Source organism: Bactrocera tryoni, chromosome 3 (assembly GCF_016617805.1).
Source record: "Bactrocera tryoni isolate S06 chromosome 3, CSIRO_BtryS06_freeze2, whole genome shotgun sequence".
In the NCBI taxonomy this organism is placed as follows: domain Eukaryota; kingdom Metazoa; phylum Arthropoda; class Insecta; order Diptera; family Tephritidae; genus Bactrocera; species Bactrocera tryoni.
Window position 1 is genome coordinate 43,018,945 of NC_052501.1, and position 72,089 is coordinate 43,091,033.

The 72,089-nt window shown below is 35.2% G+C and overlaps 4 protein-coding genes across 7 annotated transcripts; 2 read left to right on the forward strand and 2 right to left on the reverse strand.

Moving 5' to 3' along the window:
* Nucleotides 1-6,524: 6,524 nt before the first annotated feature.
* Nucleotides 6,525-8,109, reverse strand: LOC120771197 (cyclin-H). Its single transcript, XM_040099096.1, has 7 exons — nt 7,993-8,109; nt 7,723-7,919; nt 7,462-7,663; nt 7,296-7,400; nt 7,103-7,226; nt 6,925-7,036; nt 6,525-6,830 (listed from the first exon to the last, which is right to left on the reverse strand). The coding sequence occupies exons 1-7, from the start codon at nt 8,107-8,109 to the stop codon at nt 6,704-6,706; spliced, it is 984 nt and encodes a 327-aa protein (XP_039955030.1). The 3' UTR covers nt 6,525-6,703.
* An 803-nt stretch (nt 8,110-8,912) lies between these two features.
* Nucleotides 8,913-10,705, forward strand: LOC120771362 (fructose-bisphosphate aldolase-like). The gene is made up of 4 exons (XM_040099318.1): nt 8,913-9,599; nt 9,659-9,845; nt 10,250-10,449; nt 10,520-10,705. The coding sequence occupies exons 1-4, from the start codon at nt 8,991-8,993 to the stop codon at nt 10,613-10,615; spliced, it is 1,092 nt and encodes a 363-aa protein (XP_039955252.1). The 5' UTR covers nt 8,913-8,990; the 3' UTR covers nt 10,616-10,705.
* Nucleotides 10,706-19,183: 8,478 nt separating this feature from the next.
* LOC120772792 (wiskott-Aldrich syndrome protein homolog 1) lies at nt 19,184-25,643 on the reverse strand. The gene is made up of 4 exons (XM_040101575.1): nt 24,706-25,643; nt 20,746-21,237; nt 19,487-20,686; nt 19,184-19,416 (listed from the first exon to the last, which is right to left on the reverse strand). The coding sequence occupies exons 1-4, from the start codon at nt 24,934-24,936 to the stop codon at nt 19,246-19,248; spliced, it is 2,094 nt and encodes a 697-aa protein (XP_039957509.1). The 5' UTR covers nt 24,937-25,643; the 3' UTR covers nt 19,184-19,245.
* Nucleotides 25,644-26,723: 1,080 nt separating this feature from the next.
* Nucleotides 26,724-55,579, forward strand: LOC120772783. Of its 4 annotated transcripts, none has more exons than XM_040101562.1 (11): nt 26,724-27,048; nt 28,634-30,438; nt 44,560-44,695; nt 44,773-45,014; nt 45,203-45,357; nt 46,948-47,115; nt 47,205-47,443; nt 47,517-47,935; nt 48,105-48,205; nt 48,269-52,200; nt 52,537-54,170. In XM_040101562.1, the coding sequence occupies exons 2-11, from the start codon at nt 30,286-30,288 to the stop codon at nt 54,168-54,170; spliced, it is 7,179 nt and encodes a 2,392-aa protein (XP_039957496.1). In that variant the 5' UTR covers nt 26,724-27,048; nt 28,634-30,285. The 4 variants fall into 4 exon arrangements, with proteins under 4 accessions (XP_039957496.1, XP_039957497.1, XP_039957499.1 ...); XM_040101563.1 differs by lacking the exon at nt 26,724-27,048 and adding an exon at nt 27,056-27,188; XM_040101565.1 differs by lacking the exon at nt 26,724-27,048 and adding an exon at nt 27,281-27,304.
* Nucleotides 55,580-72,089: the final 16,510 nt, after the last annotated feature.

A 72,089-nucleotide genomic window follows, 5' to 3' on the forward strand; every position in this document is an offset into this window, starting at 1 on the left:
GACCATTTTTGAGACAATTATTCTGTAGTTTACTGTAACGTGTCTGCTACCAGGTGCAGTTAGTTGAGGTTATATAATACCTGAAATTGCGAGTGTGAAGCATCCAAGAAAATTTGTTGATAAGGACTGTCATTTAACACGCGCGTTAAGCTTTCAACCTTTTAACTTATATTTATATTTGATTAAAACCAGAACTGAAAAAACTGTTAGAAAATAACTACACCTTTCATATAAAATTATTACATTCTTTTTCTTCTTTATTGGCGTAGACACCGCTTACACGTTATAGCCGAGTTTACAACAGCGCGCCAGTTGTTCTTACTTTTCACTGTTTGGCGTCAATTAGAGATTCCAAGTGTAAACAGGTCCTTCTCCACCTGCTCTTACCAACGGAGTGGAGGTCATGTCGTCCGAATGGATGAAAACACTCCAGCTCTGAGAGTATTCGACGCAGTACCCGTCGGGGGAAGCAGAGCAATAGGAATTATTACATTCACACATTATTAATTTGGCAAGGGAATCTCAAAGAGCTGGTTAACTAAAGGCTTCTGCACACATTCTTGCTCTTATAAAAATTGATGACAATAAAGAATAAAGCACGCAACTGTTGTGTTTACGTCCACTCGGCTGGCTTGGTTTAGACAGTCTAGTATTATTATTGTTTTCCGTTGATTTACTAATCTGAGACATCAGAAAACTCAATAAGCTAGTGAATTCATCGTTTTATTATTTACAGACACTAACTGTAAATATTAATTAATCACATTATATTCACTGGCAGCAAATTTAAATTATTCTCCAAATTTCGCCTTCAAACAGTTCAACTTGTATTCCCAATCGCAATTTAACACAGGGTGTACAGCGTTATTAAAAAATAATTTATCGATAACAAAGTGAAAGAAATTATTTAATTTCCTCACTAAAAATGCCTGTTTTGCTTATTTGTTAATGAAATATTTTAATAAAAAATCTTAAAATAATGTTTATTGAAATTTAAATTTATTTTTTATATATTTATGTATACATCCACAAATTTTGTGTGTTCTTTCTATAGTACTCTCTAAATATTGTATATTATGTATTTTTTCCTCTACTTTAATTATTTTTTCTAACTAAAAATTTATGTTTTGCTCATTTATTAATGAAATATTTTAATTTGTTTACAATTATTTATTTTGACCTAATAATTATTTTAAATAAAATTCAAATTTATTTTTCATAGTATTCATGTACATATGTACATATATATTAGTTGCGCAAAATTTTTTCTCCCATACAAACATTTTGTGTTCTTTCCGCACTACACGCTAAATATTGTAAATTATATACTTTTGCCTCTAATTAATTTATTTTTATCGAAATGCACTGCTTCTAAGCAATGTTTGAGCACCTCACTGTTCGTAGAAAAGATCCTTATGGCAAAAACTCTATATTTAATACATATCCCGTTAATTCTGCCAAACTCGTTACTACACAAATTTAACAAAATACAAAAAGTTTAATTAATTGTAGCAGTTAATGAAAAATTTAGCATGAAATTAAATCGAATTTTCGCAAACTACTAATTACTAACTAATAAATGCCCGTTAAAAACTAATCCTCACAACTACTTTCGTAACCAGTCATAACATTACCAAAAAAATTCCTCTATCAATCAAAGCTCCTCTCAAGCGACACCCGAATACGCTAAACAAAAACAACATCCCCAAAACAAACTCTGACTCAGCCCGTACTTCATTGTAGTGACGTAGTCAACCGTTCATCCAACCCGTATCCAACCATCCGACGCTCCTGCTCTACGTGCTATGAAGAGTAAATTTTTACTATAGGCCTAGGAACACGCGTGCGCGCCTCGTTTTGCTATTTTTTTACAAAAATATAAAAATATAATATTAGTTGTACTAATTTGCTGCTTGAATTGCGTAGTACTTATGCAAAAGCTAGTAAGAAAAGTCGTTAAGAAACATATAACCAAAAAATTTAGATCGGAAAAAAGCTATCGGTGACAGCAAGCTTGTTGGCAAGTTGTTGTAATGGTAAACGTAATTGCGTAACTTATTTTATAAGTGATATGAACGAACCATAGATTCCTCACAATGCAAAAAGCACTGAATATTTGACTTCTAATTTTTTTCCAAAACAACAAAAAACACATTTCGATGTTGTTGTTAATGATCAACGATTTACATTACAAAAGCAAAAAAAATGATACAAAATATTAATATTGAATGTGAAATAAATACGAAATATTGGTTTAAAAAATTATTTCAAATTTATGTAATGCAAATGATGATGTTTTTTCGTTCATCAAAGATGTGAGAAGATGTGGTTTTGATTTCGAAACAAACACTTATTATTTTCTCAATACTTTATATGTTTAACTATTTATGTGTATTTGCGCTAATTTTTATACTTTTATAAATGTAACTCATAATTAACGCTTTTACTTTGTGGTCACTTGAGTTATACATTTCTTACTTTCAATTAACAACACGCTAATACAATAGCATTTACACTCATAATACATAATGTTGTTATTTATTGTGTGACACACATTTTAAAAATTCATTATTATAGACATATTTACATATATGTATGTAAGTATTATTTATTATTTGTTGCGTGTAATTCGGTTCAGTTATTGTCTAAAGTAGCGTGTGCGCCCGCCCTTAATGCTGGCCACACGTCATTCATACAACTGAACTTATGAAACACCCACTTACTCTCACACTCAAGCTCGCTCTCTTTTCTATCTTTTTAAGGTGTTTCCATTAACACTTTAAGTCATTTTAAATTTGCCGCACGCGCTCTGCTAAAGAAAAAACAAAAAACAAATATTTTCTGTTTCTTAAAAAAATTCTGCTCAATATTATTGAGCTTTTCCATACACCACGTGCAACACATACTTTCCTCATACATTTTAACAACTCGCTCTTTCACTCTATAACTCTCTATATATGTATATCTCTCTCTTTCTGTCTATCTAACTGTATAAGTAACTGTCTCGCTTTGTTTCTCTCACTCGTGCCACAATTTTAAACCAAACCATTTTATATTTCAAAATACATACTTTTTACAAATTTCATTCAAAATTCATCTAAAACAGCGAAAGAAGAACGAAAAATATTTTTTTTCTTAATTACTTTGAATTGGTTAATTTGTTTACAATAATTAAAAATATAATATAATAAACAATCAGTCAATGAAAAATTCAAATGAAAGTGACAAAAATGTGTTGGAAGCGTTTCTTCTCTCCCTTGCCTCTCCGCGAACAAACGTCGCTAGCAAGCGAGAGAAAAAATACTTTCGTGCACATTTTTCAATTCAAGCGTAACGAAAAAATAAAAATTGAAAAATTTTGCAATTTGCGCTTTGAGAGAGAAACAAGCAATAAATATTTCAATAAAGTCAACACAAAACGAAAAACTAAAGAAAAGATCACTGAAAGCGAAGAAAAAGAAGAAAAGTGCTTTTTCACATACGATGCCAATGGTCTGACTTAAATTTTTTCATCATGTACCACCATCGCAACCATGTGCAAACCAACCAACCAACAACAGCGTATATGTATGTACATATATACTTTTAACTACTACTACTATATGCTACATAATATACAATAAATATATAAAAATATACGCTTATAAGAAGCAAACTTAACTTAGCTACGAATGCCACGACAAAACAGCTGCAAAACAAAGCTAAAGAAATCTTTAAAAATGCGCTTCAAAGCAGAAATACTTTAACTTGCTGCTTAGCCGTTGAAAGCTTCGACGCTAAACTTTTAAGCTCACACACACACAAGAAGACCAGATACACAAACACATATGCTAAATCACACACACTTACATATACCACATATACAGTCATATATGAATAACCACATTTGTACAAATCAACACATGCTTAAAATTAAGAATTCAAGTTTACTTTTATGAGCTTTCAACGTTAACCCAAAAAATCGCATTAACACCAGAACAACAGCCGAGTTGCCCCGCACGCCAGCGCAAAACACACACAACAACAGCAACAACAAGCAGCAGCTTTTAAGCCGACAGCGAAAAGCTCAGCAAATGAAAGCTCCACAGAATGAAGCTCTTACGACGTGAAATATATTTTAATAGAATTAAATTTAATTATGTTATTGTATTTAAAAAAGTGTTAAGACCAAAAAAAGTTTATGTTTTTTCAAAAGCTCCGCAAAGCTTTCGATACGTGAAACAGTTTTTTTAGAATTTAAGTTTAAATTGAATTATGTTGTTTTATTAAAAAAAATGTTAGAGCTTTAAAATATTTTATCTCTTTTTCCAAAATATAGCAAATGAAAGCTCTACAGAACAAAGCTTTCACGACGTGAAACAGATTTTAATAGAATTTAAATAGAATTATGTTGTATTTAAAATATGTTAAAACCTAAAATATTTTATGTTTTTTTCAAAAGCTCAGCAGAGCTTTTACGACTTGGAACGAATTTTAATAGCATTAAAACTTAGTTAGGAGTTTTTTAGAATTTAAATTTAAATTGAATTATGCTGTTGTAATCAAAAATGTTAAAGCTTTAGAATATTTTATTTGTTTTTTTTTTTAGATATATGTAGCTCCACAGAGCAAAGCTTTCATGACGTGAAAGAGATTAGAGAATTGATTTTAAATTGCGTTAAGTTATTATAATCAAATAAAATTTTAAAGCTTAACAATTTTTATAATTTTTCCTTTACTGGTTAAAAATAAAAATTCTATAAACAATTTTACATGTAATTCCAAAAAAAAAACTATTTTTATAATTATTTGTTTCAAGCGCTTAAATTTAAAAACGTTATAAATGCTCAATAAATAACACTGAGCTCTTCAATTTAATAAAATTTAACAAAAATTATTTAACTTTAGATTAAGAAATAAGCAATTGATTTAATGGTTGTTATTACTGTTATTATACATATATGTATACTTTTTTTGAAAATACAATCTGTAACAAAAGTTACTAAATTTCATAAAAAAGTTCCGTACCAAAATATTTATTTATTTAACGCGACCCATAAAGTATAAATATTAAAAATATAAAAAAATTGAAAACCAATCAATAATGCATTAATTTTAAATTATTAAGATAAATTATACAAAAAACACGATATGAAAGAATTAAATTTAAACATTCGAGCTATTTGAAATTTTGAAACGGAGCTTTCAAGCTTTCAAGCCTTCATTCTTTTTTCGAACTTACGAATTCATGAGACAAAGCTTTCGCTTTAATATTGATATTTCAAAGCTTTCTCAATAATTTTACTTATACAAACAGTTTCAACGGTACTTCCTTGCCTCTTTTTCAAACTTAAAAATTCGTAAGCCAAAGCTTTCACTTTAACTTTAATATTTAGAAGTTATCAAAACCACTTTACTTATGAGAAAAGCTTTCAAATCTTAGAAATATAAAAAAAATATATATTTTCAAAAACGTTATAACTTATAACTGCTATATTAAAAAATGCAGTTTATAGCACTAAAATATAAAAATAAAAATGCATATAACAACGTTCGAACTAAAAACTGTAACACCCGCTTTGTTCTAAAATTTCGAAGAAGTTTTCAATACAAAAATATACATATTTAGCAAACAAAATAATTCCACGCTTCTAATTATTGAAAACAATTATTTTTAATTCGGCACAAGAACAAAAATAACAACAGGCCTAAAAAATATTTTTTTCTTAAAAGCAAGTTTTGAAAATGGAAAAGTTGTTGTTGTTGTAAAATGCTGGAAATCTGTAAAGAAACTGCAATATCTTTAAGATTCCATTTAAAGTAGGCTATTTTGAGACTTCCAATATCAAAATCATTATATTTTTATCATCAGCGACATTAAACATAATTTTTGAAAACTTGTTATTAATAGTATAAATGAACACCACATTAAATATTAGACGAAAAAGTTTTAAACATTTGCAAGGCATTAGTAATAGCTTACAAAAATATAAATAAAAAAAATATTTGCATATTGAAACAGACAAATAAATTTTAAAATAAAAAAGGTTTAATAAACATAGAAATAAACGTACCATGAAAGTAATTACTAAGCCTTAACGCAAATAAAAAATCACAACAGTAAATTCCTCACATGCAAAAAATTTAGTAGCGTCAATATATCTAAAATATATACTTATGTGTAATTGAAAGCACTCTTAAGCAAAGTTAATGCCACATAAAACACAAAAAAAATAACGCATTAAACCTGCATTATAAGTGGAAGCAACAAATGTTGTTTTGAGACAAATAAAATTAGTCTCAGAAATATTGATTACACATGTATGTATCACATACACATATTGTTAATAATATTAACGGAAAAAATCACTTCTATAAATGTTTTGTGTCCAAAACAGACGACAGTGTAGTATCAGATGCAATAAAAATATTGTTAAAATAAGAAATTCATGTTTGTTCGTGTTTTGAGTATGGATTTCAATGAACATGTAAGAACATGTATGAAAGAACGTAAGTGTTAAACAAATAAATTTCAAAACGCACTATTCTCATTAAATGACTTTGATAAATTTACTTCTTTCTTCAATTTTACAGTTACAGTTACAGTCAGTAATGAACTATTTTTTTTTATTTTTTGTTGTCACTTTCGATTTAGTCTCTTTATTTTATCATTAACAATAACAGTACACCGCAAAAAACTAATAATAAAGCACTCAATTGTAAATCATACAGATTCTTGACTCATATTAAGCATAGACATGTCTGCACTAGAGTCTGCGACGTGATATGATGAATCTAAGGGGAGGTCCAAGTCATCGTCACAAAGCATTTTGCGCATGCGCTCTTTATAGCTGTAAAGTTTAAATATAAAAAAGGCATTTAGAAAAAAAAGATATTTAGAGATCAAAATAGCAAATATTCCTATTGTAAGTCGCATACACTCACATTTGACTGTCAGGATTATTTTCTTGATTGCGACACTTTTCCAGCTTCTTTTCAATCATTCTTACTTTTTCCTTCGATGGCAGCTCGTATGCCTTAACCATAAAGCGTATTTCTAAAGAGTTTTTATTAAATCAATAAAACATGGAATGAATAAAGAAAACAACAAAACGAAACTTACTGCGCACAGCCTCTATGAGCGCGGGCAATTTATCACGCGCCGCCACAAATAAATTTTCAGTGACATAGCTATCTAGATTTTCTTGTTCTTTACTAGCGGCATGCAGCACAGCTGCCAGTGCAATCTATATAAAAGCAAATGCAATTGTATATATGCACACAAAGCAATTTGTTTGCAAAACTGCAGATATTACCTGTGACGGCGCGTATAGCAGACAAGCGTCTGTGAAGAACGTCTTTTCAATAAACTCATCTATGTGTGGTCTCAAACGTTCGGGATTCGACATATTGCTGCGAGTCTATAAATTATATTTAAAACATTAACAAACCTAACAGCAACATAGTTGTTTATAGCACAACCTTAATATCGATGAGAAATCCCTCGACCGGCCTATAGGGATTATGCACAGTCAAATAATAATTGAGTTGTTGCATCATGAGCAACTCATTCGAGAGTATAATATCCATTGCCTTATTCCGGTCACCCTTTATATTACCCACAAACTGACCAATGGATACATTGAACTCCTCAACTTTGCAGGCTAAATAGACACACGTGGCTCTGAAATAAAACAATTACTTATGAATATGACGGCGGTTATCATTGCATGCCAAACTCACAATATCTCTTTAGGATGGTAATCCATTGGTGTGTTGTTCAGAAAAAAACGTTTGAAATAATGGAATGCAGTGCCGACAACACATTTTGGCATAGGCGGTTCGAAGCGGCGGCAGAAATCATTTAAATACAGTTCATATTGCTTAATTAGTACACGTTCTTCCACAGGCAGCAGGAAGAAAGCTTCACGTTGCTCCTGCTACAAGTGCGAAAAAATAAACGATATTCAATTAGTTACAAATCGTATTTGTTGGTGTTGTATATTCATTTACATTCATTTCAGCGCCATGAGTATTGATATAATTAACATTTTGTTGCAAACGTAATTCACTAAGTTGTTGTTCATTTGCAAAAGTCCAAAATTTTTTTTGCGAACTTAAAGGAAACATTTCTTCAACCGGCTACAATTTATTTACGCTGCTTCCTCTTCTTTTATTGGCGGTTACAATGACGTGCCTGAGTACAGAGTGATTTAAACGAAACAAAATTGATTTATCAAATATATTTGCAGCAGTCAGGTTCACAATGCAGAATACCTGAAAAATAACTTAGCAACTTAACGTAATTAAAATAATTAGTTGAAAAATTATCGGTATTCAATTTATATTAAGCGGGAAATTTATTATTTACCGATGAAACCTGCTACTTCATACAGTAATCGGGACAGTAAATCAGACGCCAAAATTAATTTATAATAAATTGAATATATTTTATAACTTGACCCGTTATAGAGATATTTTGTTCGTTGTACCACTTAACGTGATAGAATGGCAAAACTATTCTCATTGCACGCCTTCTTAAGCCCAACCATTTACGACCATCAATCTTTTTAATGACAACTCGGAGTTCCTCGCTTGTGGCTCTCTTTGGATAACATCGCTTATAGCACTTTTAAGGAAAACTTGCTAGAGAGTGCTCGGGCTCACTCTCGCTGATGTTGTTACAATTGTTGCGACACGAACAGAAAATCTCCCCATTTGGACAAAGCCGCCGAATTGACACTCCTTGACCGGATATAAATCAGGGTCAGTTCCGGTTACGAAGGCCGGACTGTCGTTGGAATGAAACCAGTCTACTCTTTTATACTATCAATTTTGATTTATTAAAAATATTAAATATTTTGAATTCGGCCACCTTCTGTTCGTTCAAATAATTAAAAAAAGAAATAATAGTTTTTTCGAAACATCAAATTTTAATGCAATAAACAATCACATTTTAATAAAATTCAAAATACTTTGGCAAATTTACAAAATTCTTAGTTATCTAACAAATGGGCACCAACTACCAATACATACCGTGCGCACTACAAGAAGAGCTCCGACGCATCGCCAATGCGATCGTGGCACCGGGCAAAGGTATATTGGCGGCCGACGAATCGCCCGGCTCCATGGAAAAGAGATTTTCACCATATAATTTACCAAACACCGAAGAAAATCGACGTCAATATCGTCAACTCATGTTTACGACCGAAAACCTACAGGACTACATATCGGGTGTTATATTGCATAACGAAACTCTCTACCAAAAAGCAGATAATGGCAAGACATTTGGGGATTTGCTGCGACATCGTGGCATAATTGTGGGTATAAAAGTGGATAAAGGCATTGTACCGTTGCCTGGTACCTTGGATGAGGGCACCACAGAGGGTCTTGATGATCTCTACTGCCGTTGTGGCAAATACAAAAGGGATGGTTGTGATTTTGCGAAATGGCGTTGTGTTTTGAAGATCGGCAAACATACACCCTCCTATCAGGCGATCATGGAGAATACGAATATTCTAGCGCGTTACGCCTCGATATGCCAGTCGCAGGGTATTGTACCGATCGTGGAACCAGAAGTGCTGGTCGATGGAGATCATGATATAATTAGAGCACAAAAGGTACGCGATATTTCTACACACATATATTTCCATATTTTAACCATTTTCATGGAAAAAAGGTGACGGAAACTGTTTTGGCTGCTCAATACAAGGCATTGAATGATCATCACGTGTTCTTGGAGGGCACCCTGCTGAAACCGAATATGATACTACCTGGTCAAAGCTCTTGTCGAAAGAATTCACCTGAGGAAGTAGCTTATGTAACTGTGCAAAGTTTTCTTAGAGCAGTACCAGCTGCCGTACCAGGTATGAACACAAGATTTATGGCGACTAAGTTCTTCCATATCTAGTAAATTTTGGATCTTAGATATTTTCCGAGCATACTGTGGTCAGAGCATTACCTTACTCATATTATTTGCGGAAAATATTTTATCTAGACACTTTTTATAAACAACTTACGGTCCGTGTACGAATTTCCACAAGATATTACCGTTAAATATTGTATTAGGATGCTTTTCTATCATTACTTTGACCGTCTATTTTCCCCCCTTATGATGCATGAAGCGATCTCTTCAGGGAACTAACTTTCCCTGACTTACTTATTCTTGCTTATTTTTCGATATTTCAAAGAGATATTTCCGGATATCAATAGTTTTTATATACATACGTGTCCTTAACTATTGATCGACTTTATCTCTATTTATTTTAAGGTATCGTTTTCCTTTCCGGCGGTCAATCAGAGGAAGAGGCTACAGTGCATTTAAATGCAATAAATACTATAAACTTGAAACGGCCTTGGGAACTTTCATTCTCTTACGGACGTGCCCTACAAGCATCGGCGATGGCAGCTTGGGCTGGCAAAAAAGAAAACATACCACTTGGTCAAGCCGAGCTTAAGAAGAGGGCTAAAGTAAAATAATGCTGAATTTAATGGTTCATAAAACATATTATTAATTCGAAATCTTTGATTACTCTTACAGGCGAGTTCACTGGCCAGAAGTGGTAAATATGTTGCGGGTTCCATACCACCCTTTAAAGCAGAACAAAGTTTATTTGTAGCCGATCACAAATACTAAGAAGCTGAGAATGACACATCACATATTAGCAGATATTTTGACGATACTTAAGCCTTAGCACTAAGAAACTGAAACAATAAAAATTGTATTACCTGAAACGAATATACAACAACGACTTTTTTAACCAAGTATTTATAAAGAATTAAATGATGAGTATCAGCGACGATCGTTTATTTCCGAGTGTTATTGACACCACGTTGTTAGCATAGACACACACCTTTACATACTTGTATTGCTTTATGCCGTAGGATCTTTTATCATGACTGATTTTGACTGTGCTTTGAATTGAATTGTATGTTTCTGGAAGTAAAAATTGGGATAAATCTCTACCTAGCCCTTAATTTTATAGCTTTCTTAAAATCGAGATCTGCAGACGCTTCTTAGCACCGTAAATATTAAACCACGTCAACGAAATTTATTACTCCTAAAAACTAAATAGCAGGATTTTCAATAGGAAAGCTGTAAAAGTAGACCAATAGGGACAGCAAACGACTCCATATTTTTACCTTCTTTTGACATTCCTGACAGTAAGGTTTCGCATTTCATCATGGAAACTAGTCGAAATTATTAAAATTTACTACCGAAATTCAGAATCAGTGGCCTCAACGTTAAGAGCGCTACAAAATGTTCCCGTGCCAGTGAGACAAAGAAGTGGCTGTAGTGTCAAGAATATTGCTACCGCTAGCGCACCAATTGAGGAAGACCCAAAGCAGTCTCTCACACGTCGTTCTCAATCGTTGGGCATCTCTGTGACGACGTTGTGGCGAATTTTGTAAAAGATCTTGGCCTACATCCTTATAAGATCAAATTGGTGCAAAACTGAATTCGTTCGACCACCAGAATGGTCGTATTTTCGTGAATCGGGATGAGCAACAACTTGAAAATGATCCGGATTTTCGACGAAAAATCATTTTCAGCGATGAGACTCCTTTCTGGCTGAATGGCTTCGTTAATAAGCAAAACCCGCACGTACTCCATAAGTCACCATATCATCTTGAAAAATTACGGTTTGGTGCGGTTTATGAGCCGGCGGCGTCATTGGGCCGTAGTTCTTCTATGATGATCAAGACCGGCACGTTACTGTGAATGGGAACCGCTACCGCTCAATGAAAACCGAATATATTAGGCTAATTGGATGATATGATCTTTCACAATATTTGGTTCCAACAGGACGGCGCCACAAGCTACACAGCGAATCTCACAATCGATTTATTGAAAACTAAGTTTGGCGTACGTGTTATCTCACAAAATGGTTCAGTCAATTGGCCGCTCAGTCGTGCGATTTGACGCCGTGAGACTATTTCCTGTGGGGCTACGTAAAGTCTATGGTCTATGCCAACAAGCGAGCGACGATTGATGAACTTCGTACGAATATCGAAAGTGAAATTGCAGCAGTATCGGCCGATTTATACTTGCAAACCGTCGAAAATTGGGTTCAGCGTCTGGACTTTTGCAGGCGTGCCCGTGGTAGCCATGCAAAAGAAATCGAGTTCCATACATAATGTCATAGAATGTACTTTCGGAATTATCTCATTATTTTTTGCGACAGTATTCCTTCATATAAGTGATGTTAATGATATTTACGTGTGAGTCTCAATACATTATACTACAAAAATGAATAGGTGTCTTCCACAAATAGTCTTCTAACGTCATTAACTGTTATTTGGGGTGAAACCGAACATTTTTTACTCTCGCAAAGATCAAAACCGAGAAAATACTTTCATATTCGGTATCTTATTAACTTCCTCTTTGAAGTTGGTCGCCTTGTCGTGGCGAAGGGGCTTAAGTAAGAGTAAAGCGTGCATCCCAAAGGAAACGCACTCTAATCTAACGAACTAAGAGGGACACCTCTTAATTCCCACAATAGTGATATGGATGAATAAACCCTAGGTTTTACGCCCATCTCCTATTGTAGAAGTATGAGGATACCCGCATCAACACCACCACCACCTTAAGCCAAGGTGTCGAGGTACCCGTGCCGAGAACTGAATGGTTATGCGGGGGGTAATAAATAACTAATCGCGAACAGTCCCCTCCGATGCCCGGGCGAGGTCGGAGGTATAAAAGCCTACCGGCATACCGGCTCTGCGGACGAGTGACCAACCCTTTCCGGCTTACTCGTGGGAACAAAAATGAACGTAAACAATAACTCAACAACGGCAACAACAACAACCAAATTGACGACAACAACGACGACTAAGGACATGAATTACAGGAATCCCATTACGGAATGCGAAGAGGACGAATTACTCCCCTCCAGCCAGAAGACGAGTAAGAGTACTGCCGGACATACCACCCAAAGTATGCCGGTAGATACAGCAGTGAAAACTGCAAATTTAAGGGAGGAAGTGCCACCTCCAAAGCTGCAGTGAGCACCAACCAAAGTGCACTGGCGACTAACGGAGAAAACAAAAAGAAGCGCAAGAAATCCCAGAATCAGCTGAGAAAAAACCGTTACCAGAGGGAAGTCTTCATACTAGGAAAGATAGCCAAAGACCAGGCAGCCGGTATCCCAGGTGATAAGGCAGAAACAAAGCGTCTCAAATCAACAGTAGAGGAATATGAAAGCTACCTGAAAAGGAAGCAATCAAAACCTCTAGAAGAGAGCAAACAAGAGAGCACTTCACAAAAAAGGAATCGCTCTATCACAGAAATACAAGAAACTCTGTCCAAAAAACCTAGGCGGGGTGAAGGTGAACACAGCAGCATAACAACGGCAAGGCATTTCTGCGATGTAGCCAGGGATAGCCTGCAAGTGGCCATCATAGATGGAAACTCCTCCTCCCCGAGCACTATACAGGAAAGATGAGTGGAGATCGACGTCAGATTGTCGAGTATGGTGCTAAGCTTTGTACTCGACAATCCTGCGGATCCTCACCCGGAGTTTGACTCCTCTGAGGCCCTCAGGGGCTACAGGGTCATCAAGTACGCGGACCAGGCCTCGCTAGATTTCCTGACGGGTAGTGCTGCCAAAATCAGCAATGCCTTTGAAGGCCTCCATTTCCGAAGCGACCTCGTACTCGCATTTGGCTACTCCCTCTAGAGGAGCCGGGCGAAAAACTCCTAAGGTGCATCAAGCTGCAAAACAAATCTATACCTGGTATAGATGAGTGGCAGCTGATCAAGGAGGAAAAACCAAATAAAGCAAGTAGACCAATACTCGTGGCCATTTGCGATGAGTCCATTGAGGCTCTCAAGAAGACTGACTACAAAATCAGCTTCGGAATTCGCAAGGCCAGACTTAAAATCTTCCAAGGCGACAAAGCGGTTGACGAAGACGACACGGAAGAGGTCGACGACGTCAGCCAGTTGCTAAGGAATTTGGGCATCGAAGAAACCCGAGATGCCCAACAACTTAAGATGCGTACAGATAAACCTGCAGCACTCGAAGAGTGCTACAGCAAATCTGACAACCCTCATGAACGAGGGTGGCATCGACATCAGCCTAATACAGGAGCCCTGGGTCAATGAAGACACCATTAAAGGGCTAAACAGCAGCAACTACAACCTTTTTTACACACGGAACAAAGGTAAACCCAGGGCATGCATTCTTATTAATGGAAGTATAATTGCATTTCTTTGTCCTAATTACAGCACAGCAGATATCACAGTGGTGAAGGTGGAACAGAAGGAAAAGCCCTTCTTCTTGGTCTCGGCCTACTTGGCCCATGACGAAGACATACCACCGGCCCCGCTCACCAGACTAGTAGAGGAAAACCCGAAGGAATTTGTCCTAATAGGATGTGATGCAAACGCAAGGCACACTGTATGGGGTAGCTCCAGTATAAACACCACAGGTGAGTCACTCTTGCAGTATATTCTGAATAGTAATCTCAGTATATGCAACAAGGGCGATAAGCCAACCTTTATTTTCCCAAGCTCTGATAGGTTTCCGGGGTGGGAGGAAGTACTGGACCTCACGCTATCAACAGACACAGACAGTCTCGTTGTGGATAACTGGATGGTATCCGATCAGCCTTCCATGTCGAATCACTCCTGGATACTCTTCAGCATCCGCGAGAAATACAGTGCTCCTCTCACATACCAGAACCCTAGAAGAACAGAGTGGGAAAAATTTAACAGTATAGCAACAAAATGCCTTGAAAAGGGAGGCAATAAGAGTAGATTCAGATGTAGAGAAGTTGGAAAAAATCTTAACCACAACTTTCAATAAATCCACTCCGCTAACAGTTCTTCCTTCCTTCCTTGGTGGAACAGTGAACTCAAGAATTTGAGAATACAACTAAGGAAAGCTTTCAATGAGAGTTTTAGAACCAAAATCTGGTAGCCATATAAAAATATTATGAAAAGATACAAAAAAGCAGTCAGGAAAGCTAAAAACGACTCATGGCGATCTTTCTGCACATCGATAGAAAGTTGCAGAGAAACCGCTAGGCTGAGCAAAATGCTATCCAAAGATCATTTTAATACTGCCTAAATTAGGGCGGAGGGAAGAGATTGGACTTCCTCGGCAAAAGAGTCTCTGGAGACGCAACGCACTTCCCCGGGAGTCAGCAAACACCTTCAACGAGGGTTCAACCAGAACCACCGTTAAACGCAGCTGATTATCGAAGCCAAATAGTAGACAAAAGCAAAATCAAATATGCCATAAATAGTTTTGTTTAAAGCGGCAGGTCCTGACGGGATTATGCCCATAATGCTGCAAAAACTGGTAGAACCAATGGTTCAAAGGCCTCCTTTATGCTGAAGGTACTAGAAAGGCTGATAGATTTACACGTAAGAACAATAATGGTGGAGAAGTTATCGAAGTCACATGCGTACATAAAGAGCCGATTAACCGAAACTGCCATTCACGAGGTGATAAGTGTAATTGAAAAATCACTACACCACAAACAATACACCATGGCTGCTTTTCTAGACATAGAGGGCGCCTTCAATAACATAGAAGTAAATGCTATAATTGGTCGTCATCAAAAGGGGGGTCTCTCATCCGATGCTGTGTTTTCTTTTTCATTGGGGGGAAAAAAAACCCTATTCAGGGGATGTTTCGCCTTCTCACATTAGCTCGCCTTCGAACGGATGTTCTTAGGCTACCCAGAGGATACTTGGCCAAAGACCGGAAGTAGTGATCTGCTTGAGCCTTGTGTAAAAGAATCGTTTCTGGCCACTCCCAAGTGAATGGCGATCAGAGAACTTTCCTCACTTGCGTGAACTTCTACACATGACTCTAAAGTAAAGTCCTCATGAAAGTAAAGTCCTTTTTCGACGAACAAAAGCTAAACTCTATAAGTCGCTCATAATTCCCGTCCTGCTATATGGTGCAGAGGCTTGGGCGATGACAGCAACCGATGAGTTGACGTTACGAGTTTTCGAGAGAAAAATTCTGCGAAAGATTTATGGTCCTTTGCGCATAAGCCACGGCGAATATCGCATTCGATGGAACGAGAAGCTGTACGAGATATACGACGACATTGACATAGTTCAGCGAATTAAAAGGCAGCGGCTACGCTGGCTAGGTCATGTTGTCCGGATGGATGAAAACACTCCAGCTCTGAAAGTATTCGACGCAATACAGAGGAAGAGGAAGACCTCCACTCCGTTGGAAGGACCAAATGGAGAAGGACCTGGCTTCGCTTGGAATATCCAACTGGCCCACGTAGCGAAAAGAAGAAACGACTGACGCGACTCGGCTATAATCGCGTAAGCGGTGTCTACGCCAATTAAGAAGAAGAAGAAATGCTATAATTAATTCTCTGGTACATGGTGGCATATATGACACTGTGTGCAGATGGATACTATTGATGCTTGAGAATAGGAAGATTATAGCTTCAAACGGCGCTGCAACACAAACAAGGTACATATGTGAGTAGGGGGACGTCTCAAGGAGGGGTCCTCTCTCCGCTTCTATGGGTTGTAGCGCTGAATGAAATACTGCTCCAACTAAACGGTGGAGGAGTGAAAGCAGTAGCGTGTGCAGACGATATAGTGTTGTTGGTATCAGGCATGTTTCCTTCAACAGTCAGCGAGATTATGGTAAGAGCACTTCGAAGTTTAAACCTATGGGCTAAGAACAATGGACTAGGAATTAACCCGAACAAAACAGAATTGATGCTATTCACAAGCAGAACTAAAATCCCGCAGTTTCAACTTTCGGTACTAAACGGTACAACACTCACTCTATCCCCCACAGCTAAATACTTGGGGGTGGAGATTGACACCAAGCTGTCCTGGAAAATAAATATAGAAAAAAGAATAAATAAAGCATACATGGTCTACTATACTTGTAAGAGAATCGTCAGCAAGAATTGGGGCCTCAAACCAAGTATAATCATGTGGATGTATACTAGGGTGTCCGTTTACCAAATTGATTATTTTTGACGAGACGCCCCCTAAACTTTTAGTTTTCCATCCAAAAAAAAATATCAGGCCATAAAAAGCCCTTAATTTTCATAATAAACCTTGCCCAAACACGATACATTTCCCATTGAAATTACATGGGATTTTACCACTTTTTACGAATATTTTGTTTTCTCTGGAGCTTTCTCGTTTGTAGGAATAAAAAAGTCACATTCTTATACAGAATCGAATGCTCTACAAAAAAAGTCTGAACAATTTTTCGATACCACAACAGGGCACTGGCCATTTGGGGAACATGCGTCCAAAATGGGTATGCCCTGCAACTACATCTGCCGAGGCTGCGGAGTAGCAGGGAACAAGGAAACAATTTTCCACTTTCTCTGCGAATGCCCAGCTCTAGCACAGATCCGACACAAAACACTTGGAATCCATCAAGCACCAAACCTTGAATGGATTTCCACTAAAAGCAGATCAGACATAAGTACTTGTAGTTTCATCGAAACCTCAAAATGGTTTGAGAAGGAAGGTGAAACGTAATAGCAGATACAGGAGGTTCTACGAATAGTGTATCAAAATGACACATCAAATGCTAATTGAGCCCGATAGATAACAGGGCTGCACTCCTACCTACCTAGCTATCTTATTAACGTATATTAACCATGGCTCTGAGGTCCTCATATTCTGCATCTGGTAATTATGACCTGATTTCGACTATTTTGGATGTGAGATCACATAGCTTAAATACACTTTGTTTGCAAAGTTGTACTTCGATAACGTGATTGGCTTTGGATTTATATAAACAAAAATTAAATGGAGTTAAATTAAACGTAAAACTTGTGGTATATGGAAAGTAGGCGTGGCTGTAGCACGTTTTTGTCCCTTTTCACAAGCTAATATGAGAGAGTCAAATTAATATCATGTAGAAAATATGACTCAAATCGGTTAAGTAGGTTCTTGGGTATAGGATTCCACACCTAGTGTCCAATTCTGACACCGGCTCCTTTGGAGAACTTCCCTACCATATTGGGTGTCAAATTTAACGTTTCTGACGCTTTTACTTATTGAGTTAACAAACTTTTAGTCATTTTCAACATAACTGTTATATGGGTACTGGGAATAGTTTTCACACTGCGTAAAGAAATGGCCAAAAGACTTCATTTCAGCACAATTGGTTGAAATACGTACAATGGTTTGAAATACGTACATATATGCTCATGAAACCTATTAGAAGGCGGGCCACGCCCACTATTTAACATCCTATCCATCACGGTCCGTTGTATCAAATAAAGCATTTGTATTTTTATTTTGGGCTTAGTTATAGCCTTCGCTCAACAGCACTTTGTGATCGTTGCAATGTCCCGATCCCGCCCATCTGCAATACCTTGCCCCTTTGGGTGTCAAGGAACACAATTTTTACTCAAGTTACGCTGACGGGCAGACAGAAAATCGCCCGCATTTCAACTCCTGGATTCCTCATCATTTATAGATGTATGTATACATAATAACGGGTAATTCTTTAGAGGTTGTTTTCAAGATAGACTTGGCGCATCTTTCGTCGAGATCTTAAATTGAAAGCGTACAAAATACAGCTTGGACAAGAAATGAAGCCGGCCAACATTGAAGCGATGACGCCTATTTATGGCTCAATGGGTATATAAACAAGCAAAGTTGTCGCATTTGGGATAAATAGCGACCTAAAAAGAGCAAGCTGCTGCCATTATATTCAGAAAAAACAACGGTTTGGTGTGGTTTGTGGACCTGTGGACTCATCGGTCCATATTTCTTCAAAATTTATACAGGTGAGAACGTAACCGTCCAAGGCAACCGTTATCGCGCCACGATAACCGACTATTGGATGCCTGAAATTGAAGCTCACGGTCTCGGCGATATTTGGTTTCAACAAGACGGCTCCACTTCCCTGACATCGCGTCAATCGATGGATTTATTGACAAAACACTTCGATGAGTAGATAATTTCACGTGTTGATCACCAATCCCGCTTCGATTCAGGCCTTGGAGCAAAAGTAGGGAACCACGGAGTTAAAAAAGTAGGGAACCACATACATATATTGATTAATTTTAATTCTGTAGGAACATATTGAGAGGGCATAAAAATAAAACAGTTGAATGCCTTAGTTTCCCAATGAACACATTTAGTAACTAGACTAGTACGTGTTCAACAAAGAAAGGTATTGCTGATACTCATCTTCATGATCACATTAAAACAAAGCTGTGAATTGGTTTCGTTTTTTGTCTGTATGAAAATCTCATATTTATATAAGTACATATGTATATACAATACAAATAATTTGCTTAAGCTTGGGATTCATCTGGATCTTCGCCGGCATATGGGTTGTGTGTCTTGTCCTTTACGCGACGCAGAGTTATACCCAGTTTAAGTTCGGAAAGGAAGTCGGTAGCTGGCGGCTTACGTTCGGCGCGTGGCTTCACACCGCTGATTGTGGCTGCTTTCTGATCAACTTTCTGTGGACAACACAAAAACAATAATAGAGTTAAGAAACAAAACATGTTCGTTTATAACGGTATGCCATACCTTTAATGCTACACCCTTCCGTATACTATCTAACAAAGCACCACGCGCATCACCGATATCATTATTTTTAGTTGCAGGCACCGTTGGTTGTCTGCTACCCTTCGCAGCAGAGTTTAGTGCAGGTGGTGGTGGTGGCATTGGTGCACCACCAGTAAGAGGTGGCGGCGGCGGTGGAATAGGTGCACCACCACTAAGAGGTGGCGGTGGCGGAGGGATAGGTGCACCACCACTAAGAGCTGGTGGTGGCGGAGGGATAGGTGCACCTCCAGTAGGAGGTAGTGATAGCGGTGGAATAGGCGTACTACCAATAGGAGGTGGTGGAGGTGGTATATGAACACTAGAAACTACATTTTGTTTAGCTGACGGCGGTGGTGGTTGAGGTTTAGGTGCTCCCACTTTAGAAGCTCGAGCAGCAAATGTTGGCTTCAGCGTAGGCTTTGGTGGTGTTGGTGGTCCAGTAAGCTGTTTTCTACCACCAACACTTGCATAACCTCCGAGGTCCGCGTTAATTTTCAGGTTATTTTGTTTATTTACTGGTTTTATGGAAGCATACAAATTGCTATCGCTAGGTGTAGGCGGCGTTTTAGAGCCGGCATTCGTTCTTCCGTATATTTGACTATCAGCAGTATCTTCTTCAGTTTCCCATTCGTCGAGGCTGTACAAACTTTGATTGGAATGGTAAATTACTGACAATTTTTTATTGTTTGCTTGGACAAGAGATGGAGGTGGTGGCTGTAGTGGTGCATCAGTGATTGTTGTCGGTTTTACAGATGGTGGTGGAGGAGGCGCTTGCCTCAAAGTCAGCCTAGGTTGCACAGAGGTTTGCCGCGCTGTTGCTTCCATTTCAGTCTTGTTGCTATAAATATCTTCGATGGAGGGAAAATCCCTGGGGTCGGCGAAACTCGCAGCTAATATGTTCAAACTTGAATGTGTATTTGTGGCTGTCTTTAACGACACATTTGAATTTGGAGGTGGTGGTGGTGGCGGTACCGCTGCTGGAGTTGGTTGTGGTTTGGTAACCTGTACAGTCGTTAAGACTGAGTTTGTTGGTTTTGGTGGCGGGGGCGCATGCATTGATTTTTTCGATCGTGAGAACCTCGGTGAGGTGATTAGACCATAATCACTGGCAGAAGATACAGTAGCGTACTTTATATCGGGTAGATGATGACTGGCTGTGCCATTAACATTACGCTTAGGTGGCTACAAGTACAAAAACTTATTTTCTATTAAGGAAGTTTCGACTGATATTAAAATCTCACCATCCAAGTAAACTTTGATTGCACGATATTTTTAATGATTTCCTGCTTGCGCATGCCTTTCAAGTCCTCATCCGTTATGCCGCGTTCCAGCATATATTTCCTCAATACATTATCATTCATGGTCATGGTAAGATCAAATGCATTGCGCGTCCGATCTCGTGTCATATCGCCAGCTATGTGTTGAAAGTTCATCGGGCCACTTATCTCGTATTTGGAACCCTTAATGCTGGTCACAAATGTTGAGGGCGAAGGCGGTGTAGGAGGTGTCGGCTCATATCGACGCGGTACAATGGGACTACTTTTTTCCAAACTTTTTAAGCTATTACTTGACGAAGATGCGCTCACAGTGGCGTATCCCAGTGTTGGCGGCGGAGTCGAGCTGTTGTTGCTTGTGGCGCTGACTTTGCGTAAAGGCGGTGGTGGTGGTGTACGACTACTAGTTGTTGCTGTTGATGATAAATTGTATGGCGATGGCGAAGTCATTGTGGAAGGCTGAAAAAAGTCGAGTCTGTAAAGTGTACTTTTTTAAACATGAAAATTCAAAGCTTTTCAAAAATGTAAAATACAGCTCAATATGAAAAAGGGACAGAGACTCCGACTTCAACGTCTCGATAACTTACGACCATGCCGCGATGGAACAGAACTGACGAATCGATCAAAGTAAAAGAGGAGATTAGACTATTCCAAAAAAAAAAACGTTCCTACGTTAACAGAACAGACTCGAATTTACAACGTAATGAAACGAACGATCACTTGGAACCGGCATATATATTTCAGAGCTAAATCTTTTTCGTGTATCCATCCGAAACTTATAAACTTTCTCTATGACATAATTTATTTATCTACAATATACATATATATGTACATACATGGATATCCACATACAAGTGTATTTTGAGTAACAGCCGAATAATTTCGAAGCAACTTGAGTTAATCGCTGATATGCGTTATGACATTTACTAGCACAATAAAAATTTATCAGTTTGTGATATGAATTGATAAAGTGAATAATTATTAATAAAAGGTTATAATTATATTTCTTACTAACAGTTATGGCATATCCTCTCAACATATAATGAGTTGTATAGTCCAACCAGAGAACTTAAAAGTATATGTTTTTAAGTTCTCTGTTTCAACGCCTCTCGTGAAAAATCCTGTTTTGACACACTAGCCGGGTTTCTATGTCCGGGGTCACATTTGCTTACATGCCTTTGGGTGTGGGAAATACATACATATATATTGTTTCAATGAAAATTTTAAAAGAACGTTTGGAAGATACATATACAAGTATCATCCACAATCAAAGTATATGTACTTTTTGTAATAGCATTTTTTTGACAGATCATGGGTGAGTTGTGTCAAGCTGTCATGTTATTTTTGTTGAGTATTGTTTGGCATTTCATGATGGAAAGACTTCCGCTGAACAACGTTTACAAATCGTTCAACTTTATTACGAGAATTCACGTTCGCTCAACCTATTGTCAACATAATCGGTCTACTGAGCATACTATTTCCAACACCAAAACCCATCTTGAAACCCATTATATTTCATTATTGGGTAATATTTGACCGAATAAACCAAGTCCAGAACGCAGTGAAAAAATTTTAGCAGCCGTAGCTGTGAGTGTCCACGAAGACCGTGGAGAGCCGATTCGGTGCCTTTCGCAACAACTCAGACTGGCTTATGGAACGACTTGGAGCATTTTACGTCGCAGTCTTAAATTGAAAGCGTACAAAATAAAGCTTGTGCAAGAACTGAAGCCGATCCACCTTCCTAAGCGACATGGCTTCGGTCTATGGGCTCTTGAAAAGTTCCAAGAAGAACCGACGTTTTCGATCCAAATTTTGTTAAGCGATGATGCCCATTGCTGGCTCAATGGGTATGTAAAGATACAAAATTGCAACATTTGAGACTAAGAACAACCTGAAGAGACTCAAAGCTGCCTTTTTATTCAGAAAAGTCAACGGTTTGATGTGGTTCGTGGGCCGGTGGAATCATCGGTCCATATTTCTTCAAAAATGTGGCTGGTGAGAACGTAACCGTCAAAGGCGACCGTTATCGCGCCAAGCTAACTGACTATTTGATGCCTGAAATTGAAGCCCGTTATCTCAGTGACATTTGGTTTCAACAAGACTACCCCACTTCTCACTCATCGCATCAATCAATGGATTTATTTAGAGAACACTTCGGTGAGCAAATAATTTCACGTTTTGGGACTGTCGATTGCGTACCAAGATTGTGTGATATCACATTGTTAGAATTCTTCCTGCATCGATATGCAAAATCTAAAGTCTATGCGGACAATCCCGCTTTAATTCAGGCCTTGAAGCAAAATAGCGCGCATGTCATTCGCAAGTTGTCAGTCGAAATGCTAGAACGAGTCAACGAAAATTGGACTCAATGGATGGAACATCTGAGACGAAGCCAACACTTGAAAGAGATCTTCAAAAAATAAATGATAAAGAATGTTCCTTCGAATTATAGAAAACATTCCCCATTAAATTTAAATTTTCTGTGTTTTTTCTTTAAAAAGGTGGGGAACCTCGAAATGGATCACCCTTTACAATGACTGTTTTTCTTTAATGCGGAATGTCAGAACTACTGCCACTAGGAATAACGTCACCAAAATCCATGATCTTGCTTTGGCAGACCAAGTGCCAAGATAATACGCATCCCAAAAGGCCGCGTGAGTGGTATCTTGCATGAAATATTGGACATAAAAAAGATGTCTGCTTACTTCGCATAACAAGCGCAACTATGAGGCCACTACACAGCAGTGAGTATCGCTGTATAAGCGTAATCCGAAGGAGTTTCTTTGTCGTTCCATAACCGTCGACGAAACATGGTTTCACAGATTAAAGAAGATGCAACTTCACTATATCAAGAGTATTGAGCTAAATTAAGACTATGTTTACAAATAAATTGCCATTTTCAAAATTAACTAGTACGATATTACCTTCCTTCCGAATGCGAGTTATAAAGCTGTACCGATAATAAATTTTTGCTTCTTACTTCAACAATATTAATAGCTTTGTCGGTCTACCTGATATGAGTGATTAGTCATTGGGAGATTCCACAAACAGTCTCATTAAAACAAACCTATGTAGTTAACCGAGTGAGTATTGCTATATTTTCAGACGACCTACACTGGCTTTCATTGTTTCGACCAACAATCTTTTGACCGCGACGCTAAAGTGCAGATAACAGTTCGAGAGCGAACACTTAAAACAAAGAGCCATTGATATCACGGAGAGATTGAATTTTAAACTTGTGAGTGAGAAGGGTTTGACCAAACGTATCAGTTCTGCGTGTTTAGTTCTTTCAATTATTCGTTCAGAGGAATAAAAGAAAATTGTTCTTAAGAAGGATTATATTTATTTTGATACTCAGTTGATATTCGAGATTAACAAGGAAAGGAAATTTCTCTTCAGTTTTGGAATATATGGTATAGATCACAAATAAAAAGGCCACCCTATTAGATATGATATCATAGATGAGATAATATACCTCACTAAATTTGTATACCCTGAATAAAATATGTGAAGTTTGCCACGAAGTTCGTAACACCCAGAAGGAAAAGTCGGAGATCCTTTCAAATACATATACATATACATATGTACATACATATAATGTATAAATGAACAACTTTACGAACTGAGTCGATTTAGCCATGTCGGTCTGTCTGGCTGTATGTACGCGAACTAGTCCCTCAGGCTTTCAGATACCGTTCAGAAATTTCGCAAATGTTCTGTTCTCCATAAGAATCTGCTCATTTATCGGAACCGATATCGGTCTTGTATTGAAATTTTTATTTTTAGGGGGTATTATCGTAGGCGGTGTCTACGCCAATAAAGAAGATTATAACTTCGCTGCAACGTAAGCTCACGTTACTTCTTGTTTTTTTTTTATTATTTGAACCAAGTAATCCCTTAAAATTAATGTACTTTTGCAATTATTACCATCCAATATCCAGGCATTTTGTTGCTCTTAATGATATCGTAGATGAAGGCACGTCGCTGTTCGGGTGTCAAGTACTCAATTTCGTCGGATAATCCCGCTTTACGCAAATACAGTCGCAAGGTCTCGTCCTCACCGATGCCATCGAGTGCAAAGGTTCGTTTGAATTCCACCGACTCGGTGCCCTCCATGTGCTGGAAGTCGTTCGGTGAACTAATGTAATTGTCATCCATCGTTTACGCCAACCAAAACGTTTCAAGAAAAAATATTACGCATAAGTACATACAATATACATACATATGTATGTATAACAGTTGCGGTTGCCAATTTGTCTTAAGTGGGAGTTGGGTATTTAAGACTTAAGTGATAAACGTAGGTATGCAGTTATATACAAAACAAAGTAAATAAACATTAGCTTTGTGAAAGCGGTAAGCATACGAAAATATCTAGAGTTTATTGATAAGGCGTCGATTTTATCAGCGCAAAATTAATTTACGATGAGTGAATACGAATATCATTTTAAGGTGATTCATTTTACTTAGACATTTTTACGTTCTTATGTTACAGTTGCTTTAAGAAACTCTTCATGAAATTATTATTTTCACATATGCACTGCGAATTTTATGAGTTTTTGTTCAGAGCACCGATTTTGAGGTTAAGTTAAAAAATATTTTGCTTAGATTTATAAATTTGGAATTGTGTTCACGGTTCCGCAATCGTATTCAAGTACCAATATGATACTCAACCGATGTTTTGCATTACATAAGTATTAAGTAAAGAATCGATTAAAACGGCGTAATCGATAACATTAACCGTCACACTTTTAAATATTCGTAATTCATAGCTGTGGAAACAAACAATGAGCCATTATTTCACCGTTATTAAATACGCACTAAATACTACGAATTATATGTGTACGCCCTGAATACGTAATATCGACTGACTTCCAATTTCAGTTAAGGAAAAGTATTACGAACATGTCAATAAATTCACAAATTTCTTTAGTTATCAATTCCTAATCTCAATTATATTCTCTTGCTTTTGCACGTTTAGCACGTTTGTATTGTTTGTGTTTGTATTTGTATAGCTTACAGTATAAGCTGCTTGTTCTTTTTTCAACCTTTTTTTTATTTACTCGTACCATTTTTGTACAGGTGAGCTTTCTTATCTGCGCTGATATCGGAGCATTTTAATACCGCTCACCTATGTAGATCTTATCGCAGAGAGTTATGAAAATAATAATAGCAATGAACTATTGAGCATAGCTGAGTATAAATTGTTTGAGAAGGAGCCGTACGCTCTATATAACTTTTATTGGAATATCCATATATAAGGATGTAAGCAGTTAGAAAAGTTGCAAATTTCTTATGAAAATGTACGATTATCGGTTGGTTCTCTTATAGACGCATAACTTTTTGCATAGATGGCGCTAAAAACAAGTTATTTCAAAAAATTGGATTGCTTGCTAGATGTAGTACGAATCCTGTTAGTATATTTTACCTATTTTAAAAATTTTATATATTTAAACGAAAATAGTTTAATTATAAAAACAAATAAGGAGAAGGCTTTTACAGTAATTATAAGTATTTATTTATAATAGAACTCAGTTAAAATTGTTTGGATTAACAGGCTCTACTCAACATAAAAGCGCAGAGACAATTTAATTTCTAACGTATTTATGTACATTAACATTCTTATAAAAATATATTTATGAGAAAACGTGTGTTTAGGTTTTTGCTCTAAATTTTACACATTTAATAAAAAGAGATTGAAGTATTATGAAAAGTTAGTTATCACCAAACTATATTTTTTAATACGTTTAATACAAAATTGTAATTAAAATTACATACTGTTTACTACACCCTGTTCAACTGAACACACTCTCTGCCGCTGAATATATGCTTTCGAACATTCGCTCCTAGAAGGAAATGCCAACAAGCAAGATTATTTAAGAATTTTGTGCCTAAACCTTATTGACACCTCAAAACCATTATTCCAATAATTATTTTAAAATTTTGTCGATTTTTCCATGTACCTGCATACAATTTTGACCATGATTTATGGCCTCCAATGAGGTGTTTTAATTTCTGTTATTTCGCAAGTAGCACTACAACTCCGAAAGCATTCGGAAAGATTTTAGCCGAGCCGCCATTACGTTCAGTGAAGAACGTGCCCCTGTGAAAAAGTCGTGTCGTTGCACAATTGGCAACGATTTTTAACGCAAAAAGTGGAAATTATTTCCAAAATCTAATTGATATTTACAATTAACGATTGCGCGTAAGGTTTCGCATAAAAAATATGTGAAAGTAGCAGAGTTTAAGTGCAGAAAATACGTTGTGAAAAAAGTATGAATTAATCGAATTTGATCGATTTTGGTGGAAAAAAATTTTCATGGTGCTCGCCATTTACCCGACCCGAAAAATAATGGTCATCGTATTTGCCTCTCGCTCGCACGCCTGCCGTACAAATGTGGTGTGAACGAGAGGTCGGTAGTGAATAAGATTATATGGCGCATATTGCGTTTCGTGTTTTGCACGGGTGTATTTGTGTGTGCACGAAGTGTGCTTAGCCCAGCTATCTAGTTCGGGAAATTTTGTTTTTGTAAGAAGGGTATGCACATTGTATGAAGTGGATGGCTGGAGGTGTAGTGTGTAACCGATATGAAAGACGCGAACATGGAATTACCAGTTCGTCAAAATACGTTAATAAGCGACGCGTCTCGTTCCTAGTGTGGTGTAGTGGTAGGAGGGATGTATTGGTGTGTGTAACGGTCGCTGGATAGCGTGCGCGGAGTGATGGTTTTTCGAAAATTCGGATTAAGGTGCGAGTAGTTTCGCTGAATATGTAGTTTTCGGAAAAAACGAAAATATTGTGTATGGTAAAGCGCGTGTGCGAAAAAGAGTTGAAAATAGTGTGTATATAATTCGGTTTCGGAGTAAAGCAACGTGCTCGGTTCGGTCATTGTCGTTTATTGTAGCATGTTTTTGTGTTTTCTGCTTTGGCTCTGTTCGACTTTTCTCTACGTTTGTGTAGCATTGGCTTTATGGGCTTGAGTGTAAATGCGATAACAGTCGCTATCGTTTATATTCCATGCATATTCTCCTTGTCGGTTAGCGCGAACGCTGACGAGAATATCGTCGACGACTAGTCTTCCGCCATTATGGCTTTTATGCCAAAACCACGCTTTCTGCAAAATTGTGATTTTCTTTCGTAAATTTTCTTAAAAGTTTAAGTGTTTAAAGTTTTATGTGTGGTTTAAACGAATATTAATAATGTAATTGATAAATTTTCGTCGTCAGTGAATGATTTAAAGTTTATTTGAGTGCGCAAAAAATTATAAATAGGCGTTTATATTTTACGTTATGGTGCCCCGTTTCTTCAATTTCCGTGTTTTTTTCGGCGTTATATTAATGCTGAGCAAGCATTTGTGAATTCGCCGGGTAGTATTTGTTTTGTATGAGTTCGCCGTAACGCTTCGTACAGCGTCGTGGTATCCCGCCCGGCTATGCCTTTGCTTGGAAAAGCAGTTTGTTTGTAAAGAGTGTTGCAACCACTTTTTTGTTTATATAGTTTTAAAAATGCGGGAAAGTGCATATGCCTACCTGTAAGCCGCTTCCAGCCATTTAAATTATTGAACAGAAATGGGTTCATAAGTAATCTTTCTTAAAGTGTATCTAAATGCCCATTTTAATAAAACGTAATGAAAACAATGACATGAAAATGGGACGAAATTTAGTTTTAAAAAGCGATCTCTTTATTTTCTAATTTCTTTTGACAATGCATTCTTATGCAGCTGTCATTTCAATTCGCCGGGAAAGTGATACAAAGCATACAATGAAAATATACACAACAACAATGTGTATGAAATCAGAAATACCAATTATTTTAATTCGAAAGAATATATTTACTATTAATTCCGTTTAAATGCAGATATTAATTGAAATAAAAATGGTATAACAATTGTAAAACTAACAATGGAGGTCTGACAAATAAGAGGCGAAGTTTACTATCAGCACATTAGCCGAAAACAACAGCAGAAGATATAGCAAAAAAGTGGCAACAAACAAATTAGACGACTGCAAAAACATTGTGTATAAATAAAAACGAAGAAACGTGTTAGTGTGATAATAATATTTAAATAATAGTGTAAGAGAAATACAATTTTGCAATGAAATGTGCAAAAATCATCAACGTAATTATGCCAATTCATTTGATTTCTTCGATTTCAACTTGAAAAATGTCGTCGATTCCATTGCTGCACCGCTCGTCGTTGTCGTTGCTACCACCGCAGTGCTGTAATTGCAATAAATTTATCGCCTACATTTTGTTGTTGATATCAACGCTGTTGTCCACGCTATACGGAAATTCTAACAGCGCCAGCAAGAAAACTATCAATAACAATAAATCTTGCCCTAACCATCAACAGGATTATCATAATCATTGCTGCAGTTTTAAATCAAAACTAAAATTGAAAGGCCCAAAATATCCTCTGAGTAGCGTTAAACACTGCGTCAATAAATCAGCTTTGTGTACTGGAGCGGTTACAAGAGAAAATAATCTTATTAATAACAACAATTGCCAAAGTTCCGATACATATATTCTCACTCCCCTTAAAACTACCGGCCAACTCAGTGTCTACAAGGATAGCAGTAGCAATTGTTGGGAAAGCAACAGAAAAGATAGAGCTTCAGCAATTACCACTGATCGAGGTTTGCTGCAGCAACCACATTTGGGAAAACAACAGCGAGAAAGAGAATATTGTTGGTTTGCGAAAAGCGATAAGAAAAATTATCGAATAAGTACTAACAACTACAACAACAACAGACACAGTATCAACAACGATAGCAGCAGTCCGCGAAGGGCGGTATTTTTTCTGTCAAATACTAACATCTACACTGGGCGACCAGGTGTAACTACCACAATAAAAGTTGCAAAACAAGGAGCTGAAGCGGTGGTTATAATACCGAATTTTGTGGATCTCACGCGCCTCTCCTTGCATCCTACATTTACACCCCATAACGTTTTTAAACACAGCTCCTTTACCTCGAAGCACCTGCTTAATAGCGAAGAGAAGCCGTTTTCCAGCTCTTCAGCACAGAGGCTATTTAGTAGCAGTTTAACGCCGCTGCTGCAGGACAGGCAGCAGTCGACGCATTCCAACACAAATTTAGACTTATCGTCGACGTTACACGTTTTTGTGCAACAACGAAAGTCAACGTCACAACCGCAAAAGCTACAGCATTTGCTTGTTGGCGTGAAAAAGTACGCTTAAATTAGATTAATATTCAAAGAAAAGATAATAGAAAGCGGAGAGCTCTTAATTTCATAAGAACAAACTTCATTAGAAGAGCAGGCAAGCAGGCTCATCAACAACATAAAATAATCATTAACAATCCAAATCATAAAACGTATCTTATCGATCAGCTGTCCTTGGCATAATCAAGTCGACTACTAACGAAGCGTGCGATTGAGTAGAAGAGTGGAAGAAGAGTCAGGAAACGAAATAGAAGTAAAAAAACCCGTAACCACCGTTGCATTAATAAATAACATACATACACACCACACAACTTCGTAATATCATCATGTCGAAGTTATCGTTTCGAGCGCGTGCGCTCGATCCCTCCAAGCAGATGCCCATCTACTTGGCAGAGGAGCTGCCTGATTTGCCTGAATATTCGGCTATAAATCGTGCTGTGCCACAAATGCCTAGTGGCATGGAGAAGGAAGAGGAGTCGGTAAGCTTAGAAGATTTCTAACCTAAAATCATAATGTTGAAAGTTCCATAAAATATTATTGTTTTCAAGGAGTGAAGAGCAAAGTTATTAAACCAAATGCGAATAACCCCATATAAAAAGAAAAAAATTGCAAACTCACTTTATTATGTCTATTAAAGTACATACTACGTACGTTTTGTGTATGTATGTACATACATATGTGTATATGTCATATTATTTTTATTCGTCGCAATATGATCATTATATATTAGTCAGCAAATAACAAAACGACTAAATGTTTGTTTTTACAATTGCGTGTTTGTTATAGAGTTTTCGTTATTCATAATCAATTTATCTCTGCGGTTACTACACCTTTAAATTTTTCTCTTATATACATATATATACATATATTATATTCTGCAATGGATATAAGTGAATTTGTATTTCAGAAAGTCGTATTCGATGACCAGCTATTTAACAGGTCACTATTTGCTTATTATATTTCACTACAATTTTATCTTATAACGTTGTTACATACCTACATACATGTGACTGATTGGGCATAAACCCACATACAAGTATGAATATGCAGCAGGTAAACACCTAATAACACCTTTGCTCAATTTTCAGGTAGAATTTCCTGAGCAGTTATAAGTAAATATGGTATGTACGTAGGAATGTGGTTGCCTTCAATAAACATCACCGCTTTTTTCCGTGGAATTTGTCATTTGCATACTTGAAATATATATTTTTTTATTTAATTGGAAACTAATTATATTGAAACTGCTACGTGTACATACTTATGATTTAATAATGGCTAGGCAAATTTATAAATGAGATCAATCCTAATGCGAACCATATATATTTTTTTTTTAATGAAGTGGTTTGACTCCATTTCATCACATTCACAGATTCTCAATGTAATATATTGCATATGTCGGTATATAATGCTATATTTTATAAAATGTGCCGAAAATTATAATATTAGCTAAGTATTCTCGGAATAAAATACTTTACTTCGGTCATTAATATGACTAGCTACTGGGAAGCGTTATAGCGTTGAAACCACTGTCCATTAAATCAGAAACAGACGCATCGAACCGCAGCCAAATGATGGGAATACTAAGCAGTCCGCATACACACTCATGCATAAATAAACTCGTGACTCACTCTTTAGCTGACAACACAGTCACACTTTGTAAAACAAACATCTTTCTGAAATTAAGCGCAAAGATGTGGGAATAGTGGTACATTGCCTGCAGCTGTAGGATTTCTTGAACACCACTGTATTGCTTGCCAACGGCTATACAATTGTTGTAGTCATGGCACTGTGAAAGTTGCTGTTTTTGCTGATAGCAACCTTTCAATAACTTCGTCTCCCTTCGCTTCGGTTTAAACGGATAATATTGGTTTTTATGCGAACGTTTTTTTTTGTTTGTTATATACTTTTGTATACATATGTATATATTTGCTCAGAGTTTTAGTTAAGGTTTCACGCACTCTGATTCTGCAAGTAATTCTAGTCGAGTTGGTAGAATCGCTATGCGGTGAATTTGTTAAGAACGAAAACAAGCCGTTAAGCAAATACCTAAGAAAGTGCTACACATTAAGAAACACGTTTGTGTAGATTTTTGCATGTGTTGTTTTATTTTCAATTAATTTGTTACTTCGCTTTGCGTGGGGTATTTTGTTCTTATAATACATATAATATGTCTATAGTCATCATATAATGATTTTTTTTATTTTACATTGATTTTGAAAATTATAATTTGGAACAATAATTCTTCGATGAAGATATTTTATCTTTAGGGAGAACGTCGTTTTCATCAAATATGTATATTCGAGTCTGTTTAGGTCCTGTATGCCAAGCCTTTTGTTTTTTTTTTTTTGTACCTTTGAAGTTTGAATATATCGAATATGAAGTGAGAATATATCGATTTACGGTGCTACCTATTCTCAACAAGTTTTCATTTTGAAAAAAATTCTCTGCTAAATACGAGTTTAAATTTCTTGATTTGAAGAGAGATACAGGCATAGAAATTGTACTACTACTTACTACTATTTGATGTTTAGTATCAGAGCTACATGGGTCTAGCAGTCGATGACATCCAAACACTTAGGTGGAAGGATAGATAGATAGATATATGAGAATTGCACCGCGACCTAAGGTCTATTGTGGCTTCTCCTAAGTCACAACGACTCACTTAGTCCCAGCGTATTGATAAATTTCAATATACTGTTAGATGGTATTGAGGCGATGTGATCCCTATTGGGAAACATGGATCCGTGGGCCTTTATCTTGTGTCTGCAGACTGTTGTGCAGTCAATTAGCAGGTGTTCCGAATTTTTGCAAAATGTGCTGAGTCCATGTTATGTACATAAGTGCTTACAAAGCTTACAAGGGCCAGAAACAAATACATTTAATTCTTGTCAAAATAATGTTTGAATACCCACCACAATTGCAAAGTTTTATATACACTTATGGACAAAATACATAATAGGTGTGAATTACTTGTTTTTGTTGGCGTTTCATTTGTATGATGAAGGCAAATTATCCTAATGCCTTAAACCAAAAAAATTAGAAAATTACATATAACTATGAAAAAATAATAGATGTGAATTTAAGTGTTTTTTTTTGTTGGCGTTTCATTTGTATGATAAAGGCATATTGTTCTAATGCCCTAAATCAAAAGAAAAATTAAAAAATTGTGTACAAGAAAAACTGGGCGATTGATCAGCGCCATATACTTCTCTTCAAAAAGGATTTCTTTGCGAATTCACGAAACATTTCAGCAGAAGTTGGACTAAATGTTAGCTCGCAGATAATTTGATGACTGTTAGTGAACGGTAATCTACTGGACTTACTTATTACGAAAAATTTTCAATTTTAAAACTAAAATAAATAGTTATTTTTGCAAATACTATACTGAATAAAAAATATTTTGTCCATTATAGCATATCCTCATATACTCAAAATCTGGTTACGCTCCACTATCAGTAAAGTGAATGTATGTTTTCTGCTTTTATTTTGTAAATTGTTTTATCATATCGCAATTGCGTGCATGTATTTATTTTGATTCGCGTACCACTTCTTTCAAGTTCATTGAAAAATTATAAAGAAAACTGGAATTGAACAACTCATGTGCTTATATTATACATACATACATATGTATGTACTTATGCACGTACATATGTATGTGCGAAGTGCTTTGCGTATGAAAGTTTATGTGATTTTTCTGTATTATCAGTAGTACGTACATACACACATATACATATGTACATACTTTTAATTGATAAGATTAAAAAGTTCGATTGCAATTTTTTCCGTTCAATCCATCATTTCTTTATTTTTATTACGAATGCACTTGCCTATAAATAGTACCTGTAAATACTTAAATCGCTTATTATTGAGGAAAGCTTAGAGTTTCACATTTGCCATGTTGCGCAAATAATTAATTTTCAATGTCTGTTTACATACATATGTACATATTTCATTGAGTCATAGAATTCCGATAAGTTCTTATGTTCTTAAAATAAACAATTATACCAAATTTATAATTGTGAAAATTATAACAGCGTGGTTCATAAGTCAAACCGCAAAAAATATTTTTTTATCTTCGGTATTTTAACCACTGAAAGCATTGAATTATTAAGCAACTTTTTTTTTTATTTAGCAATTATGTAAATACTAAAAAAAATTAATTGTCTTTCGTTTACCAAAGAATCATGAAATAAATATTATTACTTATGTACAGTACATAAGTATGTAAGAAAGCTGTTTTTTTCTTTTTAATTTTTTCCATACAGTTAGTTTAAGGACGAACCATGTATATACGGATTCACGTTTTCTACTGTTTACTTTAGTTTAATGAATAAAATCAAATTTACTGCTCTAATTAGTGACTCCAAAAGGATTAAACAGCAGAAGTTAGTTACATTTTTTTCTCTCAAAAATATTCATTATAGCGCAGAGTCCTTAAAGTGAAATCATAATCATATAAGTATATGAGAGTAAATCTTTTCTGTTACTTTCCATTTATTTGTATAAACTCATACTTATTTGCTGTTTTTCTTTACTTAACTCTCTTATGCCATCTTTATATCTAGTTTTCATTATCACTTTTCTTGAGTTTATACTTAATTTGAAATTTTTTTTGCTGAGTCGAAAAATCCAAACGTCGACAAGGCGTTTTGAAATCGCTAGCAATGTTGTTGTAGCGCTGTGTTCTTGGCTGCTCTTAACGCAAGTCGTGACCTGCTGAAATTGCTCATTGTCAGAATTGGGAAGTGCCACTGCGTACACTTTTTTTTACAATTTCTCTTTTTTATTTTTGTTTATACTTTGTCTTATTCTTATTTGCCATGTGTTGACAATGTCTTCCTTTTCATGCCTTGCCATTATATTTCAGTCTACCTCCACTGATGTTCACAAAGTTAGTTTTTTTGTCGCAACTCTTTTGGTTTGCTTGATATTAACTTTTATTTGTTTTCAATTTGCTTTTTGTTTTTAAATTTTGTTGTTGCTGAATCTTCTGCCGTCTTAAAGTCGATTTGCTTTTTTTGCTTTTATTCGTTTTCGAAATTCACGTGTTGTTGTTATTTTTTGTGTCTGCTTTTGGCAGTTCATAGCCGTCAGTTCCCTTCGTGTGGTTTGTAGCCCCGCGTTTATCATCTTTGTTCCTCAACGAAACGTAGTCGGTGAATGTATTTTAGTGCTTCACCCAATCTTGCGGGCTCTGGAATACATTATACGTGGGTGTAAAGTGAAATTATTTGCACGTTTGGCTCTGTGGTCTCACTTATTGGCAATTTAAATATTTTTGTACATATATGTATAAGAAAACAAGATTTGGTGTCGCCTTTGCTTAAAAAATGACAGAAGATTATGGGGAAAGTGTGTTTTGGTGGTTTCAAAGCCAAAGCTGGACATTTCATTTGCTTCCAAATGTTCTAATGGTCAAACTGGGAACTAGTGACAACTTTGATATTTCTCGTACACTTCATTCGCTCGTTAACAACGAGTGCTTAATACTAAAAAGTGTTGCGCGTTTTTTTCACTTTTCTAGGTTTTCAAACGTGATTATAAAGCTTGTACTAAATTGTACTTTAACTTTATAATTACACTGAATCACACAATTATTAAAATAATAGTTAATATCATATTGAGTTACTATCGATAAGATCTCGAAAATTTTATTAAATACATTCGAAATAATATACCCTCAACCATACAATGTACATTCACACTTGCATTTACATATGTATATTTACGTGTGTATATTTCAGCGTGCTTTTTTAAATAATCGTTAACTTAGCTACAAATGACTTTATTGTTTATTTTTTTCTTCCTCCGTTTTGTTTATTTTTTCTACAAGACTTTGATTGAAGCTTTATATTCAAACTTGGGTCGCTACATTTCATAGATAAGGCATTTGATTGCGTGAAGGCTGCTAATTGGTAAAACTACTAATATTCAAAAAAAAATTGTTAATTTTACTATCATTAGTAATATTAAGTCGATTAATTGCGCAGGTAATTTCTAATGACGCCTTACGATTTTTTTATAAAGAATCTTATTCGTTTAGCTTAAAACGAGTCTTATTGTGCAATTAATATTTATATTTATATTTACAATTTATAATTAATTATAAATATACCGTACGGTCTGGTTACTTTAACTAAAATTTAATTGAAAACTGTTGTATTCTCGTACAAAAGATTATATGTATTTATTTTTATTCGCTATCACTCCTATATATGCAATTACATAAGGTTTTAGCGTTGGAAAAGTAATGTAATTAAATTCTTTTTTTATTCACAACTGTATGGGTTAATAAAAATGCAAAAAATATGCACTATTTCAAAGTTGTCTTACTGTGCGCAATAAGTCAAGTAAGACAGCTGTTTGACCGATAGTCATCCGACTAAAGTGTCTAGACAAGAGACGATATGCTTTTCAAAAGAAGCCTAAAGTAGAGTATAAATAAAAACTGCTAAATTTGAAAATATGTAGTATGCGCAGAAATGTTTCGACCAACAAACACACTCAGTACATTCGCTCGCCAGTTTATTGTGCTGAGTATATAACATATTTGAAGCCAACGCTTAGCAAAAAAAAATATACATATAATTTTGTATAGCTATAAATCTTAATGAAGTTGTTGTTGTTATGGGTTTTTTGTTGTTGATTATTTTCAGCTATTTCTTTTGCTAATTTTGATTGCTATCGGACAAGTTCTTAATGTCTATCTCTTTAAATGGTTTTTGTATTGATTATTTTTGTTTTTTGGCACTCCTCTCTTTATTTCTTGTTCTTCTTTATTACTATAGTTTTTTCGCGTAAATTTAAAATTTATTACATTTCTTTGTTATTTTATGTTTTTATACATATTTTATTGCTATGTGAAAAACTAAGCCGGGTTTTTTTGAATATATAGCTAATACAGCTTTTGTCAACTAATTGGAAACGAATACGTTAGTTTATCAATTTTTTAGGTTATTTAAATGAACTTTGATTTGATTTATACTTTTTATTAATTATAGTATTTAATATTTAAAAAATTAAGAGTTTCATGCCATAACGATATATGAATTTGATGGTAATAACGAGAATTTTAAGATCTTTCTTGTTGTTGTTCTAACGGTTATCAGTCCTCGTTAGGGTGGTAAAGGTTATCCATGTTGTCGAGGACATCATCTAGCGGCCCAGTAAACGTGCTGTTTCGATGGGGTCGGATCAAAGGGAAAGGGGTGTTACATGAGTGGGGTTGGCGGGGCATACAAAGAAGTGGCCAGTGTCATGCGGAGACTCGTTGCATGCAAGACAAACATATCTTGGATATGTCGTGGTCTATTCTGGATAAGTAGGAATTTCAATATCCAGAACGAAGCTGCGCTAGGGTCACTCGCGTTTCTCACGGCAACTCGAGCACTTCGTCTGCGATGGGTGATTTGACTCCAAGAACCCCATTCACTGGAAGGGAGTCCGTGAAGGTGTTGATAGCTCCACTGTAAATGGCGGTCAGTACCTGTCGGCATTTAGTTGCGTCCGAATTCCGGTCGGCGTCCTCGACGTTGTTAAGAAAATACCTCTTGATGCTCCTAGGAGGCGGTTCCGCTCCAAGCAGGTGATTTCTACGAAAACTTCCTAGCAGGCGTAATTGAGGACCGGTCGGCCGATTGCCTTGTATGTTGTCAACAACGTTTCTTTTCCCTATGTGCTACCGGCTAGCGGCTTGAGGATTTTGTTGCGGCTCTGTACCTTGGCAATAATCGCGGTCGTATGGGGCTTGAAGGAGCATAGACTATCAAAACTTACACCTAAAATCTTAGCTATATTAAGCTCAAGTCTATACTCCTTCGTCCAGTTCGTAAATATGGTCGCTGTGGATTTGGTGGGGGAAAGTGTTAGATTCCATGCAGTGAGGAAACGATGTGTGAAAGATAGCCGTTTATTTTTGGACACATGCCATCGATCTTGTTTTTCTTTATTGGCATCTTACAAACTGAACGATCGACAAGTTAGCTTCCCCAAATTTGGCATGGATTATGCAGCATGGATATTAACAGCATATGCCATAAAAACCGTTCGAACATAATCAAGTATGAAAAATTTGTATACTGTAAGGGTATAACAGCCAAAATTAAAGTTTGTTTTTGTTTTCTTTGTTCGCATGCTATCCATTTATTCACCAATCCAATCTCTGTCATATCACAATACGTGCTCGCATGTGCACCTCTATTTAGTCTTATCTTCATTATTCATTTATCACATGAAATAACTAAGATCAAATAATAAATTCACCAAGAAATACATTTCGCTCTCTAAATCTTTTTAGCGTCATATTTCAAAGAGATTTCTCTAGATATAGGAAGATTCTGCAAAAGATATTTTTATTATTTTTTTCATTGTTAGGTTGTAAGTATCGCGAATTTTGTGTTTTTTCAAAAATTATTTATTTATTCGTGAATATCTATTTTGTCCCCTTCAAAGTAATTCCCATGAGATATTATACACTTGTGCCAACGGTTATTCCAATCTTCGAAGCACTTCAAAAAATCATTTTTTTTATCTTCTTCAGCTCCTCCTTCGATGCCGTCTTTATCTCGTCAAGAGAAGCGTAACGTCGTCCTTTCATGGGCGTGTTCAGTTTAGGGAACAAGAAAAAGTAACAGGGGGCCAGATCTGGGGAATACGGTGGCTGCGGCATCATTAGTGTGTTGTTTTTGGCCAAAGCAACGATGTGTGAGCAGGGGCGTTATCGTGGTACAAAAGCCAATTTTTGTTCTTCCACAAATCCGGGCGTTTCTGGCGGATTGCTTCGCGCAAATTGCGCACAACTTGCCAATCGACATGTTTAGGTCTTCAGCAACTTCTCTAACGGTGATTCGACGATTGGCCAATACCATTTTCTCCACTTTGTCCACTTTTTCGTCTGTTGTTGAAGTGCTCGGGCGTCCGGCACGCTCTTCGTCGTTCACATCTTCTCGGCCTTCTGAGAACATTTTGTACCACCGATAAACGTTGCTTCGGTCCAAGGTAGCTTCTCCGTATGCCACAGTCAACATTCGGAATGCACTTAATTTCGTTTTTACACAAAATTTGATATAGGTTCTTTGATCCATTTTTTTGAATAGGTAAAAATCGAAGACGATACAAAGCACGTGCAAGCAAAGCAGCTGTCAACAATTAAATGAACATTCAAAATGGGCGAGCTTGTCGGTAACGCCACAAAAAATTTGAAATTCGAATATACGTAACCCGCGAAAATTCAAAATTCGCGATACTTTTTGAACACACCTCGTATACCGAAATGTTGTCAATGCTTTAAAAATTATCGATAAATTGTTTTTAAGATTTTTGACAAGTTTTATTTACATACATATGTATACAATATATTATGTAATATGGCAGATTATTTTTACATAGACATATGCCAACTCGACTTTGACGTCCGTTTTAAGTTTGATTTGTATGAAATATGTTGGATTGTGCATTGAACATCAAAAGTTTTCATTAATAATACTTTCTTAGAGAAACATAACTTTTTTGTGTAAAAAAGTACTTCAATTTTGATGTATAAAACATCCTAAATATCATTTTTTTTTTGAAATTAACCTTATAACAATTTTTTTGTGAGTTCATGGGCAGAAAATTTATACGTACACAAAAAATAAATTTCCTGAGAGAATATATATTTTTACGCAACTGTTACTGGATATAAGTACATATGTACAAGCGTTCACTAGCTAATCTTTTAAACAAGCGTAAGTGTACTTACATATATGTATATCGCAAGTACATGTGTATACATATGTACGAATTTTGAAAGTTCCGATTTAATTCACAGACTTTTATTATAATATAATTAGCACATTTCATTTAGTTGATTACTGATAATTGATTCAAATCATTGCACGTAAATACAGTATGATATAGGGTTAATAGGGACTGGACAAGGCTTTTTCTTATTCTAACTTCGTTTATTTGAAAACATTTTAGATTCTATATTCGATTTTTTTTTTTAAGAAACTCATTAATTTAGCTTTTAATTGCATTTTGAGCAGATTATGCGAGTATACATTAGTACTGACTAGTGCTGAATATCGTACTTTTATATATATTTTTTTACATTTTTTTCATTGAATGTTTTCTTTTGTATTCAACATAAGTATTAGTTTATAACGTTTACACATTGAAAAAAGAAATATCTGTCCCGACAGATGTTTCCTGGCTTTGTAATGCATAATTTGCTTTGAAGTGGCATCTGTTGACATGTGTTGACATAATTTGCGATAAGATTTGGATGTTGAACTGACAATATTTTTCAACTTAAAAAATGTTCCCCTTCGTTATTTATCTGCTTTTGATAGTTTATTAAGGGGTTACATTTTTCAAAAAATCTATTTTTTTTGTCTTATTATGCCGTCTTTAAACGCGTTACTCGAAACAGTGTTTTTGAAGTTTTTCGAGAACTACTCAACCGATCTTCATGAACTTTTCCACAAACCTTTGAGATAAAATTCTTAAAGACTTAGACGAATGATTTTTTTCGATTAAAACTATTTGAAAAAAAAAATGTCTCGAAATTTACATTGCAATTTTCATTTTTTTTTTTTATTCAAAAGTCTGCCAATAATACAATTTTTCAGTTCTTTTTTCCTTCGTCCTAGTTCTAAGTTAAGGTTTTAACTAAAACACGTATTTTTTCCACTTCATCCTGTAGGATCTTTTTTCCGAGGGGTGACCGGAATAACCAGAAGTTACCCGAAGGTAAATCAGGCGAATGCGGTGGTTACGGCACGATATTAGTTGAAAATGTGGCGAAATGATTACGAATAACCAATTCAGTATGAGATGGTGCATTATCGCACTTTTTTGTTCAATAAATTCAGACATAGTAAAAATAGAAGAATTCACTTTTAGAGCCTTACAAAACAATGCGTATCTCAAATACTAATGAATATTTTGACGTGAAAAATGTAAAATTCGAAAACCAAGCGAAGTATAAATTAAAAATTCACCTTTCATTTTGATCACAGTAGTATGATAAAAAAAAATGTTTAAAAAGCTGCTTTTTACCTAAGGGCACCCATATAACTCGTTAAGTTAGTTACTAAATGATAACTGTTAGAGTCATGCAAGCAAAACATATATTAGGAATGTCGGAATTGATTCTGGATAAGCTATAATATCGAGAATGATATTGCGCAAGAATCGTGAGGCTCTTAGTGAACGTTTAACGCCAAGTTCCCCAATCACTCGAGGGAGTCTATAAAGGTATTAATGTATCTACTGTGAATAGCGTTCAGTTAGGGTTTGAAGTTAGTTGCGACAGTAGTCTGGTTGGCGCATTGTTCGTCGAAATAATCAGTAAATGAACTTTTGATCCATTGCCAACAATATTTCTTTGCCTTTTCCCTTGGACTTGAGGATTTTGTTGCGGGTCTGTATACACTGGTGGCCAATAAAATGTTAACAAGGCTTGAAATGATGATTGAATATATTGCTTTATTCCAAGTACATTTTTTTTTAAATATTTTCCTAATTTACTTATTTTTATATGCTAAGCGATTCTTTAGAAATAGCCGGAGTAAATATTGACGATTTCGTTAGCGTAGAAATATACCTTTCACGTACATGTTGCCCTTAGTGATCTATTTCAACAAATTAGTTTGTTTTTACTCCAACATTAAAGGCCTCTTGTCACAGTATCAACACCACTCCACTCCGTCCGTTTCACAGAAGCATTCATCTCCCAAATTAATTGCAAGAGTAGTACTCTGCACTTGTTAACAAAATATATCATTTGCCACTATACAAACTTCCGGCACTACACTGCACCACCCACCGCTGACGCAAGTCTCAAATGCTCAACGACCGTCTAATGAAATTGGCGCGAGTATTTATCTACTTTTTCATTTTATAAAAACGCGGCGCATTTCCATGTGAGTGGCGGCGTAGTGTGACATGAAAGTGAACATGTGCATAATAAATGTAACAAATTTATACACATATATCTACTTATATGCATTTGCGATTATTTCACAAACACATGTTCCATACAAGTGCAGAAGCGTACAGCGTACTCGTTTAATGTTTATGGTATACTCGTTTGCACATTTTGACGTTTTCGCCGTTTTGCCGTTAGTTAGTGTAGCGTGGTTGACAACATGTGATGACTGTGATCAATTGTTGTTTTAGTTTATACATTTCATTACATTCGGTGTAGTTTGCACGCATCAATATGGAATATACTTGTTTGTATACCTGCAAACGTGTGCTAGTTTGTGTGTGAGCAAGTAATGATTCATTATCATTTTATTGCCCTTTGGCTGCTCTGATGCGTTTATATTCGTCATTTAGCGCATTTAGTGCTCGTTTTTTATTTCTTTATATGATTGTATTTGCATGAATAAAAATAATAATAAAATTATAAGGTTGTCAGCAATTGTCAATATTGTACTTCTTGTACTGATTACCATTGTCGAAATTAATTGAAATTTATGAGCGAATTTGTCAACTTAAAATATGTAATTGTATGAATTAAACTAAAATTTGCTTCTCCCACATTGCTTGTGTCGTATGTAAATAACAGATTTTTTTTTCAAATTATGCTAAAATATTATGGTATATTCTACCATGCAAAGAGTTTTGCTTACGTCCAGAAGAGAGGAGTTTTGCACAAAATTACTGGGACTATTGGCATCTTGCTTGAACATAACGATCATTAATAGATTATTTATTGTGTCAATACCCGTGATAAAAAATTAGGATTCATATCGATTGCGTTGATCTGTTTAAGTATAGTTCCCTCTTATACGTACTATATTACTTATAAACTGTTAATCCTTATTAGAATCTTTCTATTGATCACTTCAAGAGCCTGTGGACCAACTTGATCCAAATATCTTGTACAATAGTGAATTAGAGAACCGAAGGATAAAAAAATTAAATTCTTTTTATTTTATTTCAGAGAGACATTTTTTTTAATGCTGTCATAACTTGGTGTAATAATTTGTGTATTCAAAAAAATAAGAAGTTATCGGCATAAAGACAGACAATGTTTTCGATGTATCTTCCTAATTGTCGATTTAACTCTTTATAAGCTTTTTCGTATTTGAAATAAGATTCTTATTCTAAATAGGCATTTCTCTGTGGAATTGTGATAGCGAGGTAGTTTGGTTACTGTATCCAATAAAGACAGATAAAAAAATATAATCAAGGGAACGCAATGATCTTTTGAATAAGACTCAGAGATATAATGGTATATATGTATGCCAATTAGTGGTTATAGTATATGTCAATTATTCTAGTTATTCTATTAATTTGTTTTATAGTTTTTTAATTTTTTTTCATAACTTCAATTTAAATATATAAGGGTTATATTCACTTAGAAGTCTGAAAACGCGTTTTTTCGTGAGGTTTTGCTTAAAGAGGCATTTTGTTTAATAGTTAAATAAAATTAATGTACATTTACAGAATTTAATGTATTTTAATAATCGGTTTCGATTCCCTTGATCCCGAGCCGATTTCCAGGAAGGCTAACCAAAAATTTGTCTGGTCTTTCTGAAATTTTTTGCGTAACCATTTCCAGTGATCCCTCGGAAAAAATGCCCCTGCGTTGGCAAGATAACTCCTTACAGGAAAAAAATACATATTTTAGTTAAAACCTTAACCTTAGAACTTAGACGAAGAAAAAAAACTGTGTTTTTCAAATAGTTGTAATCGTTGTTTAGGTATTGTATCTCAAAAACGTGTCGAAAATTTCATGAAGATCGGTTGAGTAGTTCTCGTGAAATCTTGCCAACCGACTTCAAAAACACAGTTTGAGAAAAACGCGTTTAAACACGGCGCACTTAGCCTAACTAGCCTCCAGCACACAAGTTCTCAAGACAGTATTTCAGAAATTATTACTCGGATCAACTTGAAAATTTAGGGTAATATTCTAGAGGTGTTGTAAAATTTAATAAGACAATAAAATTTTCGATTTTTTGAAACCCGTAAACCCCTAAAATTATCTGACCAAAACAAACAAAAATTATTATTACTAAAGTTGAATACAGATAATGATATAAGGACTAGTAAAAATTTTGATTTTTGATAAAATGGCGACTTTCCACAAAAAGTATTTTTTTTTTTGTGAAAAATTGCGCTAAAAAGTGTAATTTTGAATCAAAAATCTTATTCCTTCATCATTACCTAGAAGGTAATATCACGACAGTCGAGTCTACGTTACCGGAACGTATCCAAACTTTTAGGCGGTTAAGGACTGCCAACTCGTCAGATTTCTGCCACTACAACAACAACATTCTGGAGCCGAAAGGATTAAGTTAAAAAACTTTTACAAAAAACTATTAAAATGCAAATTAAAATTTAAAATTTTCGGAGAGTATTCTCAAATATACATATTTATGTACATATATTTACTATATATTTCTTAAAAAATCGATTTTTTTTAATAAGAGTACATAACTGCTTCAGCGATTTATGAAAAAATTAAAATAATCGTTTAAAACTTTCTCTTCTTCTCCAAAAACATGAAAGAACATAATTGCCTTAAAAATGTTATATCTCATGCTAAAAAAATTGTATATTATTATTATGCATTATGCTTATGCATTACTTTTTAATTATTACAGGAGCATCATCTGCAGCGCGCAATATGTACTGGTCTCATAATACCAACGCCAGAGGTTTTTACCACCGATCAGGAAGCCTACGACCGCATGTATCCGCCAAATTACAAAATGCCGCGCCAACTAATACACATGCAACGTGAGTAAACAAAAACATACAGCAGCAAAAAAAATGTTTAACCTTTTTTTTTGAAACACACCACATTCACATTGCAGCGTTGGGTCTCGAGCAAGATGTGCCAGATTACGACATGGATAGCAGTGATGAGATTTGGATCAGCCAACAGAGTCGTCGCCTCGATCTGACACCACTGAAGTTTGAGCAGATGATGGATCGGCTAGAGAAGAGTTCAGGGCAAATGGTCGTTAAGCTGAATGAGGCGAAAGCATTGCTTAAACAGGATGATGAAGTCAGCATAGCCGTTTACGACTATTGGCTTAATAAACGCTTAAAAATGGTAATAATCTTATTAAAATTAATGAAAAAAACGTAATAATAATAGAGAAAAAAGAATGTGCGAATTCATAAAAGACGCACAATTTATATAAAAAATATTGATTGAAATTTCAAAAAAGAAAAATTGTTAAAAATGTTTGAAAAAATGTAACAACAAATTTTGCTAAATTAAAACTTGAAATAATACAGCAACACCCGCTGATACTGACTGTGAAAACGGAGAATCGTCCGGGCGCATCTTCGAACAATCCGTACTTAGCGTTTCGCCGACGCACTGAAAAGATGCAAACGCGAAAGAATCGCAAAAACGATGAAACGTCCTATGAGAAGATGCTCAAGCTGAGGTGCGTACGAATAACTATATGGGCCAGTGTGACTACCTACTTTTTTTTTTGCTTTTGTTTTCTAATAAAAAACGTAAATGAAGTTTCCAGTAGTTCAGTAACAGTTGTTTACCAAACACTTCGGGGTAACACGAGTGCAAGCTTAAACGTCTTTATGATCGCAATTAAAAGTACAGTAGTAATTAACAGTGAAGTAGATAAAAGCGGTAGTATTTTGTTTCAGATAATTTTGTTCTACGTAAAGAGTTTATAAGTAAACGCCATATAACGGTATTTTAGTATTATAAAGCTGAACATTATTTAAATATGCGAAGAAAACTTAAGATAAATGTTGAAGCAAACTTAAACAAAAAAAAAATTGTTTCATCAGAAAAAGGTTTTCAAGAAAAAACATTAAAGCAAGAATTGATCCCAAATTATCAGTAAATAATCTAAATTTTGTTATTGGTGTAACCATAAGGAGAAAATTGTTTTTGAAAATGCTGTAGAAGAGTCTATTGTACTGAGCTTTACTACTAACCTCAAAATTTTCAGTATTTTTAAATTTGATTATAACGGATAGCATGCTGTAGATGGGGTGGGGTGGCGTGGAAAAAAATCATAAACCTACTTTTGGATTTGAAAGAAAATAACTCTAACTTAAGTTTGTTATTCAAAGTAACAGAGTCTTTTTATACCCTGAACAGGGCACATAAAGTTCTCACGATTTTTTAACATCCAAAAGGAAACGTTAGAGACCCTATAAACTAATACATATATACATATACATACATAAAAAATTAATGATCAGGGCGACAAGCTGAATCGATTTAACCATGCTTGTTTGTCTGTCCGTCTGTATATACGTGCACTAGTCTTTCAGTTTTTGAGATATCAATCTGAATTTTCGCACACGTCCTTTTCTGACCCAGAAGCTGTTTTTTTGTCTGAACCGCCGATAGCTGTCTGACTAAAGCTGAACTCAAGTCCTTATGTGGAACTTTTTAATTTCAAAAGTTATCTTTACGAAATTTGCCAGAGATTATTATCCAAAGTAACAGTATAATCTTGGGAATAATCGTTCTGATCGGGTCGCTATAGCATACAGCTGCCATACAAACGGAGCGATCAAACGCAAGATAAACATCTTTAGCTAATATAATAATACTTAAGAGTATTATAGCTTCGGTGCAGCTGAAGTTAACGTTTTTTCTTGTTACTGAATTATATTAATATTTTGAAACTGAACTGAACTTTTTACCTTTAAAGTATTCAATTTGTATGCATATGATTAGGATCCAGATGTAATATGTTTTTTAAGAGTACAGGGATCCATTTTTCATTTCTAACCTGAAAATTTTGCTATTGAATTAACGATATTTATATGGTTGAATAGCTAGTCATATTCCACTTTTTATTACAACTACTATGGTATTATCAGAGTTAGCTTTACATTTATACATTATAACGTAACGAAATAAGGGTCTTCAAGATCAAAACGAAAGCACACCGTAACCTGTTTGTAGTAGCATTCACTGAGCTTCCATTAAACAGTTTGTTTACTTAAAAAAACCGTATTAATTTCACGCGTGTATATATATATCAAATTAGGCGCGACCTGCAGCGTGCCACCACCGTACTGGAGATGGTTAAGCGCCGCGAGAAGACGAAACGTGAGCAATTGCATTTATCTATAGAAATCTTCGAGAAGCGATATCAGCTGCGCGACTTCAGTGGTGCTCTGCTCTCCGAATTGAGTTCTTCTCTGAAGAGTTCCAGGTATGTGTCGATATTGCAGCACTTTTACTTGCCACGCGGCGCTTATTTGTTATTAACATCGTTTTTTTTGGTCATTTGACAACTTGCAGACCAGCGTTTGCGCCCTTGTATACGAATCAATACTCACACCATGGATCTGCGACAGGCACCACATCCGCTGGTGTGGTGTCGGCCGGTGGGGCGACGCATGCTACTGGCGTTGGCAGTGTACTGGGGCCTGGAGGTTTGCTGGCAGCAGCGGCGGGTGCCAACAATGTGACGCCCGGCAGTGGTGGCCATCTATATGCGTCGGCTTCGCAGTACCTGAATCCTTCGACTCTAACGATTGGTGAGTAACAACAATTCCTTTAGTAAATACAACTCTATTGGGATGTACAATAAAAATATCATTTCATATGTAGATGCAATCAATGCTGGCGCAAATGGCGGTGGTAATCGCAAGGAGAAACGGACGTACAAGAAGCGGAAACATAAATTGCCGCGCGATAAACAACAGCAGCAGCAGCAACAACAGCATCTAACGCAACAACAGCAACAACAGTATTTGATGGGTGGCGTCGGCAATGGTAATGGCTTGTCAGGGTCAGCGCTGGTCGGTGCAGGTTCGGCGCTAAGCGCGCAGCATTTGCTGCAACTGCATCGTCAGAGCTCGTCGCCCGCTGCCAATGAGTCCAATATCGAAACGGAGGAGGAGGAGTTCGGCAGTGGCGGTTTGGGTTGTGGTGGTGGTGGCGGTCATCATGCGCACAAAATGGGCTCCGAGAGCGAGGAGGAGGCACCGTTTGCATTTAGGCGAAAGCAGCACTGCGACTATCAGAGGGTGAGCTTTTGCGTTGGCTAGAGAGTATGATACTATACATGAGTTTAATATAAATGAACATAGTTTTGTTGAAGCATGTGTATGCTAAAATTTATTTAGTTTTTGCTCAAGTAGAATATTAAATTATTATATTTTTTTTAATATTTCTTTATCGCCTTTATGTTCACAGCCGCGAGGCAATGATGGTAACTGGCCTTGGGAGTCGAAGGACGATAACGGTTTTGGTGATACGAAATATCGCTTTACACTAACATCCATCCGGCATCCCAGGTGTGTATCTTTTTTCCACAGACTCCTTGCGATTTAGTTAATTCGGGTGTGCTTTCCTTTTAGACCACGTTGCATTGGTTTCGCCAGACGTCGCATGGGACGTGGCGGTCGTGTAATGTTAGATCGCATCACCACAACTATGGACGACTTTTGGTCACAGCTGGACTACACGATATTTGAGAGTGATTCCACTTCAGCCGCGTCGAAGTGTGCAAATATCAAAAGCGAACATTTGAAACCCGCCTCACCACCCACAGTTGTTGATCTGCCATTGCCCAATATAACTAATGCAACCAGCTCAACTACTGCAATGCCTGCATCACAAATACCCGCCAACACGACGATCAAAGTCGAGCCTGTTGAGGTGCCGTCTGGTGTGCCGTCACCCAAACACGACGATACGACCGCACAAGTTAGTGACGATGATGGTGTCGAGGCAGACTTTGATGACGACGACGATTATGAGGAGGTCTTGCGACCAGATGTAAATATCTCACGTGATGCCAACTACATTTCGTCGTTAACAATGTTGCGACATCGACAGCGCCAACGTTTGCGTTTGCAACAGCAGCGTCGTCGCCGTCGACTGCAACGTCAGAAGGCCATTGAGGAGAGTGGTGGTAATTCAGCGGATGGCCAGCACACAAAACGGCGGCGTTTCAATAATGCGAATGTCGTTGTCGATGCTAAAGCTGCGCCTGTGTCACAAACTGTTGCACCAACAAAAGAGCCATTGCCGCGTCGTTTATTGCATCGGCTGTCCAAGTTGATTGATGAGAAGAGCATGAATAGCATAAGTAGTTTCCTGTTGAGCGAAAAGGTGAAGCGTGAAAAGCTGAACGGTGAGGATGTGTCCGATGAAGTCGTGGTCGATTTAGTGCGGCAACAGCAGCACAAGCAACAACAACAGCAGCAGCTGCAACAGCAGTGGCCCAATCATCGATCCAATAACAATTTGATGAACTACAATAACAACAACAATAGCAGTAGTAATATAAATAAAAACGTAAGTGTTAGCGATAAATTTAATGTGATAAAAAGCGAAGGCATTGGCCCAGCAACAGCACCGGCGGGGTCGTCGTCAGTGCCAGCAACAGCAGCAGCAGCTGCCGCAGCTGCTATTACTGCAGCAATGACGTCCGCCACAACGTCCGGTTCCATAACGTCCACACCGTCAGCAACAGCACCGCTAACCAAAGCTATCAAACAAGAACTGATAGATTGCACAAGTGGCGGTGCTTCAGCCGATGATTCGAATGAACCTTTGAGCAGCATAAAGAAGTCGTCGTCCACATTAACGGAGACCACGACCAACTCCGAACTGCAGGTATTGGAAGATGAGGAGAATGTGAATTTGGCACAATTGAGTAGCATAATACGTCACACCGTTAAGAAGGAGCCACTCGACAGCACCGATATGGCACAGCCAACAAATAACCCAACAACGAAATTCAATTCCACAAATTCCGCGCATGTCAATGTAGACGAGGATGATACCCTGTCGACGCCGCTAAATCAATTGCCCGATGTTATACGCCAGCAGCATCGGTTGACGGTGCAACGCAACAATCAACTGAAGAGCGAGCACAATGATGTTGAGAACGCTTGCAGCAACGGCATAAATATTCTAATCGACAACGACTCAACGACGCAATTCGATGAAAATTATGATTATATTGGCAGTCTATCGCCGACCTCCAGCCAACGTTTAGACATTTGCAATGAGCTGCTGTCGGAGATACGTCGCGATTGGTTACATTTCCGCCCGAAGACACCGACCGACGAGCTATCCGATAGCGGTGATTGCAAAATGACGGCAACAGAGCCGCTAGTCGAGTGGACGCAACAGACGCCAATAGCCGTTGAAATGCTGCGGCTGTCATGTGACAATATAGAGTCTCGAAAAGATAAGCGTGGCCACAAAACCAATGAGCAGACGCTGAGTAATATGTGGGATACACATTCCGACGATGCGCTCTTCGTAAGCAGCAGCTTCAAGTATGCCGAACTCGAGCCAGACACACAGTTGTTACAAACTTATTATGCACCCGATGTAACACGCGGCAGTAGCAAGAGTCCAGATGTCGGTGCAGCCGGGAACTCAAACTCTGCAATTGATTTCAATTTAAGTGGCGACTCGCTCACGGACATAAATCTCCTTGGTGACGGCGATGAAACGGATGAGAATATGCTAGTGAATATATTAAAGGAATGCGACGACATCAAGACGCTTAATCAGGCTACGAACTTTTGGAATGGCATATTGGAAGGTGAAGCCGAGGTTGACGAAGTTGCAGCGGATGTGGATACCGATTTGCTGGACTGCATCGATGATAAAACGAAAATCAAAGCTCGCTCGTCACGCGCCAAGAGCGGTGGCAAATGGCACAGTAGTTGTGCCACATATGGCGGTACAAGTTTCCACACCAATGACATCAGCAGCACACTACCGGATGACGTATTTTTCCAAAAGGTTCAACCAAAAGCCGAGCCAGTCGATGCCAGCGACGTTAAAACGGCTGCAACATTGCCTGCTACTGATGCGACAGTGAAGACAGAGCCCGTTGATGATGTGCCCCCGGTCCCGGCGCTTGCAACTAGCGGGTTGGTAAGCACGCAGCAGGCGACCACTTCGATCGCAAGCATACCCGCGCAAATATTGCAAAATACGGCTGCGACCGGCATTAGTTTCAGCAGTAACAGCGGCGGCGCTGCAAATGTCGCCAGCGTGCCACAATTCATTGCCAACAACGTGCAACCGCAGCTTATAGCCACAACCGGTGTTGTACATCAACGACAGCCACAAGCACAGCTGCATGTGCAGCAACAGATAGTCACGCAGCAGCAGCCGCAACAACAACAACAGCACCATCAGACGCAGATGCACTTGCAAGAGGTGGCGGCGGTTGGCGACATTATAACGGTGACCTCGTCGAATGTGCCGGCATTGCAGCCGCAGCAGCAGCAGCAACAACAACAACAGCAGCAGCAATTCCAGCAAGTGCAGGTGCAACAACAGCAGCAACAGCAACATCAACATCAAATATTACAGTTGCGTCAGCCACGCTTACAAAATGTCATGCAACAGTTCCAACAACGCCAACAAATACTGCAAATGCAACGTGATATCTTGTCCGGGGGTCCGGTCATCACACAATACGTGTCCGCCACACCAACGAATGCTGGCACTACAACCGTCACAACAACGCCACTACGTCAGCCGACGCTCACACCGATTGGCGCCACAGCGATGGGGAATCACACCATCTACACGACCAGCACAGCGGCCGATGGCACCATCATTGGTGGCACACAAAAAATCTACATACAAAAAGCCACACCCGCATTCACCAGCGGCACGTTATCCGCATCATCGGCGCAAGTTCCTAATAGCCAATCATCCACAAATACAGCGCCAACATCGGTTATAACGCTGTCCAATGTGAAATTCGAAAATAATAGTGATGGCAATGCGTCGAGCTGCCAGGCAAATACAACATCATCGTCGGCGGCAAACACGAATATACTGACCATTGATGGCAATGCTGTGACGGCGTCGAACATGAGCTCTACAAGTTCCGGTGTGAATATTATCAGTACGTCGGGTGGACATCAAGTGGCTGTGCATAGTATTAGCGGCGGTGCCGTACAACATTTGACTAATGCCAGCGGCAGTGGTGGCACAGTGCAACACTTGTCGTCGTCAGCGTCCGTCGGCACGACACCACTCATTGTCACAACAACGACCCGCCAAGCACAACAGCAACAACAGCACCAGCAGCTGGTGCCTCAGCAAACACAGCAGATTGTGTGGCGGCAGATAAGTGGTGGTTCGGCAAATGCAACTTCCAGCGGTGCCACGACGGTGAGTGGTGCTGATGCTGCGGCGGCGATGGCGGCGGCAGCAGCCGCAGCAGGTTCGACCGGCAATAAGATTGTATGGGCCAGTCGACCGGGTCAAAAGCGGCAGCTGAACGGTCCAGATGGTGCGACAGGTAAGTCAATTGGATTTTAATATATTTATATATTCGTGCAACATATTGCAGTTTTCTTTAATACTTTTGTTCACCTCTCAAATATAACCAAATTCATTTCTAACCTAATCTTTAAATTTAGAAATTTCCTTTTCTCCCCACGAAACTGCAAAGTTGTCAGAATCGCCGTTAACGGGTCACAATAGAATATAGCTGCTATACAAACTGAATGATCAAACTCATTTTTTTCTTAATATTTTTTTTTATATAAATAATTTCAGTAAATTTAATGTTGCTGTATAAACTTATAAAAATATGTTAAAAAAAATTACAAAAAATATTTGATTGTTATTTCAGATATAAACAAATTGTTGTTGAATCGCAAATTCTCACAACGAAAAATAATCACCCAAGCGGCACAACAACATCAAATCCAAATCTCAAAGCATTTACAACAATTGCATCACCAGCAGCAGCAACAACAACAGCAGCAACAAGATGATGATGGCGCCGCGAATGAAGGCCAAACGAATTCCGGTGGTGGCGGTGGCGTTACAACAACATTAGTTGGTACAACATCCCAGGTCGCACAGCAGTTGCAGAAGGTTCAAATGCAAGGAGGCAAAGTGATAAAGATGTCCTCATACCCGCTGCTCGTGTCCGAGTTGAATGTCGCGCAACAACAACAGCAACACCACCAGCAACAACAAAAGCACAATTCGGCAGCAATTGCGGCCAACCACAACTACAGTTTGCAACCAACGACAGCGATAATAACGTCCACACAATCGGTGACACAGCAACAGGGCAGCGGTGGCGGCAATAAAATCTACTTGACCAGCAACAATACCAGCGGAGGAGGCACCAACTTCACCATCGCCACAGCTAGCGAATTGGCCAATGCTGTTGCCGTGCAACAGGCCAATAGCAACAATAATAGTGGCGGCAGCAGTAACGGCAATAGCAACAGCAACAACAGCATAACACAGAAGTTGCATCACTACAAAGAACTGCAGAACTCCAATTTGAAGGTGAACTTCGTGTCCACCGCCAATGCGAGTGGCGGTGGCAGTGGTGGCGTAGGCAGCGCTGTGAGTGTGCATCATGGCAGTATCGTGGTGGACGCAAAGACCGTGGCGGCCGCAGTCAGTCAGTCGCAACAGCAACAACAACAACAGGCATCAGTGCAACAGCAGGCTGTGGTGTTGAATAAGGCGACAGCGAATGCAAATTTGCAACAACAAAAACTGAAACGTGAACGCATACTGAACATAATCGGCGCCTCTAATATGGAGGTGAACGCCACGAATGCGGCGGTGAGTTCGGCTGGTGCTGGCGAGAATAGTAAACGCGTGCTATACACAAGTCTGTTGAACGTCAAACCGTTGCAGAAGAACAACTCTGGGCAGATGCAGATGCAAATCGGACCCGGTGGCATGACACATGCGCTGCTACGCGGACGCATCGGCAACAATCAGACAATATTCACCAACATGCGCACGCTGCCCATAGCGACGAGCTCTGCCGTCGGCAATGCAACCACCGTGCAACAATTGCAAGTGGCGGCGGCCAACAATAGCAGCGGCAGCGGTGGCGGTGGCAATGGCATGAGCGTGAGTTTGGCGCAAGTGACAACGAACGCGACGACACTGTCCTCGTCTGTGGCGGTGCATCAGCAATCGCTGGTGAATATAGTCTCCTCGAATTCCACAGCTGCGGCGGCCGATGTTATAACCACAACAGCCGGTGGTGGTGTGCTAACGACCAGCTGCAATGATCTCAAGAGCATTGAGAATGTTGTTGGCAGCAGCAACAACAGTAGTAATGGCAACAGTAATGCAACAGCGGCGCTAATTAGCAGTGGCGGCAGTAATAGCAACAGTAATAGTAATAGCAATAGTAGTAGCAGCGGTGGCGGCGGCAATTCGAACCATGCGATATCAGCGACTGCAAACAATAACGCGCTCGCCTCTGCAATTATAAACAGGTGAGACACGGGGAGCTAACTAACACTAAGAACAAATGATTATGAGTATGTGTGCGCCGCACAGATGGGCGCAGCCGTCGCCGTTGTCGCAGGTCGAGCGGTGGCAGCAGCAACATGTCGCATTTGGTGTGTCGCAGCTGCAGTAGCGGCAGCAGCAGCAGTGGTTGCCGTCATGATTGTATTGTTGCCGCGTAAAATTCATCTGCCGTTGACGACAAACGCGTCTAGGCCGGAGAGAAAGCTTTGAAGGTGTTGTTGTGTGGTTATTGGCCAACGGTATCAAGTAGGCGCCCGAGCCAAATATTGCTGAGTGTATTCTGTTGTTCGTGCAAAAACACACAATAGCTGGACTGTGAAGAGGTGCACCAAGTGTTGAGTGAATGGCGGTGTTATTGTGTGCATAATGCGAGCACCAACAAGTTGACCGCACCAAAACGGTGTCATAGCCGCCAGTGGAGCGTGCCCACCAGCAAGTCAACAACAACCTTCTCACAACTCTTCAATCAACAACTCTTCAATCAACATGAGCAAGTGGCAACAGCGCTAAAGGCGGCGGCGTCGCAGCAGTGGTAGCAGCAGCAGCAGCAGCAGCAACGGCAACAACAGCAGCAAAACAACAACTTATACCTTACCAATCTCTTGTAATTTTACTAGATGTTGTTGTTAATAATTAATAATGTACTTGTAGATTATATATTAATTTATATATACATATATATGCATCTTATACATATATATCTATATGCATACATATATACTTAATGAGTTGAGCTGATATGATATATGAAAACGAAAGAAATGAAAAGTAAACGAAAACAGAAAAAACAACAAACAAGAAAGCTAAATGATTAATGCATCAAAGAGCATAGGTGAATATGTAAAAAGAAAAACACCGTTACAACAAATGAAGTGTGTCACATTGTGCAGTCAAAGTCCTAGTTGATGAGCGTATAAATTGGAAAATGCAAATTATGTAAACGAAGAAAAACAGAGAGCGCGTGGAATAAATTGTGGCGAAAGGGCGTTAAAGCGCGGAGGAGCAGTAGTAGTAGTCAGCAGTGCAGGGGCGCCCAAACTTACTTCTTTGCCGCTAATTACTTTAAATATTTCAAATATTGGCAATATATGGCTTATTTAATTTTTTTACTGTTAGCTGAACCGTATGTACATATGTATATAAATCATTATTGGCTGCCCTTAAACGCATGCTAGCTGATTTAAAATATACTAAAATTAGTAAAAAAGCGGTGAATCAAAGCAAAAAATATTAAAAAAATTTTTTAATTGACAATTTTGAAATATTTGCGCCGCTGGGTGGTTTGCGCTTAAAAATAGGGGAATCAAAAGCAAATTTTTTTTTTTTTTAATTTTCAAATTTTTTTATATAATGACTGATATATTCACGCAATATTAAAATTGAATTTTCAAACATTAGGACGCTTCAAAAAATATTCCGCGAAGATTTTTGAAATTCGTATAAAAAAAGAAATAATACAATTTATTAAATTTATTCTCAATTTGTCTACACTCTAAAGAACGCTACAAAATTATTTTTTTCTGCGCTAATTCCCAATTTTTTCGCACAAGTCATTCCATCGCCGTACTCAAATACAAAAGAAGATAACATTTTTGTGATCAGTTCATTAGCTAAACATCTGCTTAAGTTGTATGAAAGAAAAAAACAACAACAAAAGAAAATTATACATTTTCATTTCTTGTAATTAGTATATTTGCGTTATTTTTTTTAGTTACTTTTCTGTTTTGTTTTAGTTTTTTTTCTAAAAAAAATCGTTATATAGATAATACGTTCATAGGTAGGCGATAGAAATAAATTAAGTAACGCCTTAGTTATTAATTTCTACTACCACATTTTTTTTATTTTTTTACGCTAATAAAAATTGTAAATCATTAAAAGAGAGAAAAAGAAAAGAAATATGGATAGTTAGAAATACAAGTAAAAGCCTCGAGGAGCAGAGTGCATACATACTAAGCTATTATAGTGAGAAATAGTATGTGTGTGTGTGTGTGTTTGAGAAGAAGGAGAGGAGAGAGGTGGGAGAGAATAAAGAGTTAGATACGTCAAGCATGCGGCAGACATTTAAGTGCTGCCGTTAAAAGTTGAAATACGACTTTCGCTTATTATGATATATGTATATCAGATCTTATTTTCAAGATCGACTTTTTACTTTTTAATAAAATCAAAGGAAATAAATATAAAATAAATAAAAAAAACTATTTAATCAGCTTACAACCGATTTGCTTTTGTAGTTATTGCAGTAGTGTGGCAGTGTGTCGCTTTTTCTTGACATTTGAATTGCAACAGAGTGCATTTGATGCAGTGACTTTGGAGCGAAACTAATTTTTGAAAACACTTTTTGTCAAAAACAATAATTTTTTCGGCTTTAAAACATTTAATTAATTAAGAGTTTCAGTTATTTAAATTAAAAAACTAAGTAACGAAATTTTTGTTATTAAATTTTTAATAGCTAACGAAATTTTAATTTTTCTTATAATTAATAAAAAACATTTTTTTTTTAATAAATTTTTGTTATTAAATTTTTAATAGTTAATGAAAATTTAATTTTTTTATAATTAATAAAAAAATTTTTTTTAAATAAAATTTATAAATATAAAATACATTATATAAAATTTAAAAAAAAATTAAAATTTTTTTTTTTCATTATAAAAATATTAAACTTTTATTCATTATTCAAATAAAAAAAAAATAATACTTTTCCTTATTAAAAAATTATTTTTTTTTAGTTAATAAATTTTATTTTTTTGTTATTAAATTTTTTTTTTATTATTAAAAATTTAATTTATTAAAAAATTAGAATCCTGTTCAGCGGTAATCGCATTTAAAATATATTTATTTCGAAATTTTTGGACAAATTTTCTTTTCAAGCAACTTTTTCTCAAAAATCAGTAAACAATTTCTTCTCAAGCAACTTTTTCTCGAAATCGGTAAAATTTCTTGAGGATAGTTTATTTTGAAGCAAATATGCGAGGAAAAATATTTCTGAAAAAGTTAGCAATGCGAAACAAATTTCATGTTCTTTAGTTTTCTGGATTAAAAGCCAATTTTGAGCATTTGAATTAAAAAAGGAAATAAAATAACTTAGCAAAACAAATTAATTAATGTCTGAAATTAATCAAAAAGTAATTAATTAATTTATGGAATTAAGCAAAACAAATAAATTAATTTCTATTTTTTTTTCTCTCTAAAATTGCGCAACTCAGACCATTTTTGTGCTTGGCAATTTTGTCTATTATTCTGACCGCATTTTCCAATACTACACACACATCCACTGCATCGGCTTACAACGAAGGCAATCGGTTGTTGGCAAATACGAAACTCCATACAATCCATAAAAACTCTGCAATACACGCCCAAATACTTCCGCATATACATATGTACAAATAGCACCGCAAAGGGAGGTTAAAACCTTTAGGAGAAAATATGAAATTTAAAAATATATATATTTAAATGTATATACTTATACATAAAAATACAGTAATATTAAAAAATAATAAAAATAGCATTTACGAAAAAAATTATGAAAATTTGTTCTCGAATGACTGTTACTGTAAATTTATTGAAATTGGTAATCAAAAAACAAAAAAAAAACAATAATTTGAAAACTCTATACCGTTAAAATAAAATCTAACAGCTGAGCGTGTTGCAAATATGTGACTAAATTTCAAAAAACAACAACACAAATACATTAAAACAACAAAATAATAACTAAATGCAACAAAAAAAAAAAAAATAAATTGTTTCCGTTCAATTCTTCTATGCATTGCAATTTCTTAAATTAATATAATAATTTGTATAACACCACTACATACATACATACATACCAACATATATACGTACAGAAGCTCAAGCGGTCGCTCTCATACATTTCCAGTCACCTCCCATTTTTGTTTTAATTCTTTTTTTTTTTTAGTTTCGACCCCCAAAACAGTACTGCTATCATATACGCCCACATCCAAAAACAAAACTCATACACATACACTCAAAAACATTAGAGAACACAGGAAGAAGAAAATAAATGTAATAACAATTATAAAAATATGATAATACGAAAACGTTGAAGTAATGAAACAAATATGTAAATAGTTAATAGTAATGCTAATGATGAATAAATTAAACTTAATTATTATAAATTAAATTATAAAACAAATTAATATTAATGTTAATATTAAAAGTTATGTACTAAATAATTATAATTACAAAATATATTAGCGGTAATAAACGACTTCAAAGCGAGACAAAAAAAGAATAGCAAAAACAAACAAACAGCTTTTTTAAGATGCAACTTGCAACAAGGAAATGCGCAGATGTAAAGTGTGCGAAAAACGGTGTGCTTGTGTGTGTGTGTGCTGCCGACGGAGCGACGGAATCACTTGACTTCGTGTGGGTGAGTTTTGTGTGCGATCAACATCCTTCTAATTTCATTTCGCTCCTAAAAGCTTTGAGGCATTTTTAATGATTGTGGGCAATGACGTTTACTTTAGATTTTTTCGCAAATTCTGTGAGCTGATTCCAGGATTCTGTTTGTTTGCTGTTATCGTTCTTCTATTCGCTTTATTCACAAGGTAACAATTATTTTCGGAAGTTTCCGCTTTTTGCGACTAAAAACCGAACTTGGCTTCATATATTAAATTTTTTCTTACATTTTAGTTTTCGGAATTTCAAATTTAAATCAAATTCAATAAAGTGGGAATTTAAATATTTTGCATTTGCATTACAAACTTCAAAAGACAAATTTTTTCAGTTTTAAAAATTGTGCTTATAACAACAGTACTTTGGGCGGTAAGAAAAATTCTTTTTATTTCAGTTATAAAAAATCATTACAGTCATTATATTGAAAAATCATTTGCAAAAAATGCTTGAATTTTGAAAAAAATTCTTTAAAAATAAGAAAATAAAATAAATCGCATAGCTTCAACTTTTTCTAACCACACTTTTTGATTTTATTGTGGTTGTGCTCTTAGTTCAACTATATGCGTAGCCTTAGGTTATTATGTTTATTTGGAATTGAAAAAAAAAAATTAAAAGATATATGTATGACTAAAAAGTAGCTATCGAAAAATATAGAAAGAATTAAAAGTAAAAAAAGCTAAAAATCATTTGAAGTTTTAAAAATTATTAATAAAAGATGCAACAAATTACTTTAAAAAATATACAAATAACCTGTTTTTAACCAATCAAATGCAAAAAAAATGGAATTGCATTTTCAAGGTCAGAACTTTTTTGATTTGCATTTATTTTTATGGACACGAGGTATTTCCAATACTTGAAGTAATCGCTCAGCATTTTTTAGTAGATTATAACAAAAATATCTATTTTAACTTCAAACAACACTTTTTAAAGTTTTTAAACATTTTTTTTTAATATTTTTATATAAATTCGAAATTTTACCACTGAATGTGATTAAAACAAAAAAAATAAAAATAATAATTTTTTTCCTCACTAAAATTAATTTAAATAAATTAGATTTTCTTATTATGTTGTGTTTAAATAAAACCTTAAAATATGTTTCAAACTATTTTTTAATGGCTTTTCCTTAATATTGAAATATTAATTTGATTTATTTGAAGTGGAGATAATTCTTCCAAAAATCGTATGAAAAAATATATGTTTTAATATGTACATATGTACATACATATGTATGTCTAACAATTTTTTAATATGGTCTGAATATTTTATTACATCTAATTTTTTTAATACTCCGTAAGCTGGAAAATTTTGTTTTTAACTTTTCGATAAAAATGATGCAAAAATAGTTGGTTTAAAAAATTATTTTTATAAAAAATTTAATTAAATACAAGATAAATAAATAAAAAATAATATGAAATGAAATAAAGTAAAATACAAAAATTATTTTATTCTGCATGCTAGAAAAAGTGTTGTTTTTAACATTTCGAAAAAAATTAAATTTTTGGTTTTTGTTCTGTTATGGTGTAAAAATAAATAGCTGGTTTATAAAAAGATTATTTTCTTACCAAAACAAAAAATCTAAATAAAGTGAAATAGAAATAAAAATAAAATAAAGTAAAAATAATTGAAAAAAATAATATAAAATGAAATAAAATCATTAAAAAATAAAATAAAAATAAATAAAAAATAAAATAAAATAAAAAATAAAATAAAATAAAAATAAATTAATTTAAAATAATTAAAATGCAATTTATTCGGTTTTTGTTTGTTATTTAAGTAAAAAGGGAAGGTTTTCTCAACATTTCGATATTTTTTTATCAATATTTTCTCTAAAAGTTCGAATACTGATTTATCCTTACACACTAAATAATTAAACTCAAATTTATTTATTTTAATTGATAAAATTTATTTTAAATTATAAATATTTACATATGTATGTATTTATTTTAATTTATAAAAATATATTTATTTCAATTTATAAATTCATTTTTTAAATTCTGAATTATTGTCCTAACCGAGCGAAAGAAATAATATTTTTATTTGCTGACTTTTCCTCATCTCATAACCATCCTCACCTTCAGTCACAGCTTGTTTCTACACTACCAATCTGCTACATCGATTTGTATTCTTGCATATATGTATACTGCTCCGTGTGCACATATGTACATACACACCCATAAATACAGCCCTGGCTCACCACACACACTCAAGTCTTTCGCATGGCCGTCGCTTGCTGTTTTTTCTTCAGTTTTTACCTTGTCTTAGTTAAGAGCAACAAATACAAATTATACGCTAAATAAGTAAAGTAATTACAATTAAATGCAAATATACATGCCTACCTACTTTAAATAATTAATTAATTTATATGGTAAAGATTAAAAAATGAGTAGTTATTACAATAAATACAAAACAATAACAAGAACCTACTAGTTTTACATCTCTTAAAGTTATTTTTTTATACATGTTAAAATAATTATTAAATCAAAAATTAAAAAAAAAAATTTAATTAATAATGAAATATTAAATCGAAATCATATTAATGATAAAAAAATAAACAAAATCAAAATTAATAATATAAAATAAAATTCATGAAAAAAAATAAAATAAAAATAAAATTAATAATAAAAAAATTTAATTAAAATTAAATTTATAATACAAAAAAATAAATAAAATAAAATGAATAATAAAAAATTAAAAATATCTAAATGTTAAAAATAAATATAATGAAACAATTAAAAGAAAAAAAGTAATTATAATAAAAAATCTTAAAAAACTGTAATACAAAGATGTGTAGTCTATTTTAAGTATTAGCTTAAAGAAAATACAATGAATAGCGATACGAATTAAGTGGAAAATGAAAACCACGAACAACAAACACAAATTGTTGTAGAGCGAATTTGTGAAAATGCAATTTACGCGAGTAAAAAAAAAACAAAGAAGAGAAACAAAAACAAAACCTCTGTCTTTTAATTTGTCCACAAACAACGATTCGTAGTATATACCGTTATAAGTGTGTATTCCTTTCTTTCGTTTTCATTCATAACTTGGTGACTTTGATATTTTTTGGAACTTGGAAGTGGGGTTTTTGAGGCAAGCGCTGATCTTTAGTCGCAAATTAATGGGAACGGGCCATTTTAGCTACGAAACGCACTGAATTTCACAACCGGGCAAGCACCGTCATTGAAAGATGCTTTAAGGTGCTATAACAAAAGCAACACTATTAAAGTGTAACGTATGTTCGGGATCTCGAAATATTTCAGTTAAATCTGGTGAAAGATCTATGTCGCTAGCTGCTGGTTTGGTAACGGTTTCTTCGGGTTATTCAGGGTAGAAATTTTCTAAGAACTGAAGAAAGTCAATTTATTTTTCAGTACATTTCGAGATATGTGATCATTTATTTCTTTTATATTTCTAATGATATCTAGAGTGAATCGCCACTGTCCTATTATTTTAATATTATATATGTATGTAGTAACATTGGTTTGAATGGATGATGTAACCGCTTTTAGTTTACATAAATATCTAAAATGCTCTCCATTATAGAAGTTGCGTGATTTTTGTCACAAGCTAGTTGATAAGCTTTATATTCTATATGTTAGATTTTTATAGAGATGAAGTAAATTTTTTGATTTTCGAAATTAACAATACCAGCTAATAAAGTTTTCTAGCACCATTGAAAGGTTTTGATAACTTTTGTTGTTTGATATTTGATTTGAGTTTGGTTAGCTGTTTTTTATTTAATTTGACTTCAAGATCTTATTTGTGGCAAATTGATTACTCGAAAGCTTTATTATAGAACAATTTCTAGCCATTAAAGAGTGAAGACAAAAACACACGGTATTACAGTTGCGCCAATTCTTTATATAAAACAGATTTTGCTTCCACAATTTTTTTATTTGTGTTTAAAGCTCACTTTTTATAGCTGTTGATCTTAGATCACAATTTTCTCAATAAAAATCCGCTATATTTTCGCCCCAAGAACGTCAGATAAGTATATATATGTACTGGAAATATATATTTAATTCCTTTGATTAATTATACCCACAGTAAAATACTTTTTAACTAGAAATTTTACCTTACCTTACCTAATTTTACCTTTGCTTTGATTTTTCCTAGAGGGTATTTTTGAACGATTTTTTCTATTTATTTGCAGCGCCTAAAAGCATGCTTTGAACTATGAATTCCTTATTTTTATTTTTGCTTAGTACAGTACATTGATTGTGTAATGATCTTTAATTAAGGCTGAATTAAATTTAATTAACATTAAATGCCAAGGCGGGGAAATCATCCGTATGTTAGAAAAGTTTACTTAGAATATGAAAACTAATTGTACCCAAGTTCGACATATTAAAATATGTATGTACTAGAAGTGTAACAGGGAGTAATATGCTATAAAATATTTTAAATAAAAAATTTTATTATTGTTATATTAAAATGAATGCAGAGCAAGAAAAGAATTAATTCTTAATTTATTTTACTTTATTTACATTTCTTTTGTTAATTTCAATATATTTAAAATCTGTTTGATTATAAAAAACACTAACTAAATTTGATGAAAACATAATGAATATGAATTATGGTAGTAGGACATTAAATAAAAGCAAAAAAATATAAATAAAATTAAAAATTATTAAATTAAAAATTATTAAATATTTTTTTTTACATTTTCGTATTTTTTAACTGTTTTCTTTTTAGGTTTTGTTTTTTCGCGATTTATTGGATGCAAATGAAATTTCGTATTGGCGACATGAAAAATTACGCTTATAGACACTAGACATATAATTTTTACAATGTAGTATATACATAGAATATTGTACATTTGTATAAACTTTGTATAGCTATACACATATATTTGCACAATAATGTTTACATTAAATATATTTTCAACAAATGCTTAAATTGAAAACTGTGCATAAAAGCAGGTCTTATAAACCAAATGTAAAGAAGTATGTACTATATAACAAGAGAATGTATATACAGAATTTTTTAACGAAGAAAATGAAAATGAATTTTGTCCTATATAATCCTAAATAGCTGTATGTATGTACATATACTTTCAGAAATAATACATATATAAATTAAAATAATCAAATAAATTATTTCAAATATTTTTTATTAAGAAATCATTTTGCAATTTCTTTATGGTAAGTTTATGTTTAGTATAAAATTTTAAAATATATAATAACTGATGTAAAATGTTTCATTATTTACTTGAATGCCCTGTGTTTTAAAATTTTACATAAAAGCTTTTTTTTAGCCAAAATCATGATAAAAAGTGCGTTTTACTTTTTTCATACGCGTTTTAATAAAATAAAACAAAAAAATAATCGAAATAAATTGTATATCAGTTAAATATCCGTTGAATATCAGTTCCTAATTAAACCACAAATATCAGTTAAAAGGTTAAATATACCATGAAATTCATTAAACATAACTCTTTTTCAAAGGAAAAATGTTGTTACCTTCTCTTCTCTATGATGATTATCGCTTGATAATGTTCCTTTCGTCCTTGTCGCACGATCGTTTAAGACAAATTTACTTTTGGAAAAGTGATTGTCAACTAATCGTCTAACTTTCTTTTGATTCTAGAGCGCCTTGAATGCATGTTTCCAAGTTGAGAACACATCGCCTCACTAGCATCTAGCAGTATTTTGGAATTTATCAATATGCTGGGGCTAAGTGAGTCGTTGTGACTTAGGAGAGGGTACAATAGACCTCATGTCGCGGTGTAATCCTCATCTGTTTATCATTTATTATCTTATCTTATCATGTGGTGCAGTTAATCAAAAAAGGGGATGCAGGGAGCTTCATTATTTAGAAATCTTAAACTGAGGCAGGGTATTGAAAATCCATAGAACTGGCACTCACAGAGAGCATTATTTGAAACTACTCGTAGTAGCTTTGGATCTGTTGTACCGTTGCGGAAAGTTAGCTCTATTTAAATACGTAAAGTAAATTGTAGTGCAGAAAAAATAGATAGAAAAAATAGAGCTCAAGACTGAGAAATGTTACGTCATAAACGAAAAAGCTGTCAAATGTTCATATTACTTATAAACAAAGCCATCCCTCTCGTAAGCTCTATTTCTATTACTTTATATTTTTAAGTATTTTAGTAAAAGCAGCTCAATTATTTTGCTCTATCCTCGCTAAATAACAGTGGGTAGGGAACATATTCATGCATATTAACAGAAAAAACCCGAATAACATAAATATAATATCTGTGAATAACATTACGGAACCGAACGCACTTGATGAAATTAATATTACTTTTTTTGCTAGTTACTCGTATTTATTATCTTCAAACTGACATACAATTTTCTTTTATGCAAAATTTATTTACATACAATAATAAAAAAATTACTGCTAAAATTATTAACAACAAAATATTATTAAAATTTAAAAAAATGTTATTAAAATTATTATTTATAATTTAATTAATATTAAAAAAAAAAATAGTTTCTGCCATTTTTTTTGTAACATTTTTATTTTTTATTTTATTTAATGTTTTTGGGATTTGAAAGGTTTTTTTAAATTGTTTGCTCAAAAACGCAACTCTTAAACTTTTTAATGCCAGATTTTCGAAAAAAAAATTTTTATAATTATTTACATATAATAATAATAAAATACTACTAAAATTTAAATTTTTATTAAAAATATTTTTAAAAATATTACTTAATTAATTTATTTATTTTAATATTCTTTTTTACTTTTAAATATTAAGTTTTATACTTTTAATATATTAATTAAAAAAAACAATTTTTGCTATTTTGTTCAACTTTTTTTATTTTTTATTTTGTTTAGTGATTTTTCTATACTGTTGTTTAAAAATGTTAATTTAAAAAATACAAATATGGTTGTATGTATTTACTTCAAATAAATATAATATATACATATATTTATATATTATATGTACATACATAACAACATATAAAAATAATACAAAAATCTCTTTTGATCTTTGTGATGATTCCTCTCCACCTAGTGATGATTCGTCACGTAAAACAGAACAGCTACAAACGTTTATACAGGTAATTAAAGTATTTATTAAGTATGTATGTATAATTAATACTTTTCCAATCTATGCAATAATTGCAACAAATCTATGTAAAAGGGGTAATTATGAAGGCTAAAATGCCAACAAATTACAATTATATAATTTAATGTAAAATAAATAATAATAAAAGTTAAAAAATATATGTATATATACATATATATGTATAAATATGTATACTATATACATAAAATATATGTAAATGAAATGTATGTAAATAATGTATGAATAAAAGATATAAAGCAAATGCAAACTATATTTGCTAGCCGCTAAATGTCCAGTTGTAATTTTAAATAGAAACTATTGAAATTATAGAAATTATGAAAATTAAATAATCAAAAAAAAATAATAAAAAAATAAATAAATTAAAAAAATTAAAAAATAATTTAAAAAAATTTATATAACAAAATAAAATAAAAGTAATATTCAATTATAATTAAAAATAAAAATAAAATAAATTAAAATTTTTAACAATAATAAAAAGTAAAATATATAAAATTAAATAAAAAATTAGAGTCTTATTGAAATTTCAAGCAAAGACTCAAACCTTTGCAGCATTACATGTGATGTTACTAATATATACTAATGTATTAACAGCAACTTATAACTGTACATAAGAAGTAACAAATATATGCAGACATGTGTATATGGCCGTATATTTTTGAAAAAGGGTTTATGAAAAGAAATGTTAAATATTTCGAAATTGTAAAAATTCAACTGAAAATGTCACACTGTAAAAGCTTTTCTAAATGCGTTCTATGTTCAAACAAAATAATCCAATGAATCTTACATACTTATACAAAAATGTACATCTGCTCTGCCGTAAATCGAGCTGGTTCAATAGAAGCGTAGAACTGTTTGGATAGAAAGCAGTATTAGTTCGGTGGTATTTGTCTCCCTCTCTGCTCTCTGCTCTCTGCAATTGTAGAACGCGTACAGAATTGACTGCTTAGGAGATGGCACAGAGACGTTTAAAACATATTTATAAGTGGGTTTTTTTGTGATTTGTCAGTTCGTAAGTTGGCATTTCGACGACGTGTATACCTTATAAAAACTATTCCTTCGGTTCAATTTGCGGCAATTTTAATCATAGACCCTTAATAGCCAAATTTACAACAGCGCGCCAGTCGTTCTTTCTTTTCACTGTTCGGAGTCTATTGGAGATTTCAAGTGTAGTCGGGTCCTTCTCTACCTGATGTCGACTCATCACATATTGTTATAAGGGCGGGATGGGGATTATGAGTGACTTGTAGAATTTGGTCTTTGCTCGTCGAGAGAGTACTTTACTCCTCAATTGCTTACTCAGTCCGATGTAACACCTGTTGGCGAGACTTATTCTGCGTTGGATTTCGAGGTTGTTGGTATTCATGCTGTTTCCAAGATAGACGAAATTATCTACGACTTCGAAGTTATGACTGTCAACAGCGACGTGGGACGCAAGTCGCGAGTTGTCTTGACTGTTTGTTTGATGACAGGAAATATTTCGTTTCCATTTTCTTCGCCTCCTTATCCATTCTGGAGAAAGCAGCACTAACAGCGCGGTTGTTGAGGCCAATGATATCAATATCATCGGCGTTCGCCAGCAGCTGTACACTCTGATTGAAGATGGTACCTTCTCTATTTAGTTCTGCAGCTCGAATCCAAAAGTAGATTGAAGAAGTCACACGAAGGAGAGTTACCTTGTCTGAAACGTCGTTTCGTATCGAACAACTCGGAGAGGTTATTCCCGATCCTGACGAAGCTTTCGGTAATGCTCAACGTCAGTTTCTACAGCCGTATTAGTTTAGCGGGGATATCAAATTCACACATAGCAGTACTATAAAGGCAGCTCCTTTCTTTGCTGTTAAAAGCTGTTTTTAATCGACGAAGAGGTGGTGTGTGTCGATTCTTTTTTCATGGGTCTTTTTCCAGTCATGGCGCATATGAATATTGTTGACTTGGGAGTGTTGGTTTACGTGGCGGGTCGCAAACCCAGCGCACAATCCTGGGAAGGTATGATTCGTCTTCTTTTTTTGGCTACCCAGAGGGTACTTGGTTTAAGCTGCTTTAGTCATACATATGTAAAAAATCGTTTCTGGCCACTCTCAAGTGAATGGCGCTCAGAGAAATTTCCTCAGTTGCGTGAACTTCTACACTTAGCTCCAATCTAAATTTTTAAATTTACTTAAGTATAATATAAAATCTTCTTGTTAGTAGACCCTTCATATAGACCACATGCAGAAATTTCATAGTGATCGTCTTATTTGTCTCCGAATAAACATTCAAACAATTTTGAAATATACAGTTTGGAGAGAAAACTCGTTTAAACGTAAACTGGTGGACAGATTGAACTGGGGTCCTCACCTAAGAAGGTTATCACTCAATTCATTTAACGTTTTAGTATGTGTGACTATTTTATACATTTATTTTATAAATCCCCTCAAAAAATCGATAATCCTTTTCTTCATATTTGAAACAAGCTGCTGGAAATTTGAAACTTCTGGTACAAATATGAGCATCAACTGTTCCATGCAGAGACTGTTGCTTATCCGTGCTGGTCCCCATTTTTACTGTAGGGTATACATGTGTGTGTGTGAATATGTATTAAATGCGCTGAAGTCAAATTAATTTCAAAATGATATAAACTCAGTATTGTAGCATTCCTTCAATTGATGGTGTCTAAGTGTGGTTTTAAAGACTTACAAGCATATATGTATGTATGTATGTATGCTATATATGTATAAGTATATAAAAAATTAATATAAAATATATTACGGCTGCATGTAATTATATAAAATATAATATAGTTTTTATTAAATTACTAAGAAAATTAATACTCGTTAGTATATAGAAGTATATAAATATGTATGTAAATGAACGCTTGTATATTTCAAATTTAATGAACTAATTTAGTAACTAGCCATTGTACTAACAAATTTCTAACAAAAAAAAACTCACACACAAAGAAATAAATTATAAGCTCTTGCAGTGAATTTATATGTAGATTCGTGTGTATGTGCTGTACATAAATAAATAAATGCACTAACCGTTATTTTAGCTGCGTTTAGAGATTGTTGTTGTGATTTCAAACAATTTAGGGCAGCAATGTAAATGAGATAAACCAAGAAAAAACAATTACAAACTAAAAAATATCAAAAATATTACAGAAAAGTATTAAATAATTGAGTACAGGCAACTTGAATAAAAATGCAACAATAACAAACACTTAATTAAAGCAGAAACAAATTAAATAGATATATGCAAAGTTACAACATTTGTATTTGTACATACACTCAACGAATAAATTCAATAAATAATTCTTTTACTAAATATGAAACGAAATGGTAGACGCTTTGGTTTTATTTATAGAAAGTAACTGGACGCACCCCACGCACTCCCTTGAAAGTATGGATGTCCGAATGGTACTGTTAACTAGCATACCTTTGATTCGGTTAATGGTTCCAAGAGTGCAAGAATGAAAGGAGATTAGAGAGCGAGCGCAAGGTGAGAGTCCGACAGGAGTTCAGTTCTCTTGATCGGCCGAGGCATAGAATGATGTTTTGTGTGACAAGTACGCGGAAATTGTAAATGTCAAAACCCAAAATATTTAATTATTCATCAATATTTACTTTGTCGCTTTCACAGTAATCCCCACCAGATTTTACAATGGATGAAAAGCTTAAGCCAACGATCTTTCCAGCTCTCGAAACACTTTTCCTAAGCATTTTTTGGGATGGCCTTCAGCTCCTTCAGCGAATTTTGTTTCATCTTTTCAACCGACTGAAAACAACAGGTTCTACGAAGCGGTAATCTAAGTTTCAGGAACAAGAAAAATCACATGGATTCAAATTTGGTGAAAACGGTGGCTGATTGATGGCATTTTTGACTTTAAATTGGGTCACAATCGTGGCTCGATGCGATAGAGCATTATCAGCCTTTAAAATCCATGAATTGTTCTTCCACAATTCCTGTCGTTTTCGAGGGTTATTCTCACGCCTCAGTGTGGTTAAATAGAACTCCTCATTCACCGTCTACAAATTTATGATGCATCAAAATATGAATATCAAAAAAACTAAGCATCACCATGATTATTGAGCGGCTTTGCCGAATTAGTTTTTGGTTTGAGTTCGTATTTTTCCTTCATTCCGATGATTGTTGACTTGTTTGCATGTCAACTCATAAAGCCATGTTTCATCGAGGAATTATCACGATCAAGCATGTCCAAAGAGACCTGTTTACGGTACTCTTTTTGAAAAAAAATTCAGCTTTATCGGGACGAGTCGAGCAAGAACGCGTTTCATACCCAAAATATCCACCAAAATCATTCGAACGGACTCGCGAGAGATGTCGAGCTCTCTTGCCATCTCTCTAACACTTGCCTGACGATTTTAAGGTACTATATTTCCATCAGTTGAAGTCGTTTTGAACGAGGCATGTATTCAACGATCTCTCAACCGTGTTTGAGGGTTTTGTACCCCTCGTAGGCTTGTGGTTTTGATAAAACTGAATCACCGTAAATCTTTTCCAACATTCGCAACGATCCGCGCACGAAATTTGCTTATAAATACGAAATTTTATACATATTCTTTGTTCGATATTTTATCCATTGTAAAAATTGCAACGGACTACTAAGGTGTACCGACTTAAGCAGCTGCAGTAAACAAACTGGTTGACAGATCGTGCTCATTTGGCATAGTAATATAGGGCAGTCCAACCAACTTAGCCAAATACATTTTTTGAAATATCATTTACCTGGGGAATTTAAATTACGATTTCGTTTGTTGCCACAACGGCGTCACAGAGATTCCCAACGCTTAAGAACGACGTGTGAGAAACTGACTTGGGTCTTCCTCAATTGATGCGCTAGCGGCAGCAATATTCTCGCCACTACGGATACTTTTTTGTCTTACTGGCACGGGAACATTTTCTACTGTACCTGTGGAGTCAAATTTTTCTACTAGACGTAAATTGGAGGCCACTGACTCCGAAATATCGCAAATATTTTCATGATGAAATGGTAAACCTTACTGAAAAGTAATGCCAAAAAAAGCGGAGAAAAATATGGCGTCGTTTGCTGTCCCTATCGGTCTACTTTTGTAGCGTCTCGGAGAAAAGTTAAGCCTTTTAAAGAGCTTTAAATTTGCCTACGATACAAAAATTTCTCAAAATTTCAGTATTTGTTTACTTATTATTATTTCTTACATATATAAATACAAAATAATTTTTATTTCTAAAAAATCTTATCAAAAACGCAAAATTTATTTATCTTCCTCAAGTGTGTAGCTTAACCGTCGTCGTTTGATCTGTCTCATAGCGGTTCTTGTAGAAGTCACTTGCGTGTATGTTTCACTTTTCTTCATGGACGATTTATTCGAGCTCGGAGGTTCGTTCGTATTTTCTCCACGCAAAGTTTGCTCCTCATCTTCTGTATCGGAGGCATCCGGCGTGTAGATATCGTAGTAAATAATTCGCAGCTTTCAGATTAAAGATTTTTCAGAGATTCTAGGTTTAACGATTTCGCCAATATAGCCAGAGCGCCAAATCTGTTTTGTGTCTGTTTTGTACGTTGCTCAGGGTATGCAAAATATTCACAAATCCTTAAAAAATGGCTACTCAGCCTTTATCTATTATTTAAGGTGGTTTGCCTTTGTTTATGGGTGTGATGATTAACACGTTAACCTGCGTGACCGCGTAATTCTGGGTAGTGTTGAAGCAGGTAGATGAGTTCACAAGTAGCATTTGTTTTCAGATACCTTGTGGGTTTTTAAGCATCAATTTTTTTGCGTAAGTTAGGTGGGTAAGCACTATAAAAGGCGTAAGAATTTGACAATATATGCATTGTTCTATTTCGTTTCGGGTGTATTTTTCCAAAATGTTTTATCTATATAAGACCGACTGAAATGTACTATAACATTCTTCCCTTCTATTTGTGTTGCCCGTTTTGAAAAGTGGTTTTTCGTATAATGAATGCACCTTATTGTTGTATTGCATTCCTTTTATGTATTGAAATCATTTTTAAGAAATATGAAAAACAAAGCCAAATCTCTTCTGAAAACGCATATGTGATAGCGTTCCGATCTAAATAATATACATATGTCAGAGATTGTGCCTTGGGACAATAACCCCATATCATATGTATATCATATATCGTAGTATTATTTTTTTAAGGAAAATTCAACTTTACTTTTGATCGGTCAGTTTTAACAGTCCACTATGCTTTAGTGTAAAATAAGTTCGAGTCCAATGGGTGCAAATAAGTTTGAACAATAAACCGTGGAAATAAAAAAGTTTTCCATCCAAAGACTTTACTTTGATCAATCAGCTTGTATGAGAGTTATATTATTTTAAAGGTTCTATAACGCCAGACTCGACAAATAGGAAGTTTCTTCAGAATGAAAGTTTCAGATCGATATTTCAAATACTGGAGGAACTTAGACTATTTATAA

Excerpts from the sequence above, each read along its gene's own strand:
- LOC120771197 (XM_040099096.1), bottom strand. The coding sequence starts at position 8,109 with ATGTTTCCTTTAAGTTCGCAAAAAAAATTTTGGACTTTTGCAAATGAA. Across the intron at positions 7,920-7,992 it reads CTCATGGCGCTGAAATGAAT|CAGGAGCAACGTGAAGCTTT; the intron begins GTAAATGAATAT and ends TCGCACTTGTAG. Across the intron at positions 7,664-7,722 it reads TACCATCCTAAAGAGATATT|AGCCACGTGTGTCTATTTAG; the intron begins GTGAGTTTGGCA and ends GTTTTATTTCAG.
- LOC120771362 (XM_040099318.1), top strand. The coding sequence starts at position 8,991 with ATGGGCACCAACTACCAATACATACCGTGCGCACTACAAGAAGAGCTC. Across the intron at positions 9,846-10,249 it reads AGTACCAGCTGCCGTACCAG|GTATCGTTTTCCTTTCCGGC; the intron begins GTATGAACACAA and ends ATTTATTTTAAG. Across the intron at positions 10,450-10,519 it reads AGCTTAAGAAGAGGGCTAAA|GCGAGTTCACTGGCCAGAAG; the intron begins GTAAAATAATGC and ends TTACTCTTACAG.
- LOC120772792 (XM_040101575.1), bottom strand. The coding sequence starts at position 24,936 with ATGGATGACAATTACATTAGTTCACCGAACGACTTCCAGCACATGGAG. Across the intron at positions 20,687-20,745 it reads AATCAAAGTTTACTTGGATG|CCACCTAAGCGTAATGTTAA; the intron begins GTGAGATTTTAA and ends TTGTACTTGTAG. Across the intron at positions 19,417-19,486 it reads GGAAGGGTGTAGCATTAAAG|AAAGTTGATCAGAAAGCAGC; the intron begins GTATGGCATACC and ends TGTTGTCCACAG.
- LOC120772783 (XM_040101562.1), top strand. The coding sequence starts at position 30,286 with ATGTCGAAGTTATCGTTTCGAGCGCGTGCGCTCGATCCCTCCAAGCAG. Across the intron at positions 47,116-47,204 it reads TCTTCTCTGAAGAGTTCCAG|ACCAGCGTTTGCGCCCTTGT; the intron begins GTATGTGTCGAT and ends GACAACTTGCAG. Across the intron at positions 47,936-48,104 it reads AGCACTGCGACTATCAGAGG|CCGCGAGGCAATGATGGTAA; the intron begins GTGAGCTTTTGC and ends TTATGTTCACAG.